This window comes from Schistocerca serialis, chromosome 5 (genome assembly GCF_023864345.2).
Source record: "Schistocerca serialis cubense isolate TAMUIC-IGC-003099 chromosome 5, iqSchSeri2.2, whole genome shotgun sequence".
Taxonomy (NCBI): domain Eukaryota; kingdom Metazoa; phylum Arthropoda; class Insecta; order Orthoptera; family Acrididae; genus Schistocerca; species Schistocerca serialis.
Window position 1 is genome coordinate 260,575,674 of NC_064642.1, and position 72,089 is coordinate 260,647,762.

Below are 72,089 nucleotides of genomic sequence, written 5' to 3' on the forward strand. Positions count from 1 at the left end.
CAGAGAGGCGCAACAAGGTGATCTGAGTAATTCATTTCTGCTCATTCTCCAAAGAAAGGAAACTCTCAACATTCCTGGGGATAAATGTCACACAAAAAGAAGAAAGATTCCAGTCCTACCTGGGAAAAGTGTCCCTCATGCAACTACTACCAGTAGTAGAATTGTGAAGAATGTGAGTGTTTCAGCAGAAACCGCTTCACAAGCGCCTAGAGGTCAACCATGAAAACATAAAAGAAAGCAAAATTGGCATTCTAAGAAAAGTGAAGATCACTATACATGAGACTCTTCTGATGAAGAATCCTGGGAGTCTTATAGAAAGTGATGTCTTCTGGAAGTAGAGTATGAAGAACAAGAGGGAAACTTACAGAACTCTCAAGGATGACAAATTAAACCAGTAAAGAGAGAAGTAGGTGCTTTTGTGATCTTTCATTATGAGGATCATTTGTAATGAGACTGGGGCAACAATAAGTCCTATGACTAAGTCAAAAAAATCATGGAAATGGCCATCTTAACCAGATGAACTCTTTTATGAATGGAAAGATATTGCAGGAGGCATAGATCCACCAAACATAGTGAATAAAAGGAGCTTTTTCAAAATTCCTGAACTGAGTGGTGTTGAGTGACAACACCAAATTGTGCAGTAATTAGGTTATGGTACCTAGGTTATATAAACATGTTGTATTTTTGGTGAATAGTACATCCAAGAAAATATAATATTTACTTTTTTATAAGAATAATTTTGCAATTTTGAAAAATAAATACTTTATTTTTATATGTGGATTATTTTCTGTTTAATAAATGTTAAAATTGAACTTTACTATGTGTCTAACATTGCTCCATATGATTTTTCCATTACAATTAAATCAATTTTGAAAGTGGAGCAAAATAACCCACCATTGTGGGGAACTTTGTCCCACTTTTAAAGATTGTGTAACTCATTATAAAATGAAAATCCAAAGACCTCTTTACTCAGACGTTATTCCTGTGTGCTTTAGTTAACTGCTTGGTAATTATCAGATTTATATGGTAACTCTAACTTAGGTATTTTTAAGCATTGTTACAAAGTGCCTAAATATTAGAGTAAAGTAGCCCTGCTTTACGGTACTGTTTCTGTATGTATATCAAACTGATTTGATGAAATACTTTACAGTTATGTTACTAAAAACATTAAAATTAACAATGATGTAATTGTTTGAAAGCAATTATAAGGATGAGTTGGGCAGTTAGAGGTTCACTGTTGAGCTGTTATTTGTGATGGACCACCTATGTCATTCTGAGTAATGAACTATCTTACATACGTATAAAGGTGTACCTGTTATTTCAAGTCACACTGCACGTTGATATTAATTCTTCCAGTACTATTATTCTGAAGAACACCTGGACATCAAATAAGAAGAAGTTAAGAATCTGTTTCACACCACTCATCTCAGCTGTATAATTTTGACAAGGTTTATTTGCAGCAAGTTGATCATTTCACTCCTATTTTTAGAAGTCATTACATCTCAACCTACATTCAGTCTCAACTCACTGACGTTGTATACAGGAGTGTATAAAGAAGAAATACCAGGGATCCCTATTTCTATGTTCATGCCTCTTATACTGGGAATAGTTTCCTACACCACTCAGTTCAGTGACTGTTTAAAACGTTGCTCCTTACACAAAATATATAAACAATAAATTGTTTTGTTAATTTGTGTTAGTAAACATCTCATATGTAATTGTATACCTTAATGACAAAATAATGCTTTGGGTTTTTTTCATGAATTTATTATGTATCCTTTGCCATAAAATATCAATGACAAACACTATAACTCCCCTCCCAATTAAATTTAATGTAGTCAATAATAAAATCATAAAGTGTATTTTGTGTTATCTGATGAATATGACTGAGGTTGCTAAGTTAATAATTATTCTTATTTAGAGCGTATTTTGCTTTCTACTCGACAGTGAAATCATGAAACTAATGTACAACTTCATAATAAGACATACTGCTTAACATATAAATTAATTCAGTTACCAGAAATGATTTATTAGCAATAAAATAAAGCTCAATTCATTTGTCATTCATTCCCATCTGTGTTCTGTCATTTTCATCTTGAAGGAAACCATCAATGATGTGAAGTGAGCCAAGTTACATACTAGCAGATAGACACAGCAAATTACTAACAACAACTTATGACTTGAGTCAATCTATGTGCACTTATGAATGTGGGTAACACTTCTAAATTAATTTATAGATGTATATGAATATTATGATGAAAACTGATACTTCAAATAAAGCCACTACTCTTCCTCTTTCACTAATCGGCTGCTGTTTTTATCCAGTACTTCAAACAAAGCATTCATACAACTTTAAACAGACCACTATAGCTGTCTACATACTGGAAAAAGTTAAGATCTGTTTAATCCAACTGTTAGAGTTATTCAGAATAAATACCCTTGAATCCAAATATTCTATTAAAATATAGCAATCTATTACAGACTTTTGTTTGAGAATACAAAACTGTATTCTGAAACCCACATAGGACACATAGTCTACACAGAACTCATTTCTACTTCTTGTATTGTGGTTGCGAATTACAGAGGTCATCCTAAATTTAAACTTGTGATTAACTACAAATACCATTAGAAGAGTAAGAATATTTACATCACCAGTGAAAAAATGCTCCTATTGGAGCAAAAAAAGTGAATATGTTCTTTCGTTTAAAAAAAAGCTCTGACTGAAAAATGGATTACCAGCTGCCTGATTCTTTCTACCTCAGCACCTTTAAAAATTTTCACAAAAATTTTGGCTTACAAACATATTCTCACTTTTCTAACATGCAACTCACCTCAAACTCCCATAAGCTCCCCTAACTGTAACTCGCTCACACCCACTAGTCCATTGCTCTATGTCACTCATACCCATCCAATCCCAGTTTTCCTTTCTCATTTACTTATTTAGCCCTACTCAACATAATCATCTCTTTGTGTCTCTCTCTCATTTCTGTCACTGTCTCCTGCATCCCCTTCATTCTGTCATTCTACCTCAATCTCCTCTCACTGCAACTGTCTCCCTCTTACTCTCTCTTATTGCTAATATCTCATTCCTTCCTTTCTACTGCTGCTGTCTTTTCTCACTGTCGCTATCTCTCTCTTCCTCATTGTCACTGTCGTGTACTGTTGTCTCCAAATATCACTGGCTCTCACCCACTTCCACTTTCTCTTTCTCTTTATTCCTCCCCTCCTGGCACCCCTCCTTCTCTCTTTCCCTAGCACTGTTCTGTCACCGCCCACTAAGTTCCATTGTCACTGCATCCCTCTCTTTCTCTCACACTGCCATTGTCTCCTTCACCCTTCCTGTAAGACAACCATTGTCTACTATCTTCTACCATTTATTACCTTTCCATGTCTTTGCCTCGGCCACTGTCTTCTGCTCACTCCGCATAAAAATTTGTGAATATGTTCACATGCCAGAATTTCTAAAGTTGATGAGGAAAGTAGAATGGAGCATCTGGTACCTCACTTTTCAGTCAGTCTTTTAAATAAAAATGGAACATAATCACATTTTTTTGTACTCCAATAGGAACATTTTTCCCCAGGTTCACTTCTTTTCCCTGCTGCAGCAGGGTATGTAACTCATACAAAAGAAATGTATTGGTCAGTAAAATAGATAATTTATTTCTGTAAAAGTGCAATAATCCAAAACTAATTTTACACCTGAGACTGGTTTTATGCTCAAATAACTTGCATTTGCTTCCCAGATGACAGCATTTTTCTTGGTGCAACGTCAAACTATGTTTTTGCCTTACATCGGATTTCACTGGTGTATTTTACATGTACAAGCACAGTAACTTTGAACCTCTGAATCTTGGAGAAAGATAAAGAAATGAAGAAAATTCTCAAGTTTATTTGAGATTGGGTTCTTAGGCATACATCATAAGAATTACAGCCATTTGCTATATGTAGCTGTCTAAGAATCCGCAGCTGGGTTTTTATACCAAAAAAACACTTTTTGGAGTGTTTTTTGATGACAGACAAAGATTTTTTAAAGCAGGGAGATGGCTCTTCTACATAAATGCTTGGTGAGCCATTTTCCATGGTTATTTATTATTTAGATTTTGCCTCATGCCGGATTTTTACATGTATGAAGTAGGGTAACTTCAAACCTCTGTATCTTGAAACCAGATAAAGATATCAATAAAATTTTCAAGGTTGTTTGAGCTCAGGATCTTAGGAATATATCACAGAAATTTCAGAGATTTAACAGCGAAAATATAGTAAAAAAAAACCTTTTTGAGGGGTTTTCCAAGGACTTGACACTGAAGTAATAGTGCCTTAATAACTCCCATCAAACTCATTATAGACCACATCAAATGTAAAAAGAGACAACTGATTTGCTCCATTTGCCTAAGCAAGTGGTAGTTTGTAACAGTTATATTAGACCCTCTACTCTATGATAGTGACACTACGATAAACTTCTACTGGGTATACAAATGGTCCTTAGCCCAAGTTCTATCGAAAACACTTGACCCAACTTTGTATCACCAATAGAACCTTTTCATCACCAACAGAATGCAAGGTAGGAGCACCGGATAATCCTGTTTTTATGTGTGGAATTTTGTAACATATTAGGTAAGCACACTGCCACATGCATACCGATTGATGAAATTTCTGCAAGATGTTTGGTTATCAACTTTACACTATATCTTCATTACACAATTCAGTACTTCTTTGACCTTAGCTGGATTGCTTCATAAGATAAGGCCATGGCACATACAATGCTTTATTGCTGCCATTTAAGAATCATGGGCCAATAAATTATTAATACTGAGCTTCATGTCTACTTTATGGAAGACAGTTGTATTTAGAAATAAATTATTGTCATTGCACTACATTTTTCTATTTGTGTCAGCAGTGTTATAGTGGGGATGAAATGAAAGCTTCACATGAGCAATTAATTCTAAATGTTCTATATCAGCACTATTCCCAAGATGAAATAATATTGAAGTCACATTAAATTATTTTCCAATATTTCCAAGGTTAAAATGATTTGCAGTTGGGGGCCTGTACACTGATAGGACTGCTTGCTATCTTGTATGTTTTTAAGATCATTACTGAAGCACATCATTCAAAAGCTGTTCAGTATAGTATTAATTCAGGCCTATAACCTGGGACTTTATTCTGATTTTACCATATATAGCCGCTCCCCATTTCCCTTTTCTTATATTATACCTACAGTAATGTGTTTCTAAATTGTACCCACCTAGTTGCACCTGTTCAATTTCTATGACTTCCAAATATTGTCCTGTTATGTACAACACATTTGTAGAACCACCTTTAGAATCTGCAGTTTCCAGTAGTGACATGAGAAGCTTATCCTTATAATGCAACAGGCTTCTTACATGTATGGAAAGTACAAATTTATTGTTACAGCAACCCTTTATGCTCTCCGAGCTACCACTTGTTGCTCCACTACTTACTGCAACTGTGTCTATTATTATTGGCAGCTCTATCTCTCAGAAAACATGTTACATTAAAAAAGTCCTAAAGAAATATTAAAAACCACATACACACTGTGCTCTTGTTAAACTGTTATACTAAATGCTTCTGGAAATTAGTTCTTCAAGTAACACTCAACTGTAGACCATTCAGTGTGTAGCATGACCATGTGAGGGAGAATACATTAGTCACAACCATGAATGAATACTCCCCTCTGTTGAGCATTTCCTGAATCTCTGTATTTACATATTTGGCAGAACACACTATACAGGCTTCTTCACATTGCTCAACAATAGCACAATCTTCAAATGAATGCGAATTAAGCATTTGCTTAATTTGGCTCATGATCCAAAAGGGTCCCATCACTTTAAATAATCACTACATGATCTTTTTATGAAGATCTTTTCCCACAGCACCTAAACTGCAGATAGCATCTCCGAACTGTGCTCTTAGTTCAGAAATGCTAGGTATCTTATATTCACTACCCAGATGGTTCTGTATTAATTTGGGCATTTCATTTCCATTACTGCTCACTAGCAGAAGGGCTGTTAAGATCTTTTTAATAGTTTGAGACACTGTGGAGAAATTTTGGAAGACGAATTATCTGTCTTGCTCTTGCCCAAATTCCGCTAGTCATAAATAAAAGGTACCATTTAAGAAAGCACTAGTGGTCTGCTATTACCTGTTGTCTTCATGGAATTAACACATGTGAATACAAAGTGCTGAGAGGTTGTGCAGGAGCAATGTTCTCCATCCCAGCTTCTGCATTATTGGCTAAGGCACATGATCTTCTACCTCATTTCTACCAGTAGTACCCTTGGGTCAATCTTCTGCTGCAAAGGACTCTAATCAATTCAGTCAGTTTCACAGTGATTGCTTCAAAGTTTTTCATACAATGCTTACTGGGATGCTTCTGGGCTATGAGGATTCATCTTCTTTTAGTATTCAGTGGGTCTAATATTCAGGGAATTCCTTTCTTCTTGTCATGGGAGTCCTTCAGCTGTCACCACATCCCACATCTCTGTTTCCAAATGCTTTGATCTCGCCATTCTTCCTAGTCCTCTTCTATTCCTCTTCTCTACATTGATCCTTAGACACCACTTAGCCAACCTTTTCTGGTTTTCCTCTTCTTCTCCTTCCAGGAGGTTGCTACCATAAAAGTGCTCTCTTGGATCATCTGTCTTCTTCCAGTCACTTGATATGCCCTAACCATCCTAGCTGTCATTCTTCTATTCTATATGTAATACTGCAATGGGTATGCGTCCTTTATCTTATTTCCTCATTTATTGCATAGTCAAGTTGGAAAATTTTACATGATCTTCTCAAGTGGTACTTTTCTGAAGCTCTTAGTCTCTTATTATTTCTTTCTGTGATATCCCAACAATCATTCACATAACCTGTTATTGGTTCCACTACTATGAATTTATGTAACTGAATTGTAATCTTTAAACTTATTTTTGAAGACTGAAGTACAGGATTTTTGGATAGCTTCCCTCCCTGCTTGATCCATTGCTGGATACCTCTGTTACATCTTTCAGGGAATTTCCAGAAAAAAAAAATACAATTACCTTGATTTAACATTTTCCCAGGTATATACAGATGTGTATATTATTATTTAGAGGCATGATAGGAAAAAAAAGAATGAGTGATATGGATCTGTAACTACAAATAATTTTCTCACCTCCATTTTTTGTAGATGGATGCCACTTCTGAAACTTACATCCAGTAGAAAATATCCTTTGTGTAACTGATTGATTACAATCATAGCTCAAGGGAGGTCCTGGCTCAGCACAATATTGTAAATCATTGTACATAATTATAAAAAGAATAATTATTGCTTTTTAGTGGTATAATGGTTTTGTAATCTCATAGGTAATATATCTGAGAGTAACGTGTGTCAGTGGAGTATCATGTGTATACCACAGAAATCTAATTACTTGTTACATGGAAACTTAATTGCACATGCTGCATGGATTTTGTTGTTTAATGATACTGCTGGCTGTATTTAACTTACTATTGAAGAATTTTTGTGTACAGGGTAAATTTGTTTTATTTTTTATCATGAACTGAAGAGTTTTACAGTCTTTTTTGTAATAAAATTAACTCTAGATGGCAGCTTGTCATCTGAATTAGATACAGGGGCTCTTTTCCTACCATGAGATACTTTAATCTGTGTTGTTATACATACCTTCTCTTCAGTTCTGTTAAATTTTATCTTTGTTTGTTTTAAGGATCAATTTTTCTCGTGTTCCATAAACTACACATTTCCTAAGCAGATTATGCCATCTTTGGCCACATTTACAAGTTACAGCTACTACAAACTTGTGCTGAAGGAATATATTTAAAGAAAAGTTAAATTTCCATCAACCCCGTCTGACTTCTAAATCTTTTCACCATGTTCCTATCATAACTATTCTCTTCACATCAGTACCAGTCATCATCAGTTTCTCTTAAACACTATTTTTTCTTCCTGATCTGAAACCAACTATTCAATATGTTTTATTCTCAACATTTGATCATCATGGTCAGGTGAACCATTTACATTTAAATGACCTGCATCTACATCTACATCCATACTCTGCAAGCCACCTGACGGTGTGTGGTGGAGGGTACCTCGGTTCTCCTTTCTATTTCAGTCTTGTATTGTTCGTGGAAAGAAAGATTGTCGGTGTGCCTCTGTGTGGGCTCTAATCTCTCTGATTTTATCCTCATGGTCTCTTCATGAGATATACATAGGAGGGAGCAATATACTACTTGACTCCTCGGTGAAGGTATGTTCTCGAAACTTCAACAAAAGCCCGTACGGAGCGTCTCTCTTGCAGAGTCTTCCACTGGAGTTCATCTATCATCTCTGTAATGCTTTTGCGATTACTAAATGATCCTGTAACGAAGCGCACTGCTCTCCGTTGGATATTCTCTATCTCTTCTATCAACCGTATCCCACACCGGTGAGCAGTACTCAAGCAGTGGGCGAACAAGTGTACTGTAACCTACTCCCTTTGTTTTCAGATTACATTTACTTACGATTCTTCCAATGAATCTCAGTCTGGCATCTGCTTTATCGTTGATTAATTTTATATGGTCATTCAATTTTAAATCTCTCCTAATGCTTACTCCCACATAATTTTTGGAATTAACTGCTTCCAGCTACTGACCTGCTATATTGTAGCTAAATGATAAAGGATCTTTCTTTCTATGTATTCACAGCACATAGCACTTGTCTAGATTGAGATTCAATTGCCATTCCCTGCACCATGCGTCAATTCGTTGCAGATCCTCCTGCATTTCAGTACAATTTTCCATTGTTACAACCTCTCGGTATACTACAGTATCATCTGCAAAAAGCCTCAATGAACTTCCGATGTTATCCACAAGGTCATATTCCCCTGCTGCACACCTGAAATCACTCTTACTTCGGAAGACTTCTCTCCATAGAGAATGACAAGCTGCGTTCTGTTATCTAGGAACTCTTCAATCCAATCACACAATTGGTCTGATAGTCCATATGCTCTTACTTTGTTCATTAAACTACTGTGGGGAACTGTATCAAATGCCTTGCCAAAGTCAAGAAACACGGCATCTACCTGGGAACCCATTTCAATGGCCCTCTGAGTCTCATGGACGAATAGCGCGAGCTGGATTTCACACATTCGAAACTCATGCTGATTCCTACAGAGTAGATTTCTAGTATCCAGAAAAGTCATTATACTCGAGCATAATACATGTTCCAAAATTCTACAACTGATTGACGTTAGAGATATAGGTCTATAGTTCTGCACATCTGTTCGACGTCCCTTTTTGAAAACGGGGATGACCTGTGCCCTTTTCCAATCTTTTGGAACGCTATGCTCTTCTAGAGACCTATGGTACACTGCTGCAAGGAGAGGGCAAGTTCCTTTGCGTACTCTGTGTTGTCTAAGAAGACACTGGCTGCTGTGCTTTTACCTTTGACTCTTTGTTGTGAACAGTGCTGTTGTTTTCTGTATCATTTAGGATACATGCAGAGTTATGTTTGTTTCCACACCCCATTTCTGTCCAACACATAAACTGCTGTGTGACTAATTACCCAACATTGACGAGACATTTCTCAGAGACAGGTAGAAACTATGTCATTTTAGAAGTTTAAATTTGTCAATTATTTTGACAGCTCTTGAGTAGTTCACCAGAGATTTGACATTTAGCTCTTACTGTGTCATTCCATGAATAACACACACATTTTTATCCTCTACAATTTCATGTTAACTGGAATTTGCTCCTTTAGATAAGAGCCATGTGTTATACAAATGCTGAAAAGTAACAGATAAAAAATAACTTCAATAAATGATAATTTTTTCCCCTACATGTTTGTATTTTGCCCTGTTCATGGTACACTTCCTGGAGCTTCAATATTGCTTAACATGTTTACTGTCATGATTCTGCTGGCACAAACTCCTGACATCATGTGCCCACTGGCAGCCCCATGTTCCACCATGTTTAATACTGTACCATTGTTATTGTTATTGTTATTATTATTATTATTATTATGGCCTTGACTGGACCACATTTGTTAAGTATACAAAGGTTTATACAAGCAGCTGTTATTCAGTGGTACAAATTAACAATACAGGATTATAATAATTCATTTTTATAGAAAGGGCTTTTAATCTTCTATTTTCCAAATAGTTATTCATTCTTCCAGTTTTTTTCCTATTTGTTTGAGGTCACCCTTCCTGTGGTCATGTTATGAATTTTTGTTTGTTGTGTTATGTGTGTGTGTTTTGGTGTATTTTGGTTTTGTTTGTTTCATTTTTTATGTCATCTAATGTAATTTGAAGTCCTCTCTTGTCTTCCTTAATTTCTGTAACTAATTTAATGTTGCTCTTGCTAATCTATAGTTTTTTTACTACTGTCTTGCACACACTTTTTCTGGTGTTCGGGATCATATATCCAAAGAATGAAGTTTATATTTTCCTGATCATTTGAAGCTATTCTCCAATGTCCGTTTACTTGATACTGTTTCTTTCTTGAGTATTCTTCCAGTTTCTGCTCTATTAAATGTTTCGATGATGACTACAGTACATAATATTGTATTGTGCATTAATTTGTATTGCTTAATCAAGCTGATGCTAGTGATGAGAAATCAGATCTTCTTTGACATTTTGAACTCTGTCTTTTGTAACCTTACATACCATCCAATGATATACTATACTAAACAGAATAGAGCTTGCGGCCACTGGCATACACTTGGTGTTAAGTGTCATCTGCTGTTGTGTTCACTGGCATGGCAGTTAATGTGTTCAGAGCACAGTGGGAGTTACTGCCATCTTAATATTGTTCATTTCAACAAATTATAGGTTGAAGTTTTATTTAGCAAAGCATTTGACTGCTTGAGAAATATGCTTGAAATTTAGTTTATTCACCTTAAATTTATTAAATTATCAATATTCCACTTGATTCATTTCTCAGATCTTTTCAGAAACGTGGCAAGTATTAGTTATGATGTTGATACTGTAGAAGGAATTCTGCGGTACAGCCCTGATTTATTTCTTTGGTAACAGTGAATTATGCTTCTTTCAACTGTTCTTTATGTGGTATGTGGTGGGCTATAGACCTGAGTGAGAAAATTTGTGTGTGTGTGTGTGTACTGTACTTTATTCTTAAAGCTGGCATACAGTCAAGCAGAACCAAAGCAGTGAAATGTAATAAGTTCTTAATGAAACTGCATATTCATTCTAAAAATAACTGTTATGAGAGTTTGTTCTAGTTTAGCCTGCAGTGCAGTGTAAGACATGGCTCTAAAAGGACTGAATGAGTTATTTTGAATGTAGTATTTTCTGCTGTCTGTGCTCAATCACAAAAACAAAATACAGTAGGGATACCATAAAACATCTAGACAAATACTTCTGAATTAGTCACTCGAATAATTCAGCATAATTGTGTTGTTTACCAGGAACTGAATGGAACAACTGAGATGGCCTGCTTAAACTTGTAGGCATTGGTCCAATATCTTCCTTACATGAGTGTTTATATTATGTGTGTCTTTTCAAGTTAGGATGGCAGTTCAAGAACATTCACACACGTAGCTCCTCCACCTGCTAAGCTCCAGGGTCAAGAGATGTATTGTTGCTGACTGTTCTGCACCGTCGCTCCATAGACTATCATGGTGACATGAAATTAACACAGCATTGTTTATTTTCTGCAAAAAAACTGTATGCCATCACCTCTTTGCCTAACATTCCAATTCTGATGAAAAATATTGAAGAAACAAGATACTCACCAGCTCTCTTCAAAGCTAACACTGTATTCTAATGCCTAGATCATAAATGAAGCTTATTTTCCAATGAAAATGGGTGTCCAAAATATTAAGGCGATTTTACGTCTGATGGTTACAATTACAGTTTTCCTGACAAATCATATCTGTTACTGAGAATGTTAACATCTTGTTGCTATTAGATGCTATGTGTTTTATAAATCCCTTCATTTCATTTCATAGTACAAATACAAAAATCCTGAAAGTTATTTGTTGTACAAGTGTATTCATGAAGGAGGCATGCAATGCGTTACAAGTAGCTAAAGTATTTACCATAGAGAGTGAACTTATGCACTGAATGTATGATTGGCTTGTTTTGAACACCTGAAAATGGTTACAAGTTTTTATCAATGGGTAAGGATTAGGACACACACTGACACACCAATCACAAAATAAATTCTGTGTAAGTTTTAGTTGTTTTGCAAACCACTGTTTATTGCTCATTGCTTTCTTTCCTTCTTCTGTACAAGGACGATTGTGTACCTATTTATAGCATCTGAAATAAATACATCTACCTAGTTTGATAAACTATTTTTATAAAGCACAATATCTCTTTATGTTAGTTGCCATATTCCCTAATCCATAAAATATCTTTGGCTTGCTTAAAAAATATACAAATTTCTTTGTACATTAATGCCATTTTCTCATCCTGTGCTTGAAATTTTCATTTAGTTATTAAGTAATGAGGCCTAATATTTGGGGTGCACTGTAGTTTTGTCAGTATTATGTAAAGTTTGCCTGGTTGTACAAAAATATCTTCATTTAAAAAATATCATACATAAGGTACATCATGACTTCCAATATAAAATTCCTGTGCAACAAATATTGGCACAAGTTAACTGCCTAGCACATGACATCAAGAAAAACCAGTAATACAATAATATAAAATCAAACTATATTATTAATTTATGTAAAGACCATATGAAACTGTTATTTATAAAGGAGAGCTATTTTCGTTGGCCGTTAAGCTTTCAGACACGTTTATCATAAACCAATCTGTGTAACACTTTTTGAAATGTATATGACAAATTATATCAGCATGAAGGACGAATTTCGTACAATAGTATAATCTGAAGCACCAGAGGCCTTTGCAAACGAACTGTTGGTATTATGGATGTACGGTGTTAACTCATTTACATACTAAGCACCAAAGATGACTTCCTTGTGTCACTTCAGTCACTGCCAAATATTGTGACATTGTGAAACAGAAGAATTTTTCAGTTATACTAAATGAATTTATTCCAAAAACAGGATGACCATAAAATTGTGACACTTAAAGGTACATTATGTGAAAACAAAATTGTGTGTGTGATGTGACTGATGCTGAAGACAAATACTCCAAACTTGACAATTTTACACACATTCTTTGAGACATCACTGTTTTCTAGCATGGGGAGATGCATTTTAATGCCTTGTTATGTATTTTATATTATAGAGTATTAAACCTTAATTTCTGTATATTTTTTTGTTTGACAATGCCTTCATCTCAATTCAGTCAAGTTGTGGGAAAATATAAAAATTCAGTCAATCATGTTTAATGTGTTTTTTTAATGAACTTTCAGTACAAATTGGACATGAAAATAACAATTTTTGTAGTTTAGTACTAGTGATTGTACGTTATTGTTCCATAATTTTATCTGGTCATGATATTTAAACAAATAATTACTGAAGGAGATGCAATGTTCAGTTTGGTCATACATTCTGTACCGTATTTCTTTCTTCCCAGAAAAAAAAAAGTGTCAGAAGGCATTTCAAATAATATCTTCAAATGCCTGCACATTAAATTAATTTTTACAAACACATTCAATAAAAGAAATGCAGGTCCCTGAATAGAATTTCATTTCACAAACATCCAAGATGCCAAATTGATGTAAAAATATATGGATACAGTTAAATTCTTACAGTAAAATAATATTTTGTCTTTTTATAACTATCTTGGTCAATGTATAAGGGAACTATTGTACAATGCGTGTTCATGAAATAGAGAACTGAGATGTCATTTACGCAATTTCAAGATATTATTTCCCCCTATTGCAACAAGGTGCAAGTGGGTGAAATTTCATGGCTGAACAACAAAACAGAATGGTGAATTGGTATAATTATTTATTTATTTATTTATTTTTCTTTTAAATAAGGAATTTAACAACATGCTTAATATTTTATATTAATTTATTGCAAATTCATCACATTTTATCTACATATATATATATAGATATATATATAATCATGAATACCTACCTAACATTAGCAGCCAATATTTTAGATTTAACAGAGTTGTACACGACAATATCACAGCACAATCATTTAAAAATTTTCTTCTGAGGGCACCATTTATATGCTTCACTTGTCATATCATTTCTCCATCACAACCAAGTACTTTGGCAATAGAAATAAATGTCCATCATATAACCTTAAAGAGCACTTCACAGCAAACAATCTACTGAGTTAACTATAATTTTGTTTGCCATTACTCAAGGCACTCAACTGAGTTTATAAATTAGCTTTGAGCAGAAATATCAACATACATTCAAAATTAAGAGTTTAAAAAATGAAATAATCTCAATGAATGATAACTAAAGATTATTTCACTGGAAAAATGATACAGCACACAGTGAAGTTTCAACCACTTTGTGAAAACATACATAATGGTATCCTGCAATACACACAATATTTTCTATTTGTGGAATTGTGACAGTACTCCTCACAATAATACTCAACCATCAACATGACAGCTGCAGACAGCTGGGACAGCCAATATCTGGGACAGCCCAATTTTCTGACTCCAGCTTTAAACGTCAAAATTGTGACGTTTTTTTAAAGGACTAGATTTTCATAATAAAAATTATTTTAGTGCAAATATTCCTTCTGGAACATTTCAAAATATATTTATGTAGACAATATATTTATGGCATATTTTTATATTTATGTATATACTTTGCAACTATTTACACTCATTATGTAGATATATTTACAGCAGAGTACACAGAAAATTGGGCAATGCCTGGAAATCACTTCCAAATGACTGTCAAATCATAATGTGAAGGGACTTCTTTTTACATAAAAGAAATCTACTGTACACTAAGCCTACTCTCCAGTAGGATTATAAGTAGGATTATTTTATACTGTTTAGAGCAAATCTTCCACACATTCATTAGCACTGTAACATCTCTTCAAAATAAAATATCACTCAGTACTGTTTGCACCATTGAACAGTTTCTTAATTGCTGTATCAGCAATGATTATTTAAAAAAGTTAATTTGAATGATCTGCAAAAAAAAGCTTCTTAAACTGCAATAGAGTGACTCCTTTCTGTAGTTAAAGAAATCTTAAAAGCTTAATATTGTAATTTTAAAGAAGAGTCTGAAAGGACAATGCAGTACAGTTTCCAGTCGTACTATCTAAACAGTACATAATAGTCCACTTTTATATACAACTAGACACGTCACCAACGTTACAGGTAACAAGGGCTTTTCCATCACTAACTTTTCCTGGATTTGTTTATATACTTAAGTGCAAATCATCACTTTGTATATAATCTAGTCATCTATAGAACCATTTCATTATACTGACATCTCTTCACAAAACCAACAAGAACTATATCTTTAGTGCACAATAAGTTCTTCAAAAATATATTTTTTAATGCAAAGTTTAACATACGTATTACTCTGAACAAGGGAACAAAAACATGAAAGAGGACAAGCTTTACGAAAAAGGGACAGAGGCATATAGATAAATGAAGCATACAACCTATGTAAGAGCACCTCTTGACAAAAATGTGGATGTTACCCACATGACTTTTTACAGAGACCTGAGATATTAATTCAGACAAGCTTCAGACACCTACCTCTCTCTCTCTCTCTCTCTCTCTCTCTCTCTCTCTCTCTCTCTCTCTCTCTCTCTCTCTCTCTCTCTCTCATTCTCCCTCCCTCTCTCTCTCTCTCTCTCTCTCTCTCTCTGCAAAAGAAAACAAAGGTATTAAGACTATGCCCAAACATTGGTAAAAGCTCTGTACTAGAGAACCTTCAAAATAAACATTCTATAAAAACCTTTTTACGCAACAGTCACCGTAGACCTACATCCATTTTCTGCTGTCGAATTGCAAAATGTACAAAAAGTACTGTTTAAGTGATAAAAAGGTGTCGAACGGAGAACGAAAATATATTAGTTCAGACTAAACGTTCTTTTTAAGTAAATTTAAAGGACCACGGGCTGCCAAATTGAAATATAAGAATATAAGTATCAAATTGAACAGCCCTTCACAACCTGAGCACATTTGAAGATCAATCGACTGACCAGTAATCTCACTCCCATTCGATGATACCGAAAGTGGCGCACTCGTCGCGTCCCATTACGTGCCGACAAGGACGTGCATAATGCTGTCCAGTTCGCCCTCGCCCTGTCGTGCCGAGAACTCCGACGGAGGGACGGACTTGAGAATGTCGTCGGCACTGAGAGGCGTCAGTTTCCAACTGGGAAGGAAATCGTCGAACTCGTGTCCCAAGTCCACGTCTCCGAGCAAACTGAGCGAACTGTTCGAGTCCCCGTTGGTAAATCCGAACGACGACGACGACGAGTGAGGGGGGGAGGGAGAGTAGAGTTCATTGTTATTGAGTGGGTCGAGGTCGGACTGGCTGGAGAGGCTCAGCACGGACCCCCAGTTGATGCCCCGGGCCGACTCCTCGTCGCCGACGCCAGAGTCGGCGTCGTAGTTGTCGGCGCAGGCCGCGGGGAACGGCGTGGCGCGCCCGCTGGCGGAGAAGTCCCTCAGGGTGTGCTCGTACGGCGGGATGAGGTCGGCGCCGTGCGCAGGGACGCGGTACTGTGGCGCCGCGTAAGCGGGGGCGGCCGCGGGCGAGGGTGCGGACACGTCGGCAAAGTGCGGCTGGTAGCTGGGCTCCGGCTCGGCGGGCGGCTGCGGTGTCGGAGCCGGAGGCGGGGGCGCGGCGGCCGGAACGTGCGTCACGCCGCCGCCGAAGAAGCAGCCCTCCTGCTCCATCTCGCGCTCGATGTAGCGCAGCGTGTTGCAGATGAGCACCGACCTCCGCAGGCTGGGGTCGGGGAACTGCCTGTACCTGCCCAGCTTGCACATGGAGATGTTGAGCACCGCGAGCCGCCTCTGTCGGTAGCAGGCCGCGTCCGGCCCCCGGCCGCACCAACCGGTCCTGCCGTCACAGCACTCCACGTCCTTCCCGGGGGCGGCGGGGGGCGGCGCGGCCGACGCCGGCGGCGGTGGTGGCGGCGGCTGCGGCAGTGGCGGCGGAGGACACCTCGCGGGGACAGTCGGGGCGGCGCTATACCTGGCACTGGAGCTGCCCAGATCCAGGTACGACTTGCCGTTCTCGTCGCAGCGTATCGTCTGCTGCGAGTTCTGCGAATAGTACTCGCTGCTGCCCCAGTACTGGTGCACGGGCCGGGGGGCGGCCGGGGACGGCTGGTAGCGCACGGCCAGGCGCGCCTGGGGGCCGTACGGGGGCGGCGCACCGCCTCCCGCCCCCGCGCCGTAGCCGGACGCCTCCTCCGGGTAGTAGCCGGCGGGCGGCGGCGGCGGCGGCGAGGTCGCCGCCTTGAGCTCGGCCACGGACACGGGCACGGCGTGCGGGTAGCAGACGCCGTCGCCCTCGGCGTAGCGCAGGCAGTGGTAGGCGCGCGCCGCGGGCGGCAGGTACTTCTCGGCCTTGTCGTCGTCCTCGTCGTCGTCCTCCTCGTCGTCGTCGTCCTCGTCGTCGTCGTGCTGGTGCGGCACGGGGCTGGCGAGCGCGCCGCCCAGCGCGGACGCGAGGCGCCAGTCGTCCAGGTCGGCGGCCGCCGCGTCGTGCGCGCCCTCGTCCAGCCGCACCAGCTTGGCCGGCTGGCACTTGCTGTCGTACTCCAGCTTGCGTTTGCTCGCCGTCGCTTGCAGCCCCATCATGGCAGGGCTCTGCAACAACACACAGACGGCGACCGTCAGGCGCGAGCGACAGCGACAGGGACGACGACAGGCCGGAGCCGCGCTTACGACTGCTCCATGATAACTGTACACGCAGCCTCGCGGCGCCGGCCAATGTGGGCGAGTTTATCTTTCTGCGGCTAATCTACGTATAGGCAACGGGCGATATAAGAACTGATAAAGGGTGCAAGAAAGATAAGTTCTTGCGACGCTCGAATCCATTGTTTCCTCGACAGAAACTCACAAATTTTAACGAATTCGTAATGGTTTCTCATGGTTCACACACAGTGAGAGAAATTTATTTTATAAATTGTAACTAGTCCCCTCTCTGTATTTCAGTTTTTCAGGTTTTCCTGTACTTCAGATTGTTAACGATGCATTTGCAATGAAAACCAAAGAACTTAGAATTTCAGTATGGATCACCCGTGAAGCAAGTGCGTCAATTTCGTCAGACGTCCAGTGAGTCTGGAAAGCCTGACGATGGAACTTCGTCCCGAATTACGTACCGGAAATAAAATCCCGAAAAACCGAAACAGATTGTGATGGTAAATTCCTATGGAACCAAACTGCTGGGATCATCGATCCCCAGTCTTACACACGACTTAAAACTAACTTACGCTAAGGACAACCCACACACCCATGCCCCAGGGAGGACTCGAACCTCCGACAGGGGGAGCCGCGCGAACCGTGGCAAGGGGCCTCACACCGCGCGACTACCCCAAAACGAAAATACCAGTCGGACTTCTTATAAAACACAGTATTTCGTATTTTAAAACACCAGGAACAACTGGTTATCGTTATACAACTATTATTACTACATCTCTTCACGACCATGGTTGTTGCCGTTTGTTAACTAACGGAGCGGGCCGGAGTGGCCGAGCGGTTCTAGGCGCTACAGTCTGGAAACGCGCTACCGCTACGGTCGCAGGTTCGAATCCTGCCTCGGGCATAGATGTGTGTGATGTCCTTAGGTTACTTAGGTTTAAGTAGTTCTAAGTTCTAGGGGACTGACGACCTCAGGCGCTAAGTCCCGTAGTGCTCAGAGCCATTTGAACCATTTGAACTAACGGAACCATGTGCGTCCTTAGTAGGAATCAACTCTGATGCGACAGTCAAACACAATAATGCTTATACAGTGTGTCTCGGGAAGAGTGGTAAATATTCAGGTATATGACAGGGACGATCATTCGAAGCACGAAAGTCTAGTAATCATGGGTTCTAAAACGCGTATCTTCAGAGCTATGAGCACTTGTTCACTGTAAGAGAAGTTGTGTTTCACGGAAAGGAAGATCAAATGCCCATACCTCTTAATGCATGCATTTCAGAGCCCATGTTTAGTACACCTTTTTTCTTCGAATCATCGTTCCTATCATATCTCTGAATACTGGGATACTTTGTAGTGACACTACCACCTCTGCGAGATATACTTAGTATACTTCTATGCCGAGCTGCTTTGTTGTATTTCTGAGTCTCTTGTCACAAATTGAATAACCGCCGCTTCAGATTTGTTAGTGCGTCGTCAAATGTTTTGAATCCGGTACATCGTAACTCGTCAGTTTTACACGCCAAGAGACGCGCTCTCTATGTGAGCCTGTTCATTCGTCGAGTTATTAAACGGAATCAAATGACTCTGAGCACTATGGAACTTAACATCTAAGGTCATCAGTCACCTAGAACTTAGAACTACTTAAACCTAACTAACCTAAGGACATCACACACATCCATGCCACGCGCAGTATTCGAACCTGCGACCGTAGCGGTCTCACGGGTCCAGACTGAAGCGCCTAGAACTGCTTGGCCACACCGGCCGGCGCCTACTCTGTACTCATCTATATTACAGCGATTAGAACCACATCGCCAGAACGGAGTGCGATATTTCTTTTTATGCAGATTCGAACCCATGAGCCTTCTCTTACGGGAACACAGCTGTGATGGACAACCACAGCACGTCCTGTATGTTTTACGTGCACAAACAGGCTTGAAAGCTACTAAATGTTAACAGTTGAATACCCTCCTTAACTATCAATAATGTGGCTAATTTGACAGGTGGGACTCGTCGTCAAATCTGATATTTATTTATCTTTTATTCACATAGTAAACAAAATTCCCAATGCTCTAAGATCAGCGCTTCCTACAATAGTGTTCTGTGAAATCTCTGAAGTTCCATGACATGAAAAAACGAACAACATGACGGCGTAGAGTTAATAAATTAAATAATGTAAATGAAAATTTTAATATTCTACTATAAATCGACTTATCTGCTACAAGTATAACGACATTAAACTTATTCTGCGTTACAAAATAGCAGCATTCGATATAACGGTCAGTTTAAAAGCAGTGACTATAGGTTCTGAGAGTTTCGATTCGTAGTCTTCTGTCCTCATAGCCCTCGCGTCAGCACCAGTTCAAGTAAGTCATCAAAATATGATTACGGAGGCACACAGATGGTACAGCGCGTAAGTTATCTGTATACTACTGGGTGGTTATAATTACAGGGCAGCTACTCAGAGGACCAGTGTGGAATGTAATTACCGTATTGCAGCGAAACTTGATAAATATTCTAACGTTCTAATACGGGAGCTATTTACGATTGAAGAAAATTAGTTCCCTTCTTCGCCACCAGGCGAAAATCTGACGGTGTGAATGCGAGAAAGGCGTATAGAAATGTTTCCATTTATAATGGATTAGGAACGGGACGTGGGCAGTAAAGGTCAAACGAGTGAGAAAGGGATAATGTTGATTTTATTATTAACTGCCACTTACACAATTGATTCAATATGAGTGCCGATAACATTGAAGAAATGCTATACAGCGCCAGATTTGCACCTGGTGGCCAAAATTGGAACTTTTTTTTCCAGCGTAGATAGGTTCCTCATTAACGCATTACAAGTTTCGCTGCCATAATGTAATTGTAGCCCATACTAGACCTCCGTGAATATTCCATTGTAACCAACTGACACTAGGCTATGCTGATGATGCTGAGTCAATCCCTGTGAAACAAATTCGTGAAAGTTTCCTCTGGTAGAGGAAATTGGGTACAATCTTTTGAACTGTAAAGTGATACATGAAACAGAGCAATAGACCAGTCGACAGTTATAGGTACTATGATACGTCAGTATTTCGTTTCGCCAGTACTGGTGATAGTAAGGAAATGTTTCGTTTGCCCTCGATTCGTAACAGGAAAGTAAGGGTGCGTGGACGATGTCCCTAGAAGGAAAGATGGCCAGAAGAATGGGCGGAAAGCGTGAAGCGGCTGAGCTCGTCGGTGGCGCGGCCGCTAGCCTTGGAGACAAGGCCCAGCGCGCGCGCGCGCCACGGGCCGGCCTTCAACCGCAGCCGCAGCGCCAGCACGCGCCTTGCGCAACCAACAATGCCGACTGCATTATTGTCGCGAGGCATGTCCGCCCTTCCTCGCTACTCCACACCACTCATCTCTGTATCTCTTCTGTACCACGAACTCTGTCGGGGAACGGAGGCTCAGAGAGTGGGCTTGCATTTCCGGCGCCAAAACTCACGAATTTACAGGGCACAGCCATTTCAATCTCTGATTCAAAAGCTACGTATTACATTTTGTCATCGTTGAAGGCAGGAACTTTGTGAAGGTGATATTTACAGCTGGTGCCGAAATGCGCAAACTGGCTTTGGAAAAGAATAGCTTGCCTACAAATATTCCCAAAATTTTTAAATATTATTTACTATTACGCCACGATATCACATTACGTTTTTTTGTATTAGTATAGACTCGACGGTATGGGATATTTTTAATAACTAAAACATTTGACTACTCAATACTTTTTCTTTTGCTTCAGAGATGGGGAGAGGGGGACGACCCCGTTGCGATCATCACTGTATAAACAGACAATCTTCGAAACCCGATCACTAGCGCATAGCACCACTCTATAATGAAAGTTAATTTTCATCTGTACTTTAAATCTCAGGTCCCAACGAATTAATTTCGAATAGAACCCGAGGCCACCAAGTCGGTTTTCGTTACCTTATTCGTTTCTTTCGGTCACGAAGATTAACGTCTGCATTTACTGTAACGGATATGTAAGTTTTCGGTTTTATAAGAAGACTGGAGAGAAGAAGTTTTCAATGAAATGTCGGGCAATATATGCTGAATGTTACGTTACTGTCTATCTTCGCCAAGTGTTATTCAAATACGTATTTTACAGCCAATGAAAATCCAATTTATTGATTTCAAAATGTTTTCTATACTGCCTAACTCGTGGTCGTAAACAATAAGCTACAGAAGTAGTTTTATTTCTTAGAGTTAGATCAACATTTTTATTAACCGATACAGAATTTTTATGGCAGGCGCTAATGTGGCCCACGCATTATTATTATTATTATTATTATTATTATTATTATTATTACTTTGGAAAGAAGGAAATATCTAATGGAGTAGCGCTTCCTCTTAGCATTTGTCGTTTACTCGTTACAGTTGCTTACTCCACGTTGCGTGATATAATCACGTTGCCGAATAAAGACGTATTACCCTTCTCCATTTTACGGTAGCTGAAAATTTACGCAGCCAATATAGTAAAACTTTTCGACAGACACATTTCGTTTATGATCGGAACAGTGCGTTAAGCGATACACTTCATTCTAGTTGGTGCGTTACTGCTCACGAATTATCTAACCCCAGACAAGCAAGTGAAATTAACTATTGCGCACAGGAACAAAACATTTTTTTAATTCTATAGCTACGAATAATGTTACAGAATCGCGGGTAGAAGCACTTTTAAAAAATAACTTTTCATTTTATTTATACATTTGATATTACGTAGGAATAGTGATTTCATTTTCCGAAGACGGTACAGAAATAAATCCGTTCTGCTGCAAGGCACGCAGCTGTTTATTGAATGACGACGAAACAGAAACAAAAACCTGTCCCGTGCTGACAGTGGTATTCTCCGAGTTGAGCAGGGCACCAGCTAACAACTCGACGAGCAGCAGCGCAGTTTTGTTCTAGCGAGCGAGTGCCGACTGCATGTGTTCCCGCGAAGCGCGCGGCGCGGTCGGGGATTTCCCGGCCCGGCACTAGCCAGGTAGTTTCTCCTGGTGCCTGTCCTACTTGCGAGCTCCTGGGACCTTTGCGCGCAGTAGCCCGCGAGCAGCAGCAGCAGCAAAGCCAGAATTCCCGCAAAGGACTGCTCTGTGTCTTGTACAACCGTTAACGACAGAGCGTTTAGTGGGAAGATCGCACCTGTAGTCACGGTACAGCTCCGGAAGCTCATCCTATTGCAACAACGTACATATCGTTCACGTGTTGAAAGCCTAAGTTAAAAGCACGCCTAGTTAATTCCTACAATAAATGAAATCAGCAGCTAACCCAAGTCTTCTGACTTATACAGCGCGCCACGAATTCTCCTCTTGCACTAACCTCTTCGTCTCAGAGTTACATTTGCACCCAACATCCTCAACTATTTGTTGGATGCATTCCAATTGCTGTGTTACCCTACAGTCTTTACCCTCTACACCTCCCTGATGTCATAACACATGTTCTATCATCCTGTCCCTTCTCGTTGTCCGTGTTTTCCGTGTGTTCCGTTCTGCGCCTGCTCTGCAGATAACCTTCTCGTTCCCTGTCTTGTCAGTTCACGTAATTTTCACATATCTTCTGTAGCACTCCTTCTGAAATGCTTCAACTCTCTTCTGTTCCGGTTTTCCCACTGTCCACGACTCACCTTCACACAATGCCCTGCTCAAATGTACTGCCACAAAATTTCGTCCTAGAATTGAGGGCTACATTTGATACCAATAGATTTCTCTAGGGCAACAATGACCTCTTTGCCTGTGTCAGTCAGTTTTTGTCCTTCTCGCTTCATAGGTTATTAATACTATTTCTTCAATACAAAAAGCGCCGCTATCTGTTTCGAACCATTGTGTTTCTTCATAAGTAGTGAACAGTGCTACAGAATGACGTAGGATTTTCGATTGAACAAAAAAAAACTAACTTATCCTTTATCTTAGGAAGTTGTCTAAATTCAGGTCTAGTTACAGTAAATAAGCTCTTTCTCTTAGTTCTTTGCTCTAGGGCGCTACCATTCCGACAAACTTTCACAACGAAACCGGCCAACATCATATGTAGACGGAGGCGAATCCTATGGAAGTGGGGAGCGATCGGGCTGCAACTCCCCTCAGAACTGCACATGTTTCTTCTTGATCTCAAAATAAGAACAACAATAATGAATTCTTTGCAACACGCCTTTCAAACTTAAGCCTCGCAATACGAAGGGGGGAGGAGGGGATTCTTCGTACCCATCTTTCAATATTGCAATCTAGTCTGCTAATGTTTATTCTAAATTTTTTTTAAAAAATTGTTGTTGTTAAAGACTTCATACATCAGATTTCGAAACTATTTCAAATTTTTTTAGTAAAATTTAACCCAAAAATTTATGTCTTTTGTGAATGTGATTTTTACTCATCTCTTATACTTAAGTTAAACACATTTAACGAAACTGGCTTGTTCTACGGTTTTTTGCGGAATGCGCGAAGTATCCTCCCCCTCCCCCTGGTATTTCACATTATGGAAAATGCGTTGGTATTGGTAGGGTTAACAGTCTCGAAAATAATCTCTCTATAGTAGTTGTACTAAAAGAGATTAAGAAAGCACCTTGTTTACTCTAGGTAATTTGGAGGCAGCACGGTGAATCAAAATGTCTATGAGCTCAGCCCCCATCCTCATTCCCATTCCCCACACCAAGGACAAAATCCTGGTTTCGACTGTGTGTAGATCATAATCTCTTACGTATTTTTAACGTAAACAGCCGTCTGATGCTGAACCTGGCAATTTGAAACCAAAACCACTCACGGCGCTGTTTGTTCTTAGTAACTACAATTATTAAAAGTTTCTGGTTGCTCTTTTACTAACTATAAAAATCAACCTTATTTTCACTCAGCCATGATCTACTCAGTTTTCGACGAAATATTGTTAGAAATGGTCTTCTGTTCTATCAAACAGCCCCTTACTGAAAATCGTGTGAGGCAGAATGGAGCTGCGCCCATAGGCAGGGCGGTCCCAGCCAGCGTGTTCCGGCCTGGCGCGGAGCGGCGCTCGCAACCCTCTAATTTCGTCCCCTTCACTCCGCCACGCACCCTGCTCTCTCCCTCTGCCATCCACCCCTCCGCGCAGCCGCGATGCCTGCGCTCTTTCCTATTTGTGTGGGGCCGGTCCCCTCTCGGAGTGAGGTTCGTGGGGGACCCGGCGAGGGATGGAGGCTCGGCCTACGTGCATCTGCGCCGCGGCTAGAGGTCGCGTCGGTCTCTGCTCACCTCTCTACGAACCTGTTCCCCGGGCACGGCGTTGCCTCTGTGAGGCGCCAAAGTCTGTGCGCTCGCTGCGCCCCTGGAGTGCTCACTCTGCTGCTGCCAGAGACCTTTATTGTCGCCCTGTGGGTGAGCCCTTGTGGAGCATTGTTGCTGCGAGGCAGCCAGTGCGGCTGCGCCCACACCAACTGACGGCGCACGTAGACTTGGCAGCGCCGCAGCCGCGCGCGTTCCGTGCTGATACCCACGCTCGGCTCGGGCCTGGCCACCCGCTCGCTGCCCAGCGGCTGCGCTAAAACTGCTTCACTCTCCTACTGACACTATCGTTTTCCAGTCCTCTTTAACACGCATACTCTTCATTGCTGCGCTGGTTCTGTTCCCTAGAACACGTGTCGCCAGATGGACACTGCGCGCTGCGAATCTCCCGATCGAGTGATCTTTTGTCACCTCCGCCCAGAATTTGTTATCTGCGCATGCGCCGTGCTTCGCGCCTGGGCTACTGACGGCCCAATCTTCGGCAATTTTGGCGTCAAAATAGTCGGACCGTTACTAAAGTCACAACACTCTCTTAAACATTCTTTGCTTTGCAGAAATACCAGCGACAGTGGTGATAACTTCACAACTAAAAATTTGTTGGAGTGGGTAGGTTCGGCAGCAAGAGTACAACTATTCGTTTCATAAATTAAAAGGCCCTTTCTTGCTGCAATTAACAAAATTCAGTTTCCAGAAGCGTTTCGCCTAGCACATTATAGAAATCTTCTGGAAATTAAATATTATTAATTGAAGCAAGAAAAACGCGTTTAAATTTATGAAATTATTATTTTACTAGCACCTCCCTGGTTGTGAGAAGGATGCTGTCTATTGTATCAAAACAGTGGGGCCTCTGACGAGATAACTGAATACTGACTAAAAAAAGAAAGTTGTTGATCCGCTCATCTGAGAGAGACTGCTTTACAGCTAACCTCAATATATTTTTTATGAGCGTTTAGTTTTGATCCTCTTACTCCGCATACATACGACGACCTGAAAACTTCGGCTACCTCGATAGAATAGTTATGTCATGGATTACAATGTAAATAAATGCTGTCGAGAACGTTATTACTTAATGACGTGTTTGTTGGCGTAACGTAAAATTAAAGAAATTTAGTGGGACGGACGTAAAATCCATCTTTCTACAGACTATCAATAACGTAAAGACAAAAAATTCAACAGCTTCAGATGAAATCGTGTTACTGAAAAAACAAAAGAAGGCCGAGCTACTACTTTCGCATGATAATTTATGATCAAACAACAACTACAAGTAACGATTCTTTCGGAACCTTTTCTTTTTAGTTCCGTTCTCCCAAATGCAAACACGAGGGTTTTGTAGTGAACCACAAATTCCTTAAAAATTCTATGTACTTGTTTACAATACCGGTTTTACAGCGCAAAATATCAAATGTATAAAATATCAATATGTATTTGACTACCCGAACAGCCAACACCAACATCAATTTACTGATTTCAAATACCGAATAATCTCTTCATTTGGAATAATTGTTCTTTCGGTTCCGAAGTGCCACAACAGTCACAGCGCCATAGGTTGCCTAGGTAACGAAGGTGTAGCTTTAGTGTGACAGACTTCCCTATCCTCGTTGTCATCAGAACTCCCCACCACATGCGAACGTTTGAGTTCAAGCTTTGAAAGACGGACGCTACGCGGCGCTGCTTGTTCTGTTATATTATCAAGTTCCTAAGCGAAGTATTAAATTAAATTACTTTTGTGGAACTGATCATCGCAGAGAGAGAGAGAGAGAGAGAGAGAGAGAGAGAGAGAGAGAGAGATAAGAATTTAAAAGTTTATGGAAGGAAACTGAATAGGTGGCATTGACTGCTAGAAACTAACTTTGTGAATTATTGTGATACAATCTTGAGACTAGGTACGTAACGCGCTCTCGCCATTAATCTGGTAAAAATATGCTTTCAGATAATTAATAACCTTGCTACTACGACCCATCTCAGGTTCGTAAATTTTTTATGTGCCTATTACTACCGTATTTTTATTTCACTATTACTATTAACACGACTGATTACTTTGAAGAAGTGTAGAATATAAATGCTCTTTGACAGTACCGGTGTTGTACGAGTCATCAGTCGCAAAGATGCCATTCCACAGAAATGTACATTATTTCGTAACCGTTCTGTTTGCTGAAACTGACAACCTTCTGACGGGTAAGTAGATGAATCAACAAATTTCTGTAAAGTTATGGATTAAACAATATTTTGGAGTAATATTAGTTTCATCCGAAACATATCTAAAGTAATACTAGTTTCATCTGAAATAAAACTATGTTGTTAATGGTAGGTTCGACATTGGCAGGGACTACGCCATTTTTTAAAAGAAATACGAAGGTCAAACATGTTTTACAAGCGGTTTTGAAGCTACACACATTTCCGTAGTTTCTGGTGCCATAAATGGAAGTACCGTAATAGGTTTCCTTGTATTAGGTCTGTTTAACTAGGCCTAATGTATTACTGTAGCGAATTCAGTGCAGTCTGCAGTTTACGGCTAATTGCTTAATGGAATTCGCACCTGCTTAAGCAAAATACAGTTTTTAGTTTTCTTAAGACTGATTGCAAAGGCTTTTATCTGATCTCTATTTTTGCACAGTACAACAGACAAGAGGAAGCTTTGTTTTCCAGCTAGCTTCAATTCACGCATGGAGTGTCACTAACTAAACCCTTAGTAGTAATACTTGTGCATGGTGCGAATGTTTTCTAGCGCAAATTATACGAACAAGTATTCGTTGTGTGCGGAAGGGCCACAATTTTTTTCAGGGATGAACAACTGTATTCTACTTACGGAGTGTTGGTAATAAAGTTTTATAGAACAAGGAACTAGGGTAACATGAAACATTATTTTGGGTGACTTCGGATGCACCAGAATTCAGGTGAAGGAATCAACAGATCGTAATTCTCAATAGCAAAAATCTTGCGTGGGAAAATCGTGGAAACAGTGTGGTCATGAAAGTTTTGTCACGACTAACCTGCACCGATTTCTTGATTGTTGCGACACTAATGATCACTTAAAGGGAAAACAAGTGTTCGTGAAAATCTTATCTGCAGTATGAATCCGAACTCCGACAAATTTTCTAAGGTTATTGCAGATTACTAGTGTGTGTGTTTTGTTGTTGATAACAGTATGTTCAGTTCAGTGCTCGCCCTCAAGTTTGCGTTCCGTGCTGGTCGGTTCTTTCTCGGGTTTGTTTCCCCGGCAGTGTTAATCGAACGTTAACAGTGAAACGCAGCAGTATGCGTAATTTTACTGATTTAGAATTGGCCGAAAATGACCTCGTGAATGAGAGTTTACTCATTGTTGTACACGTATTATCGCAAAAATAAAGGTAACTATATAAGAAACCGAACAACACAGTTACATTATTAATCTGTAACGAATCACCACAGATTATGGGTTCCTTATACCAAAATACTCTGAAAATAGCCCCGAACAGTCTACGAAATTTCGTCGGTGGAGCTCGTAAATGTAGCTCAAATGGCTCGGAGCACTATGGGACTTAACATCTGAGATGATCAGTCCCCTAGACTTAGAACTACTTAAACCTAACTAACCTAAGGACATCACAAACATCCATGCCCGAGGGAGGATTCGAAGCTGCGGCCGTTGCAGCAGCGCGGTTCCAGACTGCAGCGACTAGAACCGCGCGGCCACAACGGCCGGCTCAGCACAGGTATCAGGGCAATATACTATTTCATGAAAATATGTATCTGGTCCCGCTAAAACACATCTTTCTCTTGCGTGTATTTGCAGGATTGGCCACAACGGCCGGCTCAGCACAGGTATCAGGGCAATATACTATTTCATGAAAATATGTATCTGGTCCCGCTAAAACACATCTTTCTCTTGCGTGTATTTGCAGGATTAGGTTTCGTTTCCTCTGTCTCCTTTGTGGGGAGGTAAGTATGAATAGGAGTATTCGTGATCAGCATTGTGATGATGTTTCGTGAATGAGGTAGCCCGGCAAAGTGCCACCTGGAGGCTGTATAATCTAAAACATAAAAAGAACAGTCTGCATGCGAGCAATGCCAAATATAGTAAATGTAGTTTCTTGAGTGACCAAAATATTACTAGAACAAACTGCTATCAACTTACAGTAATTATTTCAAAATATGGTATCGTATGTTTGCTGCTCTTGTGTTTGATTTCCCGTGAGTGTTGAAATTATTACTACTGGATCTTTTGCGGCTTTTGTGCCTCTGCTGTTGTAAAACCCCTTGTTTAACTGTACGATTGCCGGAAGTGTCATGTGTTTTGTGGTAATTATTTCTTCTTTACTAAAATCTAAAATATTCCACGAGTCCACGCTCTAAGAAATAAATGTGCACGCGGAGGGGCCGCTGGATTCACTCTGTCCCAACGTGCTCAATTACAAAGGGATCTGGCACGTTTGGATGCCGGCAGGCGAGGAGAAGCGGGCAAATGGGGTGGGGGGAGTGAGCAGCCGAACAATGAGGGGGCGTGTGACAGGCGTCGCGACCCAACAGCTGATCGTCAAACGGGAGCGGGCCACGGCTGGTAGCGGAGCTAAGGCGAGGCACACAGGAAGGCAGGCAAGGCAAGCCAAGGCGGCTGCGGCTGCGGCGGCCGCGCTAGGCCGCTATCCCCTCCTAGCGGCGCGGCGCAGAGAGGCTCCCCTTGGGTTGCCTGCCGCCGGCGGAGGCAGCTGCGCGCCTAAAGGCCGGCCAGCTCGTCTCGCCTCTACACGAGGAAAACTTGGCCCGCTGCCGCTGCCAGCAGCACTGACTTACGGTTATGGTGGCGACGCGACTGCCGCCCGCCTAGTGAAGGAGGTGGGCGCTTGGGGCGCCACAGTTTCAGTACATACAGGGCAAGCCCAGGCCTGAGTCGGTTAGACGTGAAGGTAGATCCCAGTGTTCATCTATAAATCTTCACTTGTTCAAAGGGAAACTGCGATGACATTCGGTGCTGGATACATTCACGAAATGTTTACCCCACAAACTAATTTGCGGCAATATTTTGTGATGAAGCAACGGTTATCCTTTTGTTAACTGTTCCCATGAACCTGGTAAAATGTGTTAACCCCACCGTGCTTTCTCTGAAGTAGGTGTGAGATAAAAAAAATGCGGCGCTCTCTTACAATGTAGGAACTTCTTTTTGACAAGAGACATCGTAGTGAATGGCAACCCAAAAAGTCGAATTAGTCTGCAGATCTGGGTGCGCCAGAGTTCTACCGGTTAGCAGCAGGAACTAGCCCTATCTTAACCACAAGGTGTAGGCAAGTATATTACATGTCCCAGAAAAACTATGCAGCAGACGAAAAACTATACTGTTTCCTTCCTAGGCATTTCAGACAGATTAATTCAGTGGCTCAGTGAACCATTTCAAATACATCTAGGACTACTTTTGCAGGAGCCAGCGATACAGTGCCCTTAGCTGTAATTTTACGTGATCACTGTCACATTTATTGATTTGTTTCGCCTCATCCGATAAGTTCCTTTAGACCCACGCAATTCGGGACAAGAAATAATATTTTAAACGGAATTATTGAGCAAAAGGGCGGGAGCTCATTTTAAAGATTATCATAACGTGAAGCAATGGTTCAGATGGCTCTGAGCACTATGGGACTTAACATCTGGGGTCATCAGTCCCCTAGAACTTAGAACTACGTAAACCTAACCTAAGGACATCTCACACATCCATGCACGAGGCAGGATTCGAACTTGCGACCGTAGCGGTCGCGCGGCTCCACACTGTACTGCCTAGAACCGCTCGGCCACGTGAAGCAATGTTAAATTATTTATTTTGGGTTGGACGGAAATTAATGGAATAGTAGAAACCATATCACTGAAGAAAGTGCTTTAGATAGATGAAGTTTAACGCAAGTGCGCGTAAAAGTCTATATTACGGATGACGGCTTTGATACGTGGACAAAGAGTGAATGCCATCTGATTCTTGCGCCAAATCTGACTGCACGGTGGAGGCAGGGCACGGCAAAGACAGTGCGATACGGCGATGGGGCTGATAGGTCCGCGAGGATCGAGCGCGCAGTCGACGCTAAGTATCGATATGCTCCGCGGCGAGGGCCAAAGAGGCAGGAGGGTCTCAGCGCAGCGCACACACGCGCGCTCTCTCCTGCTCGCGGTGAAAGCAGTTCCGTGGACGGCGGTTGCCGCTGCCGACACGAGCACCGTCACAGACGTCGTCGTCGTCGGCGGCGGCGGGTCGAACCGCCGTGGCGCTCGGCGCTTGCTCGCTGCCTCCACTTCTATTTGTTTCTCCGTCAGGCTGGCAAGGCACATGCGGCTAACTATAGCCAGTATGGCGGCGCGCTTGGCAACGCCGCCACTACCTGCGCCGCTGCCCCTGGCGCTCTGCCACCCGGCCAGCACAACGGCCGGCGTCGCTCCTCGGCGAGGGGACCGAGTTCCGCCAGCCCACGTGTGGCACCGCCACAGACACGTGCAGAGCTTTCGCGAAACCGGCGCTACGCGGCGCTCCCGTTGCGGCTCATTTCGACGTCATTTACATACAGTTAATTGCCAACTTCTAAAAAAAGGCTGTTGAAGAAATCATCTAATTTCAACGAGCATACGATTTCTCCGTCTGGACGGACATCAAATTATGAAAAAGAAAAACATTTCAACCAAATAAGTCTAATAAAATTTAGTTTTTTAACCCCCGTCTCAGGACGCACGAGCAATAAAATAAACATCAGTTGGATACTGTACTTCGCGAGTCATCCGGCCAATAAACATTCATACCTATTCAGGAGATGCGCCCGTTGGCCTGTTTACAAGCCATGTAGACGCTCCCGATGCTGTATATTAAGTCGTTTAACACAGGTTATAACTGACCAAATGATTCTAACGATATGGTTCTTCAGCAACACTAAAGTTGTTGATTTACACCCATACTTAAAATTGTACGGTATATTGAGAATGTAGGCGTAGGCTCCGCCTGCATTTTTTTTTTCAAAACCCAGACCTATCATCTTATCTGCAAAAACACTTTCTATTGGAACATCACAAAGCGAATGACGAGGTGCTCTGAAATTCCCAAAGCCGACCTACCACTAGTTCATTCGAGATATTTGGGAAACTGTCTCCATGCAAGAGCGTAGCTCGAACTTAACATATGCTTTTCTTCTTAATGTAGCAATCATCTTTCGGCGTTCAAGAGACGGGCAAATTTAATAACAGATCTAAACAAATTTACATTATACCCATCCAAAACTGAGTCAAGCTTTTGTACAGGAAAGCAAATGATCAGGACACGGAGTCATCTACTCTTCATCTCCTATTCCCGAGAAGCCGCCCGGTGCTCTAATCTTACGTTGGCAATGAGACAAATTTTCATAGTACGGCTTCTGGTAGTGTATAAAATATTTCGGTGTGTAGTCTTTAAAATAGTTGGCTCACCTGTTTTTTTAAAGACATTTGATAGCAATATTTATCAGAATTCCTATCTTAGAACATGTTCTATCATTTTTTTTTAGTCTAATTTTGTGTGAAGAATACGCAAAAGTCTTAATTAGTGCTTGTTTCAGTATGACTACCTACTATATCATGATGGTAAACCTTTGAAGCACTATCACACTATTTTATAGAGGTCGCTAATAACAATGGTGTTTAGTGCCTTTACAGTATTAGTAATAAACCAGAGAACATGCCATAGACTATTCATCTACAATGTGGGCAGAGTATGGCTGTTGAATTGATTACGTAACAGTGCCTAGCACGTGGAGCTTATTATATTTGTTTTCTTTTGTGGCAAAAAAAGTTGCGCACTTTCACGAAGCTCCGTTTGATGGCACTAATTATACCAGTTTTCATTTAATATCACACGAAATAAACAGAACCATTTCCGCTTCTATGTATTCGAGTGCTCGTTGCCCTCATTTGAGAAGACTAATCGACAACCAGAAAGAACACAAAGAACAGACTTGGGGCATTTTAAAATGTTACGGTTTTAAAAGCAAGTCACACAAACAGACATCGTTACCTTAAGTGTTAGCTGACAGACTTTTTCTATTTTATTTCTTACTTTTAAATGTTGTGTGTCTACGGTCAGTAAAAGAATCCTCCTTAGCAACCTAATGACGTGAATAAGTTATGACTGTGAAATAGTAGGACAAAGCATCAAATTACTTCACGACAAGAAATCGCATACAATTAAATAGATAAAACTTATTGAAATAGATTTATCAAAATGTAAGATTTGATAAACTATCTGTTTAGGGCTTCTGTCATTTCGACTATTTTAAAGTACCTGTCTGCACAGTTCTATTACACTTGTTTTTATGTTAAACGCTGTCCCATATCCTACGAAACCAACAGAGGAGATGGCTAAAATTCAGTAGCTCGCAAACATCGAAGAACATTACAGGCTTTACACTCACTAAGTTAGTCTCGGGACGGGTCATCATATGGCATTCTTTAAAGAATCCCAGTATTGGTTTCAGATAATTTAGGATTCTAGAGAATTCACGCGAAGTGTGTACTGCGGCGTTCATAGACTACAGGTTTAGATGGTGGAGGGAAACAAAGCTGTTATTCTTCCTATGGCTGCTATGGGACATGCCACCAAAAGTGGCATTATTTCTTCAATGTGGTTGATTCTCGGTGCAAGCCAGTTTAGCGTGGTGGATGTGTGAGTGAGGCGCGGAGGAAAGGCGCCGCGGAGAAGCGATAGCGGCCGGCCAGCCGCGGCGAGCAAGTTTCGCAACGCAAAGGGCGGCCTCGCCGCTGCTGATACCACGGCGCCTTCCTCCACTGCGGCTGCGTCGCGCTCCTGTCCTACACCTCACTAGGCGTCTCAAATCCATCTCAGTTCCTCATAGCCGAGCATGCTTGCTGAATTAGCATCAAAACAATTGCAGCCCCAAAGTTTCTCAGCATAATTCGTCCTACTTCATGTTCGCACTGCTATCTCTGACTACCGACTACTTCATTCTATGTACAGGCAGGTCGTAATGCACCCATTACTCTGCTTAGCCGTAATGTCAACCAGTTTTAGTTTTACAAGTGGCTGGTGTCGGCTCAGTGCTATTGGTGCTGCTCCCAAAGCATCTCAGTATAAGGGCCATAATATGTTGAATTACAACAATCAAGCGTATTTGTGAAATTGGAGATCATTGTCCCGAAAAGAACCATGCGGCGTTATCATAACTGTACAAAATGTACGAAGAGCATCCTTTCCCCCAAGTATCGGAAATCATCTGCAAGGAGCATCTGTTACCAGTGATACAAAATGCGCTTACAAGTGATTTGCCTTCAGAGAAACAATACGCCGTCTACCAACATCACGATTCAGTTTTACCTCAGCGCATTATTCCGCAAGCAGTTCAACTAATACGAACTGAAAAAGTTACTGAGATGTACCCCGTTTAATTCATTTACAAATATATCTAACATGTCATCTTTTACCCATTAAAGTAACGTCAATGTCCAAGGGAACCTAGTTCCTACTGCACCGAGAACAAACAGTATTCTAGGGTATCTGATCAATGTACGCCACACCCTGTATCTGCTAGGTGAAAAGTCAGGAGTCCATGCATGGGGATTTTCCATGAGTACCCATTCTTCACTTTTCCAGGGTGTCCCCTAATTTACATGACGTACTTCACACTGTTCCGAAGCCTGAACTCATGCCTGAGGTCCACCGGCGTATTAAGAGTCCGTTATTTCTCCGAGACAAGCGTGCGCAGCAATACAGTATGTGTTCACATTGCAGGGCTAGAACATTGTGTCAGACTGGAAAAATTGCCCGCGAAATGTGAAAATTTTCAAAGGTGCAATTGGATAAAACATTACATTCTGAATCGGACTCCTTGTCTACTGCAAGTACAGCATACAGACTTACAGAACCGTGTAACTACCCATATGACGGCGCTGTTACAACACCTTTCTAAAGTTATCCTGAGGATAAGCCGGCCGAAGTGGCCGAGCAGTTCTACGTGCTACAGTCTGGAACCGCGTGACCGCTACGGTCGCAGAGCCATAGTGCTCAGAGCCATTTGAACCTGAGGATAACGGCTGAAGGCTCCGTGGCGCCAGCATCGGCAACACCATACGTAGGAACTGCGTGTTGGAAGGAGCTACTTATTGTTCAAGTTACACACAACACACTGCACTTCAGGTGTCGCCAAAACCCTCAATGACTTACGCTTCCTAACTGAAGAATCAGCCTTTACTATATCTGATGTAATTAAACTAAACTTGGTTCAGGTGAAGGTAGCAAATCCGTGGCTACAGGATGACACCCTAAGAAATGGAAACCCGGACACTTAATCCAGAACTGTTCTCGAAATGTCAGTGCGTTACTGTAGGACGAAAGCGTTCTGAATATTTAGTTCTTTTATACAATTTTTCCATTTCTTGGTCTTATAATGTTGAACAATGAATACGAAACAAAACACAAAAAGTTCGCTTTCGCCCAAATCTTTGGAGAAGTCTGCAAGCACTTGGCGACGCGCATACAGTAACTTCTGCATTGTTAGCTGGGATATACTCTTGGACTTTTCCACCGCCTGAATAAGAAAGGCTATTAAATCTCATCCTTTGGGAGTATCCCTTCTCGCCCCTCCATACTTCTGTCTTAGCTGTACGATTCCATTTCTACCTGTGATCCATTCTGCTTGGTAAGATTATGCCATCTACCGGGTGTTCGTTCATATAGTACACGATTTCCAAATAATTTAGCCATCAGAAGTCTTACATCTGCTGGCAGGAATGAGACAGGTTGAATAAGTAACCATGTCTTATGCGACGGAGATACTGCTGGAATGCTTTATGTCAATCACTTGTGGATACTGGCAGTCCCATGTTTTCAATACATGGCACGATTAGAAATAAATTTCTAGTATGATATCCCTGTAAGTTACACCTGGCAAAAAGAGCAGAACGTGGCAGTAACAAGTACTTTTTTTAAAAAAGTAGGGGAGCTCGGAAGCTGGTAGGAAAATGAGGGGCATTAAACCGGTAGCCGGACTAGCAGGGGGCGGGCGCTATTAGCTGACGGCCGGTGGTGACATGCGGTGAGCTCGGCGGCGCGGCGGGACAATGACAGCGAGGCTGGTGCGCGCCGCAGGTGGCTGAGGCGGGCACGCCCCCTCCCCTCCCTGCGGCCGATGATCGGGCCGGCTCTGCGCCGCACAGCGCGCTTCTGTAGCATCCGTCACTTGGGGGGCGTGGGAGTGGCCCCGGCGCGGCCGCAACCTGCCCCACTACTGCCATTTGTTTACACCGCGTGCCCGCGCCGCTTGTCACTTGTCAACGCGCCGCGCCGGCCTGACACGTGCTCCGGCCTCTACGGGTCGAGAGCGCGCAAAGACGCCGGCGCCTGTGTGGACATGCTGCGCGCGCTGCCGCGACTCTTACTTGTTTTGGATATCTGCCGTCCCGAAATCGCCAAGTTAGAGCCCGAGTGGCACGTTTTTACTATTTTACGCAGTCTAGCGACATACAGCCGGAGCAACTGAAGAATTTATTTCGGCATCATCTTCACTACGTTACCATGAGAAAATGATTAAGACAACGCGCAAAATACTGCATAATTCCCTAAAGTTGACAGTCTATACGCCCTTATGCTGTCTCAAATAGTTAACCCATAGCTTCAAAGTTGCATTTACAGTGGACGAAAACTTAAAGCAGTATTCAAAATTTGGCTTCGTTAGGAGCGAACTGCTCATTTTCTTTTATGGAGAATGATTCCCTTCATACTTTTATATTCTGCTGTGTTTCTTGCTTAACTTATTTGCTGCATACTTCGAAGCAACTATAGCTCCATCTTCAGGCATTTTGGTATCCATCTCGTTTATGTACTCAGCATCCTTCATAGTCTTGTAAGTTCCACAGTAGAGGATTCTCGGGGGCATTAACAGGATATACTTGCGATGGTATATCAGATCGATAACAGTTCCTGAAAAAGCCGTCGCTGCTTCGAAATCAATTGAAAGTAAATTAAAACAAGCAACACAGCAGAGTGGAAGAAAAAATAGTAAGAGCAATACTTTATTCTCAATAACAAGATATTTGATAGCACCACAGAAGCAAGACGTTAACTACATTGAGACCAAAACAGTTTGTGACACAAAAAAAGGCGACAAACCATGTATATAATCAGAGTCTATCGCAATTCCTTAGAGAAGCCTAACTGATCTGTAATAATTGCAACAGCATCTCCGAAAGTCTATCGAATCTCGATCTTTAAATTTCGATGTCTTTTCAGTTGCGATCAATGATTCCGAACAGTCAACATAATATTGCATGAAACTTTCTTCACGGCCCAAGACACTTTCGTTCTCCACGCATTAAGAATCGAGTTTCTCATATGTTATCACATGATCGTTTATCCTTTGTGTTAAACATGCCGAGCTAACTTATGCTGTATTATGGAAGTTCTCTCCTGGACAAAGCACACTGCTTTTAGCCGAAACAGCGACCTATCATTGTCCTTCACATACAAGTTTCGTATTACACACAATATCAGTATTTAGGAGTATACACAGGCTTTAGTCCCAGTGTAAAACAAAAACTTTGATTCTTATTGTTGGAAAATTCTTCGGAATATAAGATTTTCACTGGTCGCGGAGCGTCCGTATTGCTGCGCACTTTGAAATTATTTGTCGACTGAGTTATCCTGCAGGAACGTGGTTCTAATACGGCAATCTACGGGGAGCAACAGGAAATAGTGGATTAGTGGAGAGCTAGTATGTATGGCCTGTTAAACTTCTGGAGATGCCGGTATTTCTATGGTTGACAGATTTAGTCTGACGACCCAGCAACATACGCGTTTTTAGAGGGGTGTTGAACAAGGCCGGGGGAGTGAATCGGTTGTGACCTTTTTGAGGAAACGATGCCGCCCTTCGTCGTAATTGATTTACGGAAACGGCAGAGAACAAATTGTGATAGTGGGACGTAAGTTCACACTCTAATCGTGTCGAGTATAGCGAACATGAATATATGGAACACTTAGCGCTACTGCGAAGTACAACAAACTTTCTCCAACATGAAAATAAATGTTCTGCGACTGTAACAGTTTGGTCAGTGTGTGCTGTTTACTCTTTTACCTGTTTTGGAACAGTATTGGTGAAGTTGATTTTCTCCGCAGCAAAACTGATTTTTACTGAGAAAATATTACGTGAAAAAAAGTCGCGTTCCTGCTACAGCGTACAAGATCGGCACGTTTGAAACGAAGTAGGGTATAAGTGAGCTGCACGACAGAGAACGCTGTCGAGTTGCTTCTATCTGAGGCTGAGATACGGAGATGGCAAATAAAATGTTATCTGCCATTTCTTCACTAACTGCTTCGCCGTATCTCTACCGCGTTTGCCGGTACCAGTAACACATACTGTGTCTATTGGCTAGGACTCTTTTCCCCTACACCTCATCTGTAGTACATACTCCAGGGTGCAAACATTAAAATACGAATAAATATCTGCTGTCACAAAATGAATGAGAACAGACACCACTCTCGGCGAGTCCTCGTTTATGCCGTCGTTTTTGTTTCGAAATTACTGTGTTTTAATGTTCGAACGCGTTCCGCGTTTTCCACGAGATTACATGGCATCGTAAGGGTCACAACTCTGTCCCGCACCCCTTTCCATTGGTTTAAAAAAATCAGGAGAGAGAGTATATACTCCAGGAAATCACCTATTCTTGCCCGAAGAACATTGTTAGTAAAAAAAAAGTACGAATTATTCTCTCGGAAATGTTAACTAGTTCGAAATAATTTGTTCGACGACTCTCTTCAATTTGCCGAGAATGACGTAACAATGTCCAACAGTCTATTCACCGTGTCCATATAATTACATAAGAGAACATTAAATTGCTGAGTTTCCTGGAAACTTTCAAAACTACACCCTTAATTTGCAGCTTCAGTACAGTGTAGATATTCCCGCCACCGAAAAGATGACACCTTGAATTCAGAAGCCTTTCTCGAATAGAAACGGAGCTTGTTTCTGGCGGCAGGTATCTCATGCAAGATTTTGCAGCCTAGCACGCAAATCGCGTAACATAATCGGTAAGAGCACGTGGCCCATCACAGGCGGAGATACTAAGGTGGAGCATCGATTGCCAGCGACACCGGCCACGTGCATAGGCCGGACGCATATGAGTATAAAACCGCGAGCACGCTGCAGGTAAACTAAAAAACGATGCATTTAAAGTTTGATGAGTACAGGCTAAAAATGTAAGGGGGGGAACACTCCACAGATGATCAAAATCCACACCCAACTTACATTTCTGAACATACTCGCGTTCTTACCTCCACCGATAATACCTAAACTGGCTGAAAAAGACATTCAGCTACAAAGAAGCTCGTTTACAGCTATCATCAATTGACTAACACTGTGAAAACTATTTGGAGCATTTGTCAGTTCTCGCTAACTTTTGCAGCGGTTCTCCATGGATGCACTGATACGTTTCGTGCAGAGTAATGCACAGCAAGAATAACTCACTTGGAAATGTGTTATAGCTTTGTAATAATTTGGACAGTGACTGGCAGCTCTATCTACTCTGTTGGAATATCACTAGGTGCCTGACGATCACCCGCTGCGCAATGACGGAAACAACACAGAACTGCCACCTGAACAGCAACCGCCTTTAAGTGCAGGCTGTACGAAGGTAATAACTTTCAAATATTTTGCACCACCGCGTCAAACAAATGGCATGAATACTCCAAAATCTTATCTTAATAATGTTATTGTGTTGAGACTATGAAACTTCTCTTTATGGACACACAAGTCGTCAAAGTGGCGTCCAATTGAAAGACTTGCACCAGGCCGTAGTGCCACACGATATTATTAATGAATAATGCTGGCAGAATTTTAGTTTAAGTTGGTATGCTACCTTGCTAGACGATAGACACTCCGAATCGTGATGCCACAGGCTACCAGGACTAATGACCGCTGTTCATTCCTTACGGATAGGGATCGGCTGTTGCACTTTTATTAAATTCTAGCAAGTGGAGAAAAAAAAAAATGAAAGAGCTAACTGAAACAAAATTATCCGTACAGCGTGACTCCGTCACCACGAAATCCACATAATGTAGTGGTTCGTAAAGTAAAGATTCAAACGTCAAATTTACATTTCGTGTGTGTGTGTGTGTGTGTGTGTGTGTGTGTGTGTGTGTGTGTGTTTTTTTGTCGCTTTTCATCGATGCCAACCGAACAAAGGATTTAAGTCATTGGAATTAGGGCAAAAATATAACTGTGAATGCATTTCTTTATTGTACTATTAATCGTGTCTTCAAAATATTCTAAGGAAAACATTCAACGTTTTCCACGTTCTTTCAGTCATCTGACACTTCGAACACGAACTTTCTTAAATTTAGCTAAAGAATTGTCGGTCGGCGAAATTTTTTTTTTTTTTATCAATGAGTTTCATCATCTAGATCAAACGGAACCGAACGCCAACTGACACTAAAAGGTGTTACGATACGTTTTTCTTTTTGCTTAAAACTTCTCTTACGTCGTTGCTACAGAATAAAATTCAAGTCAGTCCCGTCGCAGCACATGTTACGTAAGCGAGAGACAGAGGGATATGTAGGAGGCGTTCCGTCGTAACCATAGCAACGCCAGTCGTAAAGCAAGGTGCTAGAACTTCGGATGTGACTTGCTGGGTTTGATAACAATTCCCCCTTCCCACCCCGAAGGGCATTGGGCGAGGGGGAAGCGGAAGAGGGGAAAGGATGTGCATTCCGCTCCCCCTTCCACCGGCTGAAGACCCGCTCAAATTCAAAACGATGAAACACACGCGGACAGTCCCGAACTTATCTCCCCCACCCACTGCCAACATGTGGCTGCCGAAATGTCAGCCGCGAAATAACCTGCTACAATATATCTAGCGTCCACTGGGCAACAAAGAAGCGGCTCTCAGTGACAAAGTACTATGTTTCACAAATCTTCCAATATGCAAGCACGACAAAGGACTAGAGATAAACGTAAACAAGATCATATAATTAGATTAACAAACACCTATATACATAACAGTAAGTTACAATAATTTTCCTCACACATTCCTAAATTTAAGGTGAAATCTCAATTTTGCAGGTACCAATTTAAATTAGAATTGAAAATGAATCTAGACAAAGTAAAAAGCACGGAATCAAAAACTGTCAATATTATGCGAGAAATCTATGCTATGTTAAAATAACCGCACAAAAAACAACTACATGCGATTCTCATAAATATAATTTTTGACAGTAATTAAGTTAACCCCGTACAGCAATGACAGGCGTGTTGTCATGCCATAACAGCTATAATACACAAAATTATGGACGATAAGGACGGTGACAAGAAATTTTTGAGTTACTTCTTACCTGTAAATCACACCACATCTTGTTTCACGTCAGCCAGAAGCCATATCCGCCTATACTGGCCGGTTGCACCATGTCACACACGTAACACCTCTGCTTCAGATTCTTCGCAGTCCGCAGTCGGCGTACTGCCGTTGCCGCCGGCGAACAGCGGGCAGAATTACAGGCAACAGCGACTTGCTCTCTGCAGACCGGTTTGTTTAGCTCGGGTACGAAACGGCACGGAACCCACCTGCGCCTGTCGCACCCGCTACGACTCAGCTCTCAGCGGCTACACTGCCCACAGCCTGGCGAGCTTGGCTCGGCACAGCTCCGCTACGAACACGCCGTTCTCTTCCCTAAGTCGGGTTCGTACGCCACGTTCCTGGAGCCTTCGGCTATCTCCGGCAGAGCTCGGTTGTTGCCACCACCTCGGCAGTTTCCGTTGACGCTCGGCTCAGATTGCGGTCGGGTGGCGTGGGGGCTTCGGCTCCGCTCGGGCCCCATGACCCGAAAGCCTTGGGCTGTGACGAAATTGTCATGACGTGTTCGGTGCCGCTAGTGGACGAGCGCACCAAGTGGAATAAAGCTCAAAGCGAGATCCCCTCGCTCTCCCCCCCATCATGGAAATGGTTGGGTTTTAACGAAACGGGCTGGCTGGTTGACTAGGCTCGTCCCCAGCCCTAATGAACAATAGTTCGACCGGGTCGACGCTGCTGCCCTCTGTCAGAACTTTGGAGGCTGCATTGACGATCAACTTGGCGTCTGCCCGTCGTGCTGGCTACAATGACAAGAGAGGGGGGCGGAGGGTAGGCATTGCGATTTACAACGCAATTCCATATGAACAGGATATTCGTACAGGCTCAACGTCATAAGAGGGTTTCTGTAGGGCAGTAACATATTGCGCGCAGAACACTACTGAAAAAAAAAAATTATCTCCGTATTATACGGTGTTTACCCTTGAGTGGAACACAGTTTTTTATTTTTTTTATACTGAACTTATTTATATTGTTGTTGCATTTGCTGTTGATGACGAAATTTTACCAGACCCAAGCTCAATAAAGACCGTCCTTTTCTTTTTAGCATGTAATAACTAACACAGAGCGTAGTATACAGACAAGGGGAATCTTATTTTACTTGAAATAGAAGATATAGATGCTTTCCGCTTTGTACACATACGCCCCCACTTCCTACGATCATCCGCCGGGAGCAGCATCGGCTTCCAACCTGTTCGCTAGATGTCTCTGGCGTTCCCTGGGAAACGCAGGCATGACGCGATGGAAGTTTCCTCGAGCCACTCGTTGTTCCCAGCTTGAGGAGCGAGATACTGTGGAAGGAAGAAAAACGTTTTCCGATCAGATGAGGAAGAGGGTTGGCGTTTACATTTTCATATGCCGTAATGAATGTGTTCTTACAGTAGAGGATACGTCTGACTGGCTTAGATTATAACTTATGTAAGCATACTCGGAAATGTGTTTCTTTCAAGAGGAAACAGCGTATCTGTATAGCGGTAAGGAGTTTCGCATTTTCCAGAACGTTGTTTCTTCGCTTCGAAACGACACCTGTTATTGAATATGTTGAAAGCTTCATTGTAAATCGACTCGGATACTCCTAAGCTCCTGTATTTCTGTACTATCTAATCTTTCTTGCATACGTTCATTTTTTGGGAAGTGTTTGACGCATTCCCTCCACCAACGTTATCTCACCGAATGTATGCAGAATATAGTAATTTTTGGTTATGCCCTTTATTTCTGCATTACTAATTCCATGTACTTTCGAGACAATGCACTACGCCAATGCCCCACCATAGCATGGAATCCTTTTCTAGCAAATTTGTATACTACTGTCGGATTGATATTATGAACATTATGAAACTTTTTATAAACAAACTTAAAAATCTCCTGAATATTTATGTTTAGAAATATGTATCGGACGAAGATCTGTTCTGCTTTTTTGTTTGGTCACTGATGAGTGTGAAGAAACAGAAATAAAATTTGTTTTTCCTTTTACGATATGGTGAAAAGATGACTTTCGCTCTTGCACGAGCTGAGCAGTCGAATCGAGATTTCAAAGAGCCTCGTTTAATAAGAAAGCAAACCTTACCCACCCACTTACGATGAAAATATGGGAAAGCATCTTAATCATAGTGGTAGCATATCGGCTGAACGAAGCAAAAGCACTCAGGTTTCGATTTGGTCACATCGATTCTCTGAAGTCATGACTCGTAGTGCATTCAGGTAACTCCCTGTTCTTTCATTGATCAAAAGAAATTAATCGAGCCTTTATAAATACTGGACAGGAGAAACCGTCACAGAAAACATTCTTAAGAAAGCATAAGAACTTCGCTTTTACTGTCGAATGCTAATTAATGTGTGTCTTAAATCTTAGCTGGCAAGAATAATTGTTGAACGCATTGAATATGTCCACAATCAAGATGAAAACGCTTAGGACAGCCACATCAGCACAATGGTTCGATGACTTCATAGATTATGGGAAGTGCGCGATACTACCTTCGGAATATTGTAGTTGTGTTCTTACACGCTATCATTTGGGGGAGGAGATGAACAATCTGATTCAGCGATATTTCACAGGGAGGCAAACATCATCTGAAATCTGAAGCCTTTACGTAAGTATCAGAAGTGCTGCTTTGACTCGGCGTTCATCGGAAATACGTTTTGGTATAGCTCAAAGCCAGTGAAAAAAATTCACTTATCTGCCTATTAGAAATACCAGGTCTGACTCCCATACATACGGCAGTCAAAGTCAGAGTGTTAAAAAAGATCAGGAAATTATCAAATTTTTGACTTCTGATTTGGGAGGGGATAGATGAAGAGCATCCACTGTCTTAGATCAGTTGACAGTGATGGAACTAGAGACATACATGACTATTTGTAGGAAGGTATAAACTAAAATTGGATCAGCAGCGGCAGTGAGGTAACAACCTAATGTCAAAATAACACAGCCGTTGCGTGCTTCAGTCTAACAATAACAGAGCACACATTAATTGGTGGAATTTGTTGTGAAGCTGCGGCTAAGGACAATGTTTTGACAAGCGATGAAACTTGAAAAATCTATTTCAGGAAAGTGACAATTTTTATTGCGATATTTTTAAAGATATCCTTCAACCGATCTAAAGGAAGAAACTTATGGTGGAGAACATGATGGCATGTATCAGGCATAAAGTCACTCCTCGCATCTACCGTTTGTTCCATGAGGAGGCCAATGAAACAGTGTCACGGCGTAGTGTAAATAAAGATTTTGCTTCCAAAATGTTACTTCTACACTCACTCTACGTTTTCCAGTAGACCTATCAGAGAGACGAAAATGTCTTAGCTTTTGCTGAAAAAAAAAAGTTTGAATGTAGTTAAGATTACCTGCTGTTCACTTGTAGCGTTCTTAGACTTCATGCGGTTTACAAAAGTCTTTGTTTTTGCTAAAAATTGAAGTTTGGATATAGCTCAACTTACCTTTGTTCACTCAATTCGTGTTGTTTCCAAAACGGGTGTTGTTTCTTCGGAACGTTTTTTCTAGTAGATCAGAAAACGGCAAATGGAGGGATGAAGGTACTGATCGTGTGAAAAGTGGGAAGAAATAAAATATTTAATGAATAGTCTTTCAGAATGTACAAGCATTTTGGTGCCCAAGGAGAGTATAGAAAATAATTTTAACATGTTGTTTAAGCAAATCCTTCTGGATAAAAACTTTAAAACCTGTAGTTATAATTGTCTAGCGGTTCAGGCGCTCAGTCCGGAACCGCACGACTGCTACGGTCGCAGGTTCGAATCCTGCCTCGGGCATGGATGTGTGTGATGTCCTTAGATTAGTTAAGTTTAAGTAGTTCTAAGTTCTAGGGGACTGATGACCAGAGATGTTAAGTCCCATAGTGCTCAGAGCCATTTGAACCATTTTTTTGTAGTTATAATTCTTATCTGAAGCCATAACGCTTAATCAGTTAGTAACAATTAACAATGTGCTTTATTTATAGACGACAGTGATTTAAGCGTAATGCTCGTACCAATATTCTTCCTCCACTTCTTTGCAGTGTTTTAAAATTGTGTTTTGAGGAAGTAAAGAAAACCCCTGTTTTTCTGAATACTTACTGTCACGTCTAAAGGTTATTTACGTTAACTGCAACGAAGCGTACTCTCGGTCTGTTCATGGAATGCTCCAAGGTGTTATCTTTGGGAATACTGTTCAGGAACACTTCGTAAGCACAGACAACTGCTTTCGGAAACTGACAGAGATGCGCATGGATAAGATTTATTGCTCTGAGGAAAAGAAAGAAATCATGTAGGGTCACATCTGTGCTCTAAGAGGGCCGGAGAAGGGCTCGGATACAGGACGCCTCGAGAATTGCTTAGTGTTTTAGCTAACCTGTAAGGAGACATGTTGCCTCAGTGGAAGAAATTTCCGTGCAAACCCAGTTTTGATCCCTTCTCCCAGATTCTTGTCGAAAGGCGTCCTCCAGCATAATATCTTCTTCATAAATGGAACTGGAGAAGTCTTCATTTGCAGCGAAGAGTATGCATACCTTTCCTTCGCTCACCATGTTTATTCTTTTCATTTTTGTCGAACAAAAAACATGGTGGAAGGTGCAGATGCGTGACCCGACCCTACGTGGCTATGTTGGCTGATAGTCACGCTGGGTCACCTGTTACGATGCTGAGTGACGTATTGGAATTAAAGTCATCGTGTATCTCTTTACAGAAGCCATAATCGCTGATGCTTTTGACACAGGGCTGGACAGTGTCGTATACTTCAGCTGCACACTCTATGGTATAAAAACTCTTATAGATAACTTCAGATCCAGTTCCAAGAGTATACTCAAGATGCTGGAAGGTGCACTAAATAGTGTCTTCAGTCGATGTCAGAAAATGATACTAATGGTTGTTGCTGAGTCCCAGACTGATTTTTTTACCTTCAGCGACCTAAAATCTAAATAATCATATCTCTTTCATCACTTATCGTATTTTAGAAATATCTCAGTGAAAGCCAACAGTTACGTTGTTCTCAAAATATAGAGAAAACGGTGTGTAGACTATCGGACTGTGACCCCTAAATCATTCTCTGGGAGACCCGCAAATGCTTAGACGGTAACTTTCAGTCTACATCTGTGTTCTTAGGTAGCAGAGCAACACCTTATGTCGTATCCGAGGAAATAAGACTTCGAATGAGTTGAACTATTCAATGTTAACGACTTCGTGCTTCCCTAGAGACACGCAAAGTGAATTTGTTCGTCAAGAGCTTGTCCAGTTTATCGCGAAATCCTAATGAGTGCGCTCTTTTTGTAACGATCCGGTGTCGTGGTGTCGCTCAGCTCAGGTGAGCCATCCGGCGACGTGACACTTCAAATTTATTCCTGTAACAAGAACCAGTATTCTCGTTATTACGGAGTCGGTATATTCGCTTTATCCAGGTTCGTTCCACAGCTGTCCTGATTTCTTCAACTAAACGAGTGTTTTCGACAGACTTGTGTTCGCAGTCAACCACCAAGGTACTTAACTAACGCGGTGCGTGTTATTGTCAAGTTACTGCGTACAAGCGCACAGACTTGAACTTGACCTACTGACGAACTTGGCACGCGAGGCTTGGGAATTGCGTTTTGCTGCCCGCCGTTGCACTCAGTCACCGAGCCCCCCCCCCCCCCCCCTTCCCGGCGGGTCCGTTCAAACCCCTTCCCATTAACGCCACCGCGCTCCCCACCACTATACCATCCATTCCCCTTGACATCAACTTTGGTGTTGTTGCTGGAAGCACGGAAGGGGGTAAATTATCTAAAACTGCTGTTGCGGAACACACATGAGAAATACGTAGATGAGGTTATAATAGTAAATGAGACTACTGTCAGTGTTGTGAAAGTTACACAAATGCTATTGACATGACTAGTCTTAACATACCTTTTAGTAGGTCGCCAGTGCCGCGATTACTTATTGCTAAGAACGGTTTTAGGATGGCGACATTTTAAAGTTGCTGAGCGTAAATAATTTGTTTTTATCCATGTTTCACTGCACAAAACATCAGCAGCAGAGCGTTATTTGCTCGAATCTGTCAGCTTATGATGCGGTTCAGATGCACATTTATTGCACATTCATTGTAAGCTTTTTCTGCATATTATAACGTAAGCGTAGAAATTGTGTAGGGAATGCGAACAATTAAAGTTTTGATGAAACTATTGTGTTCTCTCAAACCTTCACGGGGAAGTGTCACTAATGATAGTTTCCAAAAATTAAATTAAATAAACAGGAAATGGTAAGCAGTAAGAGGTAAAAATGGCAACTTAAATCTTATGTTTGAAATGTATCTAGGAAAAATGTAGCGTCTTACTTTCCTGTTTTGGAGTCTTCTGTAAACAGATGAATCCCTAATATCTTGGTTCAAATGGCTCTGAGCACTATGCGACTTAACTTCTGAGGTCATCAGTCGCCTAGAACTTAGAACCAATTAAACCTAACTAACCTAAGGACATCACACACATCCATGCCCGAGGCAGGATTCGAACCTGCGACCGTAGCGGTCGCTCGGTTCCAGACTGTAGCGCCTAGAACAGCACGGCCGCCCCGGACGGCTCCCTAATATCTTAACTTGCGTGGGGTGCATTTGTCCCGCTGGCGGTTTATGTCAATCATTTTAAAAACTGTGTGGCTGTTTCCACCTAGTTTCATGTATAGGAAAGGAGACAAACCTGTCTGTTGTGTGAGTTTAGAAGTGTTTATCACTGAAGCAGAAAAACTGACTCAGACTGGTATTTACATAAACACGCGGTCAACGTGGAAACTACTTTATATGGCGCAGAGACTGCTGTGATATAATTTTTTTTTTGCGTGTATACGCAGTATGTTATAAACATAAACGAAAACATCTTGAAAGTCCACAATATTGTTACTGATAGGTCGGGGAGTAAACGTGTGTGAAGGAGCTGATTCTACGGAAAACTGAAATAAGTTAGCTGGATCAGGTTTTTAATAAAGTTCCTCCAGAATACGAAACCATCCATGCAACAAAAAATGTAAATTAATGTGATGGTCATGATGATTACAGAAGGTAGAGGATGAACATAGCCTACTCCTCTCAAAGAGTAGCACTGTGGAAGCTGCACAGCTTAACGTTCCCATCCGAAGGACGGATCGCCATCAACAGTGTCACACGCCCTCACTTCATGAGACACTGCGGAGAATTTGGAATTAAATTCAGGACATTGACGCAGAGACTGGTGATCAGTACCTTTTCGCACCCACCTCTCATCCACTTGGCAGCCAAATACTGGCAGTGAAAGATTCATCCACAAGCAGGGTTCGGGTTCGAATCAGGTTACCTGCGCGCCGAGCACCACCGCACAGGCGTGCCTTAGCTACCTCGCCTTCGGAGGCGGATAGGTACCTAATACCTTTACTTAGAGTCTGACTGTTAAATGTGAATTTCTTTTTTCGTCACTCACGAAGACATCGCCGCCAACAGAATTGCTACCATAAATTTCTTCATAAATTTGCAGGTGGTCGCTTTCGTGAATTAGAGGTCTTTAGACTGGCGTGTAACATTATGACTTCCAAATTTGTGAAAAAGCTCTATTGACGCCGGTTGAATGAAGTATCAGTTAAGAATATTCTCAATTTTGAACTCTCGACTTTTGTAGGAAAATCTGTCAGCTATTACATCGGATGTGAGTGTCTAAGTGCCACGCCAATCTAGAAGTTCAGTGGAAATGACTTCAGTTTACTCAAAGTTTTTAATGGGAAAGTATACCTCCCTTCACTTTGCTTCTTTTGCTTTCACTTTTCTTAATACTGGTGTCGGAACGCCAAAACTGTATTTCTTTAACGACCATAAACGTTTGTAATCTTCAGCACAGGTTCAAATGGCTCTGAGCACAATGGGACTTAACATCTGAGGTCATCAGTCCCCTAGACTTAGAACTACTTAAACCTACCTAACCTAAGGACATCACACACATCCACACCCGAGGCAGGATTCGAGCGTGCGACCGTTGCAGCAGCGCGCTTCCAGACTGAAGCGCCTATAACCGCTCGGTCACAGCGGCCGGCTCAGCACAGGTATCAGGGCAATATACTATTTCATGAAAATATGTATCTGGTCCCGTTAAAACACATCTTTCTCTTGCGTGTATGTGTAGGATTAGGTTTCATTTCCTCTGTCTCCTTTGTGGGGAGGTAAGTATGAATAGGAGTAATCGTGATCAGCATTGTGATGATGTTTCGTGAATGCGGTAGCCGGGCAAAGTACCGCCTGGAGGCTGTATAATGTAGAACATAACAAGAACTGTCTGCATTCGAGCAAAGACGCTTCCCTTCTCAAGTACACTGCCAAATACCAAGCAGTAGTCTTCGTTATTCTCAATGTTCTCCGACTGCTTCTAGTATGTAGCTGCTGTATATTTCTGTTGTAGTTTACATCTTGTTGCGAAGATTTCAGGCAAGGAAATCTGGATGAATGATTAAATTCAGGTAATAATTTTTGCCTTGTACTTTTCATTCTTTTTTTTGGGTTACAAATTGGATTATGTTAACAAGCGATATTAATTTTCTTATGGGTGTGTATACTGTTTAAGCTGCTATTCGCATGTCACTTCCTCTCCCCTTCCTCGTAGTCAGGAGAAACCAGTTCGCGAGCCACAGGATTATCCGTTATTTTAGTGACGAGGTTAACTACAGGAAACTGTTGGTTAGTCTGCATTCCGTAATACAGAAATTAGACGTACCTGTACTTTTTATGGACAATAATCGGTTGTAATGAACCTGATTACGGTGATAGTTGTATTGTTACGTAACTGTTCATATGGACACGTTTTATTTACTAAATAAAATGAAAGTTAAAGGATTTCCCGACCAACACAAAGTGCCTGGCTAGTTGATCTGTCAGAAGTCAGTAACTGGTGATGGCCTTTCAAGCTGAAAACTAACCAAGAACAAAGTAAAAGCAACGGAGCATTTATAATTTTTAGTTCTGTATTTGTAAAAAAAAATACATAAATACTTGGTGAAGTTTCATTATGTGCGCAATAAAGCACAACAACAACATTCAGTAGTTGAGTGGTCTGCGCATAGACATTTAAACTACTCCATTTATTAAATGTAACTTCATAACTGTACAACTAAGTATGAAAGTTGTGCAAGCTGGGACTGTGCCGATGGTAAGCCTTTTACGACTAACGGTGAGGCTTACGGAAGTGTGTGTGCCGAACATAGCCTGCCCCCCCCCCCCCCCCCCCCGCCCCCCCCCCCCAGGCCGTCTGCTATCACTGTGATGGCTGTGTGTGTCAGTAAAGAAGATATGCTCATACTCATTGCCACTTAATGAACTCCATCGGGTATTATAGCATAAAACAGTGTAACGGTACTGGGAAGGAATTAACAGTCTTCTTCCAGTCGAAACAAGGCCACGGGAGTAGACAATGTTCCATTAGAACTACTGACAGCCTTGGGAGAGCCAGTCCTGACAAAACTCTACCATCTGGTGAGAAAGATGTATGAGACAGGCGAAATTCCCTCACTTCTAGAACAATATAATAATTCCAATCCCAAAGAAAGCAGGTGTTGACAGATGTGAAAATTACCGAACTATCAGTTTAATAAGTCACAGCTGCAAAATACTAACGCGAATTCTTTACAGACGAATGTAAAAACTGGTAGAAGCTGACCACGAGGAAGATCAGTTTGGATTCCTCAGAAATGTTGGAACACGTGAGGCAATACTGACCCTACGACTTATCTTAGAAGAAAGTTTAAGGAAAGGCAAACCTACGTTTCTAGCATTTGTAGACTTAGAGAAAGCTTTTGACAATGTTGATTGGAATACTCTCTTTCAAATTCTGAAGGTGGCAGGGGGAAAATACAGGGAGCGAAAGGCTATTTACAATTTTTGCAGAAACCAGATGGCAGTTATAAGAGTGGAGGGGCATGAAAGGGAAGCAGTGGTTGGGAAGGGAGTGAGACAGGGTTGTAGCCTATCCCCGATGTTACTCAATCTGTATATTGAGCAAGCAGTAAACGAAAGGAAAGAAAAGTTCGGAGTAGGTATTAAAATCCATGGAGAAGAAATAAAAACTTTGAGGTTCGCCGATGACATTGTAATTCTGTCAGAGACAGCAAAGGACTTGGAAGAGCAGTTGAACGGAATGGACAGTGTCTTGAAAGGAGGGTATAAGATGAACATCAACAAAAGCAAAACGAGGATAATGGAATGTAGTCGAATTAAGTCGGGTGATGCTGCGGGAACTAGATTAGGAAATGGGACACTTAAAGTAGTAAAGGAGTTTTGCTATTTGGGGAGCAAAATAACTGATGCTGGTCGAAGTTGAGAGGATATAAAATGTAGACTGGCAATGGCAAGGAAAGCATTTGTGAAGAAGAGAAATTTGTTAACATCGAGTATAGATTTAAGTGTCAGGAAGTCGTTTCTGAAAGTATTTGTATGGAGTGTAGCCATGTATGGGAGTGAAACATGGACGATAAATAGTTTGGACAAGAAGAGAATAGAAGTTTTCGAAATGTGGTACTACAGAAGAATGCTGAAGTTTAGATGGTTAAATCACATAACTAATGAGGAGGTATTGAATAGAATTGGGGAGAAGAGGAGTTTGTGGCACAACTTGACTAGAAGGGAACGGTTGGTAGGACATGTTCTGAGGCATCAAGGGATCACCAATTTAGTACTGGAGGGCAGCGTGGAGGGTAAAAATCGTAGAGGGAGACCAAGAGATGAATACACTAAGCAGATTCAGAAGGATGTAGGCTGCAGTAGGTACTGGGAGATGAAGAGGCTTGCACAGGATAGAGTAGCGTGGAGGGCTGCATCAAACCAGTCTCAGGACTGAAGACCACAAATTCAACAACAACAACAACTTTGGTGTTCGGCTAAGAGTTCAGAAAAATCAATACGTTTGCTTTTCATTTTGAAGTAGTTTTAAAATCGTAGCACTCAAATGAATAGTAGTGAATCTCATATATTTCCTTGGTAATTACTTTGGCCTATGAAACACACAATCCAACGTACAGCGGAGATAAGAACATAAACAGCGCATTGTGAATTATTTTCCTCGCCGGTGGTATATGTTCTCTAGGTAACTAGCAGTGAATAAATGGGTGTTATTGCTCATATACAGTAGGAAAATACTCGTAACACACAGTAAGTAGCGATTACCAAATGATCGCTGCTGCCGATAAAATCTGTAAGTTAAAACTACCGATGGCATCGGTCACATGGTTAATGGGAGTTCTTGCATGTTGTACACATCGCGAGCTAAGAAAACCATGTGGCACCTGTCACGGTGCGAGAGATTTCGACGTGACGGAGTCATTTGTTGAATTATGTAAGGTGTTCAAAAAGCATGGAAGGCATGCAGTTGAGTTACAGTCAGTGAACCGAAAATTAGGGCAACGTCACGTCCTGGAAAACGCCAGGTATTCTTCGACTAATGTAATGTGTGGGTGACTAATCTGGCGACGCAACATGTCTATTACGAGCATATTTTCTTGCTGCAGGATGTTACTTATCACAAGCAGTAGTAAACAGAGAAAACAGGATCGTAGAGGCACTACAATAAAGACGGTGCAGAAACGTGTGTCAAATACGAAACACGCCCTGGAGTTCTCACCTTATTGCAAAACGCTGGGGTTAACTTCCGCTCCGTCTCTCCCCCGAACACTCGTCATCAGCTCTGATTGAATCTGTTTCTTCATAGATGCTATTCCGATGATATGTCACAAATTTTTATTTAACAATGCGAACGTACTGTAAGACGTTCTGGAATAACATCTACAACGTGAAAAACATACATTGAAGCACATTGCACGTTCACTAAGCTGCACGCAATCCTCTTCGACTCTGCATATCGTTACGTTAGTGCGCTAAGACTTGAACTTGATGCTAGCAGCATGTCTCAGTAGGATCCGCCGATGTCCTTGTTTTGCTGCACTTCGTATGAATCCTGGCGCTCCCCTGCTCACTGTAGCTGTCCACGTATGTGCTGCGATACAGGCAGCAACGACAGTGCGCTTCACATTGGCAACTCGTATGACGAGCTGGCTACTTTGCTTTTGTAAACTTGCTGTATGTTGTCGGTCGAATGGCAGCTCTTGTTGGTTGACGGATTTCTGTACTGTATGGTGACATTTCCACAGCAACTGCGACATATGCGAGCTTCGTTGGCCTTTCATTACAATGGTGCGACGTAACTGCATTCTGCATCAGCTGCGTTGCTTTGTGATTTGTAGGTTCGATCGTGTTAACCGGTTAGTGAAACAATAACATATTTATCTCTTTGTAAGAAGCTTTCTCTGTCCCTGTCATTCTACCCATTATCCCCTATATTTTGATTTTTTTTTCCTGATGTCGCTTCCCTTAAAGAAGCGTGATTCAAATATCCAGGTATCTTCCAGTTTTCGTGTACCCGGCTTTTACCCTTGTTTCTGCTGATCTTTGTTGCTTTTATCTTTGTTTTGTTTATACTTAACCCGAACTTCATGCTCAGGATTTGCCGTTCTTCGCAATATTTCTTCTTAGACTTACTTACTTTCAGCCAGAAGTACATTGTCATCAGCGGAATGGAATCCCATGAGCGGACAGTGCAATGACTGCGCCGAATAAGTTCTGTAGGGATAAGAAAAGATAAAGCTGCAATGTTACTGAGATTTCAGAAGGCGTTACCAGGCTACATGAAAAGCTAAAAGATTGGCATCTTTCAGGAAAGTTTACAGATTTACATTTTTCTTGGGCAACGACGAAATCCTATCAATTAAAAAATCCAGTTCAATAAAAATGCCTTGTTTACTTCAGCGTTCTTTAATATGTTTTATAATGCTCGTTGACATCGGAATGGCGTACTGATGGAGACATGCTTCGTCTTAAGATATGTTGTGTAATAAGGGTTAGTGTAACTAGTGAGTGATTCGTAGGATAACTTGCACACTTCGAAACGCGAAGGCTGCTGCCAAAAACTGGGTGTTTCGGAGTGGCGACACGTCGTAAACAGTCAAAATTCGTCCAGCATTCGATCAGATGCGTCTGCGGCAAAAATCAAGGCATCTTCACATCTGCGCTGTCACATATGTCGACTAAGTAGAGACATGTCCTAGTGCACCCAGTCATATGTTCAAGGAAGGAAGATTACATCTCGTTAAAGGAAGGTAACATCCTTTTATAAAGATATTAGAGAAGGACTGCTCGTTTAAGAAGCATAGAGGATCCAGTCTTTGCTCATATACGTGCCCACATTAAAATAACACCCACGTCTGTCTATCACGCCCATTTGTCTCTGCCGGCCGCTGTGGCCGAGCGGTTCTAGGTGCTTTAGTTCGGAACCGCGCAGCTGCTGCTGCTGCTGTCGCAGGTTCGAAACCTGCGTAGGGCATGGATGTGTGTGATGTCCTTAGGTTAGTTAGGTTTAAGTAGTTCTAAGTCTAGGGGACTGATGACCTCAGATGTTAAGTCCCATAGTTCAAAAATTGTTCTGAGCACTATGGGTCTTAACTTTTGATGTCATTAGTCCCCTAGAACTTAGAACTACTTAAACCTAACTAACCTAAAGACATCACACACATCCATGCCCGAGGCAGGATTCGTACCTGCGTCCGTAGCGGTCGCGTGGTTCCAGACTGTAGTGCCTAGAACCGCTCGGCCACTCTGGCCGGCCTAAGTCCCATAGTGCTTGGAGCCATTTGAACCCATTTATCTCTACATAAACCTAAAAATGACAACGTACAACTTTGTTGCATATACTTAACTACGACGTAGTGTTCATGTTTTCAACTTTTCTACGACAATATGTACGCATTGTGGTCAAACTCTTCGGTACCAGTCGACGACCGGTCCAGCAAGACGCTCCTGTAGCGACATTAAAATAAATTGGTTTTTCTATTTTATAACCAGGACGGAAGACAGGACCAATGTCTCATCCCTCCTCATCCATGAACATTACAGTAGCAAAATGGAGATTTTGTCATCTGTAGCTCTCAATGTAGAAATATTTATTGCAGGCACTTTTCCATATATAGCCAACTATTCTTGGAAAAATATAGAATAAAAATACCTTCAGCCGTCTAAATTTCCAGTTGTTATTTAATTTGAGTAACCAGTTTCAGCGCTACATTACGCCATCTCTAGGCCCCTGGTCGACGTTTAGTAAAAATCCCAAATCATAACCAATCAAAACAGGGGCCAAGATTCAACGACTGGTATCCGCAGATTTTTTCTTAACATGGCGATCCCTTCGATCATCACTTGCCGACTGTTACACAAACATTCAAACCAAGCCAGTCAAAGATGGCGTAATGTAGCGCTGAAATTGTTTGCTCAAGTAAAATAACAGTTGGAAATTTAAACGTCTAAAAGGTGTTTTGATTCACCATTTTATACTGAACAGCCATGGTCCCGCAACCATCTGTATCAAGATGGACTTATATTCTTGGAAAGTCTCCAATCGGCACGAGATAGGACAGACATCCTCCACACTATAGCTGTAGAGGTTTTATATTTAAATCACTGTTCCTACACATCTCTAAGCCGTCAAATTCCTATAGCCTATCAGGTAGAAAATGTTACTAACCTGTCTTTCTTCTCACCTCTTCGCACATTAACGGCTCTTAAATACTCAGTTAATAACAAATCTGATAGGGTAGCGTGTGTTCTTGCTGCAATAAGAGAGGTACGCTACATTCATCGACAGCGTGTAGCCTGCATTAATGAGATTCTGAGTGCGAGCTGTGCTGCTCGGTATTTTCACGTTTTCACGTACGCAGAGATAGTAACCTACCCTGTAATACAATTTCTTTATTGATTTCAGTAACAGACAGTACTCATGAACCTCAACATTAGTCTCTTCTTAGCTTCTCAGTAGTATACGTGTATCTTTGACTTCCTCCAGTGTGGTTCGCTTAAAACTCATCTGTAAATGGTTCAAATGGCTCTGAGCACTATGGGACTTAACATCTGTGGTCATCAGTCCCCTAGAACTTAGAACTACTGAAACCTAACTAACCTAAGGACATCACACACATCCATGCCCGAGGCAGGATTCGAACCTGCGACCGTAGCAGTCGCGCGGTTCCGGACTGAGCGCCTAGAACCGCTAGACCACCGCGGCCGTCCCATCTGTAAATGACCATGATATTTGTCACTAGAGTGGAGAAGCCTCTTCTCCGTTTTAATACTTCTGGCATTAAATGGACTCACTGAAGCTAATTTTTATGTTATTGATGACAGTCATGCTATCTACTGTATGTGTAGTCGATATCGATTCTCGGAAGTTCGCCTGTTAAGACCTTCGCAGGGCAGAGGTGCAAAATCGCCACAAAAGTAATAACACCACCTCTCCACAATACAATCATATTACAAATTCCATGTATGGGAGAGACCACTTAGACAGATTCGTCGTGGGGCATATTAGTTATTCAGAACTGACTTTTATCATTCAGCGAGAAAACTGGACGATGTTCTGTGAGAGGACGTGTACATTGTTAATTTAGATTACGGTAAATATAGTGAAGGAACAAAAGTGACACGTCAGTGTTTTTGTTCCATCGCTTAGTTTTTATTTGTTGCAAATTATATACTGCTCGCTCTTACCCAATCGACACTAATTAATCTTAAAAGTAAGTAATCGATCATGTCGTCTGCGAGAGGTACAAAATGTTTGTTGAAAAGGCTGGAGAGTGTTGGTCTAGGTCACAAGGGAGCAGTGGCAGTAGATAAGACGGGTCTGGCTTCCAAGTATTGTTACTCAGCGGGCTATGCAGTCGGTGCAGGGTATTGTGTTTTCCGCGGCGGCATCAAGGGGCGAGAGTCGCATCTGCTTGCGCGCCCACACCGGACGCTGTCAACAGGTGTTCCCAGTAACCACTTCCGCCATCAATTACCGCCGACAAAACCAGCTCCACAGGGTCGCCTTATCTCCCCAGTCGGCAAGAGAAAGTGCTCTAGGAGTCCCCTCCACTGCCAGCACAAAAGGAATGTAGTGCTCTTAGGAGTCTCCCTGTGGGCTTGCATGTGTATTTTAATTTCCATGTGATTTACTGGCAGACGCTGAGCGCGATGTTGACTTCGCTTCAATACAGACCCGCTTCACTGCCAGACCTTAGAGTGGTCCTGCAAAACGTGAATCTTCTTTAACACAGTATAAATAAGAGGAAGCCGGCCGAAGTGGCCGTGCGGTTAAAGGCGCTGCAGTCTGGAACCGCAGGTCCGCTACGGTCGCAGGTTCGAATCCTGCCTCGGGCATGGATGTTTGTGATGTCCTTAGGTTAGTTAGGTTTAACTAGTTCTAAGTTATAGGGGACTAATGACCTCAGCAGTTGAGTCCCATAGTGCTCAGAGCCATTTGAACCATAAATAAGAGGAAATTGTTTTATTGGCGAGTTTCGTTTATAAGCTGTAAACTCATGTTCTGTGTAAACGAAAATAATCTTTTCATATATGATTTTGTTTTTCTTCGGTAGGATTCAATCATATAAAACTTTTTACAAGACATCACAATCGTTTTCGACTGTTAAAGTAATTTGTTCATTAAGTCCACTATTGGAGTTTAGGCCTTCAACTGTTTTCAAGCGGAATGCTGCGAAAATTCCATGCTTTAGTACATATCAAAATTTAAAACTTCCTAACCTGTATACACGTTATCATCACATGGACCATCTCTAATAAACGAAAGAATACATCAACGATAGTGTGTTGATTGTAAAATTAGCGTAAGCTATTCTGACTGTTACAGTATTTGTCAACTTTTGTCTAAACAATATCAAGCTACTGCACATACTCTCTGTTTGACAGCAACTGACACAGTTGGCGGGAAGAATATATTCTAAAAATATATTCGTATCTGTCATTATTAAAGTAGGAATTCAGCTCTAATGTGTGAGTTCCAGTATCACACTGAAGGAGTATAACAAAGAACAGGACGAATGGACGAAGATTTTTAGACTTGCGGGAAAGTGCCATAAAAATGTCGAAAACTCGTAACGAGCAGCACGGGAAAGGCGACTACGATTCGCATAACTGCACGTCCAAAATTGCAGATATCAATTTGCTCTGAGGAATCTAGGAATATTTTTTCAGGTTTTTCAGGTCGCTAGGGCAGGGATCGTTAAGCCCTTTAGACCCATCTGCTACACAAACGTGTGCACTAACTTTTACTGTGTCTTAGCTGCAACAGAAGTATTTTTTTCCCAATAGAAACCTATGGTACACATTTGTGAATTTTCAACCTCTCCATCATGCACAATTGCTGCCAACCGTTGGGCGTTACTATGAAAATATCAGCAAGTTAATATAGCAATGCGCAGCAGCTCGTTTCCACCAGAAGACCTGCTAGTGGTTTGTTCGCTATATTCCACTGTATAATTGAATATTGTTGTTGTTATTTTGCATGATAATTATTGATTGATCACTTTACTATTTATTACAATAGAGACTATTTCGTAATTAGTTATTTTAGTCCATAAAATGAAGCCAAGTGTACAAAGTACTTTATGAAAACGGGTACATAATTTTGTATAAATCTTGCATCTAAAATCATTAAATAGTCACCTAAGAGCATTATCACATAAAGAAAAATTTTCCTTCCATCAGAAAAAATTCAGATCTGAAAGGATTAACATAGGGTTAGACCAAGAACCTGTGATAAATCACGCAGTCTTCAGCACTTCTAGCAGTCCTAGACTACCATGCACTCTTCTCTTAGTAAATGATATACTTCACGTAAAGTCGAAGACCAAACCCAACTGTCTTCTCAGTCCTCCCCAGTTCCAAACCTTTATTTCTGCCCTGTCTACACCAGCACGTTCTTCACTGCTCCTACCTCTACACCCGGATATCCTATTCCGCTGCATTGTCAACAGGCTGCCTTTTCCCAACCCAGAAATCCGTCCTGCATTCTAGTTATCCTACCAGCTGCAGTCCTTTCCTTGCATAAAGGCTTCGATAACAGTCCTAGATTCCTGATCCACATCCTGTTACAGCATCCATTTATACACTATGTCATCAAAAGTATCCGGACACCTGGCTGAATATGACTTACAAGTTCGTGGCGCCCTCCATCGGTAATGCTGGAATTCAATATGGTGTTGGCCCACCCTTAGCCTTGATGACAGCTTCCACTCTCGCAGGCATACGTTCAATCAGGTGCTGGAAGGTTTCTTGGGGAATGGCAACCCATTCTTCACGGAGTGCTGCACTGAGGAGATGTATCGATATCGGTCGGTAAAGCCTGGCACGAAGTCGGCGTTCCAAAACATCCCAAAGGTGTTCTGTGGGATTCAGGTCAGGGCTCTGTGCAAGCCAGTTCATTACAGGGATGTTACTGTCGTGCACCACATTTTAATCTTATTATTTTAATCTTTTAACTATAAAAAACTGTATGTGTATACTAGCTTACCATCCGCTGCTTCGGTCACGAAAACTCCGTGGTCTACACAGATTTTTTGTTTGTTTTTCTTTAATCGAATTTTTATGTTGTTTACAACTTGAAGCATCCTCTGAACTTTTCACGCTAATTAAGCCCATACAGGCATGATCTTTTCCGAATGTACTTCTGACGAAAAAGCTATTCTGGCAGCTCGAATTCGAATTCTTTGTTAATCTTGCATTTTGAGTTGTTGTGGTGATATTTCATCCCCTTAACTTTAAATATATTTAATGTAACGAAATAATTTCATAAAACTTTTCATCCTTAACTGCACTCTCTTAAGGATTTGAATTTCCAAAAACACTCGAAAACGTATTTTTTTAATTTCCAACCGAGAAGTCAAATAACAACTTTCATGTATATAGCTTAAAAATACTTTAGTAGTTCTTTAATAAAGGTTTATTATAAAAACTTTCACTGTTTTACCCCATTAGTAGTTGAATTTCAAAAAATGTCGAATCACGGACCTTTTTTTTAATTTCTGATTGAGAAACCAAATACCAATTTTCGTAGTTCTAGCTTCAAAATTGCCCCAATAACGAAATATTCTCAAAGGCTTTACATCAATTATTTTACTCTCTTAAGAGTGGACCTTCGAACAATCGCTTCTTAAACGACGCCTGAAATACAAGATCTACATCCTCTTCAAATTTCAAGTTAGCGTTTGGGTTGGGCGGTGCTGAAGCAGTGAATCAGCCAGGCCCTATTTCATCCCCTTAGGGTTTGAATTTCCAAAAACAGTGAAACATATTTTTGCGTTTCTCACCGAGAAGCAAAAGTTTTCGCCCTCATTCACTCAGTTAGGATTGCCTTTCCAAAAACCGTGAAACAAATATTTTTTTATTTCTAACAGAAAAGTCAAATACAAATTTTCATAGACTTAACTTAAAAAATATGTAATGAAAAATTTCCATAAAAACTCCCATTCCCTGTTTCATCCCCATAAGGGCTGAATTTTCAAAAGCAGAATTTGTATAGCAGCGTGTGGAAACAGTAGCCCATGGTGTCACTGCAGTTTGATCCGTCATGGCACTTCTTACAATATTTTCATTATACACTTCATTTCACCTGCGTTACAAAAATTTGTGCGTATACACGATTAGACAAGTTAAAATAATACTTCCAACTAAAAGTTCATTCTTTAATGGGCTTCTTGACTGCTGTCCACTGTGAATATCTCATACTTGAAAAATCCTGAAAGACCGCTCTTCCTAGCATCGGTAGCCAGTGGTCTCCCTGGAGTTTTTGCACTGCAGACACTGCCCTTTGGTCTAAAGGTCTGATATTTCTCATCGTTCAAGAGAATGTGAAATGCTTTATTCTTGTTGCAAGATTTTTCCATGGAGAAGATCTATGACAAATCGAGTGAATACCATGCAATGCACAGTTAACATAGGCAGAACTTAAGTCGACTAAGACTGGTACAATAGTTATTCAACAAGATGTTACACCGAATTCCCTATTTTTGAAACTATGTAGAGCAGAATTGTATGATAGTTTGGTGCTGCTAGCTCTGGTGCCAGAAGATTTCGACATAAAGATAGTGAAGTTGGTATTGTGTTAATTATTCATAGAAGATACGGCGCAATGAACAACAAAGTATTCGGAAGGCTGTCATGACTAAAATGTATTTGATGAAGCAAATCAATTTCTCACTTAGCAATGTTAGCTTATAACAAATATTCATTGCCTGTCATTGATAATTCACTTTTCCAAGAAGTACACAGTATATTTTCAGATGTACACGAATCATTCCAGAGGTTAGTGTTGAAACATGACTAAACACAAAAACAAGGAAGAACAGTGTCTCGAAATGAAGAACATATGCTTTCAGTGTAGTAAGTGAAGAATTAAAGAGGGGACTTTTTGCCGTATTGTCCCCTGAAAGATCCAAGAGAAGTAATTCGCTGTTTTCGAGATCCTAATGTTGCACTGCTGTACTCGGTATAATGGGCACATCAGATACACCGATAATTTTACTATAATTAAATTCATCATCTAGCTAAGCACCTCTTTCACGGTATAGATTTTGCTAACAGAGGAGGAAAGTTTTCTTTCGAGTTAAGTAGTCAACGCATGTCGTAGAGGCACTGAACTTATTGATTCTAAACCAGTTCCACTCTTTGAGTGACCTCACTCACGGATGACATGACTAGTGTAGTGTCAGTGCCTTACGTTGGCCATCATCTCATTTCGTATGAGGTTACGATAAGTGAGTGAGCAATGAAACTGTTTCTGCCTAGTTACAACAGTAGTATCTATTTGTGGCATACGGAAACGCTGAATTACTCAGAAGCGAGATCTATCCTAGTAATAAAGGTGGTGTCACTGCAGTTATCTTCTGCATCTATCGCCGACTGAGATGTGCCTATGCTTAAAACAAATGCTTTGTAACCATGAGAAGGGAGAACTTCAAATTCCCTCTCTGCCATCCTGAGGACAGTATTTCGCAGTTTCCGTAAATTGCTCCTTAAAAAGACCACGCCGCGCGGGATTAGCCGAGCGGTCAGGGCGCTGCAGTCATGGACTGTGTGGCTGGTCCCGGCGGAGGTTCGAGTCCTCCCTCGGGCATGGGTGTGTGTGTTTGTCCTTCGAATCATTTAGGTTAAGTAGTATGTACGCTTAGGGACTGATGACCTTCGCAGTTAAGTCCCATAAGATTTCACACACATTTGAACATTTTTGAAAAAGTCCACGAACGATTTCTTTAGCCGTCGTTGTTCACCTGAAGTTGCACTCCCATAATAATGACCTCGACGTCCAGACGTAAAACCCTAACGTTCTTTCTTTCGTTCAAAAAAGCCCTGGTTTATTCCTTCACTTTTCCTAGAGATGCTGTAGTCAGAGCTTTTTCTCACTTCTTCTAACCATGCTATCCGACCGTATCTATTTGCTGTGAATTTAGTTAGTACATACCTAAATAAGAAGATACAAACCTAATTTTGTATTAATATTTTTATTTATTTCAAAAACTGCTTCATAATTGATAAAACAGTCACTACTGCGATGTAATGTTACATCCCGTTAAAACTACTTCCTTAAATTACGTCACGAATCGAGATGAAAAAGAATGTTACATTTTATTCATCTTATTGTTACAGCTAAATTCAGAGGGTGAGGATTTTTCATGCTCGCTACATTATGTTGTTGTTGTTGTGGTCTTCAGTCCTGAGACTGGTTTGATGCAGCTCTCCATACTACTCTATCCTGTGCAAGCTTCTTCATCTCCCAGTACTTACTGCGACCTACATCCTTCTGAATATGCTTAGTGTATTCATCACTCGGTCTCCCTCTACGATTTTTACCCTCCACGCTGCCCTCCAATGCTAAATTTGTGATCCATTGATGCCTCAGAACATGTACTACCAACCGGTCCCTTCTTCTTGTCAAGTTGTGCCACTCCTCTTCTCCCCAATTCTGTTCAATACCTCCTCATTAGTTATGTGATCCACCCATCTAATCTTCAGTATTCTTCTGTAGCACCACATTTCGAAAGCTTCTATTCTCATCTTGTCCAAACTATTTATCGTCCATGTTTCAAACTATGCGACTTAACTTCTGAGATCAACAGTCACCGAGAACTTAGATCTAATTAAACCTAACTAACCTAAGGACATCACACACATCCATGCCCGAGGCAGGATTCGAACCTGCGACCGTAGCGGTCGCTCGGTTCCAGACTGCAGCGCCTAGAACCGCACGGCCACTCCGGCCGGCTGTCCATGTTTCATTTCCATACATGGCTACACTCCATACAAATACTTTCAGAAACGACTTCCTGACACTTAAATCTATACTCGATGTTAACAAATTTCTCTTCTTCAGAAACGCTTTCCTTGCCATTGAGTCTATATTTTATATCCTCTATACTTCGACCATCACAGTTATTTTGCTCCCCAAATAGCAAAACTCATTTACTATTTTAAGCGTCTCATTTCCTAATCTAATTCCCGCAGCATCACCCAATTTAATTCGACTACATTCCATTATTCTCGTTTTGCTTTTGTTGATGTTCATGTTATATCCTCCTTTCAAGACACTGTCCATTCCGTTCAGTTGCTCTTCCAGGCCCTTTGTTGTCTCTGACAGAATTACAATGTCACCGGCGAACCTCAAAGTTTTTATTTCTTCTCCATGGATTTTAATTCCTACTCCGAATTTTTCTTTTGTTTCCTTTACTGCTTGCTCAATATACAGATTGAATAACATCGGGGAGAGGCCACAAACCTGTCTCACTCCCTTCCCATCCACTGCTTCCCTTTCATGTCCCTCGACTCTGATAACTGCCATCTGGTTTCTGTACAAATTGTAAATAGCCTTTCGCTCCCTGTATTTTACCCGTGCCACCTTCAAAATTTGAAAGACAGTATTCCAGTCAACATTGTCAAAAGCTTTCTCTATGTCTACAAGCCGGCCGCGGTGGTCTAGCGGTTCTGGCGCTGCAGTCCGGAACCGCGGGACTGCTACGGTCGCAGGTTCGAATCCTGCCTCGGGCATGGGTGTGTGTGATGTCCTTAGGTTAGTTAGGTTTAAGTAGTTCTAAGTTCTAGGGGACTTATGACCTAAGATGTTGAGTCCCATAGTGCTCAGAGCCATTTGAACCATTTTATTTTTTTTTTAAGTCTACAAATGCTAGAAACGTGGGTTTTCTTCTTCTTCTGCTTTTACGGCCTCATTGGACCACTTCAGTCAATCATTTCTGGTCCTCTTCTTTGGTATTTCCCCCTTCCGAGTGGCCCAGTATCTCTTCATTCGTTCCGATGCTTTTCGTCGTTCCTCATCTGTAAATACCCTTTTCATTGTATGTCGTTTGTCAATTTTTGGTTTAAATCTTATTTCTGTGTCCCTCAACTTCTTTAAATTTGGCGTTTTGTTCTGCAAATCATCCAGAGTTATTTCGAGTTCTTCCATATCCTCTCTTATTTCCTTAAGCCATCCTCCTTGTTGTTTCAAATTCCAGAGTTTCTCAATAATTTTCCTTGATAATCTGGTTTCTGGTGTCCTCAGAATGTGACCACAAAAAGAGATCCTTTTCTTTCGTATAGTATCAGTGATGGGCTCCAGTTCTCTGTATACCACTTCATTTGGAACTATCCGCCATTGCCCAGCTTTTTGATATTTCTTATTTATGCATGTTCTAGCAATTCTTCTCTCTGCTTTTAAAATTTTGTCAATTCTGTTTTTCTGGGTGACTTTAAAAAGAGTTTCACTTCCGTATGTAACCTCTGGTTGAACCACCGTCTTGTAATGTTTTAATTTTGTTTTATTGGTGGGTTTATTGGTTGGGTTTTGCAGTAACAATTCCTACTTCCTTTGCCATCGATTCGCAATGTAAAACACGCGTATTCAAGTCAGAAAGGGTGAGATAACTGACAAAAGGGAAGTATTGCTGGGGTACGTTTCGCCCAGAAATGCCCCCGGCGGGGCTGCGGAAGCTGCGCCGACGCCTCAGCGGCCAAGTCGCGGCTGGCGGCTTTCGCTAACGGCCTGCAGTGAGTGGCAGGAAATTGACCGCAAACGATCGGCCTTCGAAGGCCGTTCGTGTTTACCGCTAGACGAGCCACCGCGCACGCCAGCCTGCACGCCGCCCAATAAATAATCGCTTTCGTCATCAGTGGGAGCATTCTGAATGCCTCCGCCAACGAGCTGCCATCAATTATCCCGGGGCGTCCAGCTAATCTTCCGACCCTCTACATTACGTCACGTAAAAATGTAGCCTCGCGTAAAGAGGACACCGGCGTATTTATCTTTATCGCAGGCGATCGCGCGCGAAACACAACAGCGTCCACGCGCCGGCTATACAGCACCCTGCTGACAAGTTTATTTCCCACCGACGGTCCTGACTAGCTGACGCCATCCATCACTCGTCCGCGCTAGAGATCAACCAGATTGCGTGTCTCCGCATTTCTCAAAGCTGATATTCCCACCTGTTAATCGTTACGGACAGGTCAGCTGTGCTGTACTACAGCACCGCTTCGAAAACGTTTTCCTGTCCTCCGCTTGTCTTTCTGTGTGGAAATAAATCGTGTTTGCGATTACTTTAAATCCACATGATTATTTTCCATTTTTTCCATCGACAAATTCCCCTCATTTTACATCACACGTGTACCGCCACTTTCCCTTACTCGTCCAGATTCCAGTAAAACTTACCTTAAACAAGCATTTCTAAGCTCGTAATCACGCAGTTTTTCGTCGCCTGACTTGTTAGTCTCTGAACGATAGACTTTTCTTTCACATTTTCTTGCACTTCACAGCAGACAGGAAGCAGTACATAATCGTATAACTAGTTCCACGGTTGCTGTTATTTACTTAAGTACTGTCCGCCTGCTTAGCTGAGTGGTAACGTGCTTGCCTCCCATGCATTGGGCCCGGGTTCGATTCCCGGCCGGTTGGAGATTTTCTCCGATCGTCGGCTGGATGTTGTGTTGTCCTCATCATCGAGATGCAAGGCGCCCGATGTGGTGTCGACTGAAATAAGACTTGCACTTGTCGGCCACATCCGAACAGGGTCTTCCGGCCAACAATGCCATACGACCATTTCATTTTTCATTTCACTTAAGTAGTTGTTCATATGCTACTATAGTGCATATAATTCTAAACGAGATTGAGTTACAAAAAATGGCGCTGAGCACTATGGGACTTAACATCTGAGGTCATCAATCCCCTACTACTTAAACCTAACTAACCTAAGGACATCACACACATCCATGCCCGAGGCAGGATTCGAACCTGCGACCGTAGCAGCAGCTCGGCTCCGAACTGAAGTGCCTAGAACCGCTCGGACACAACGGCCGGCGATTGAGTTAAACGTATGAACCAAAACGTTATGACCGCCTGTTTAATAATGTGTTGATCTACCTTTGGGCGCAATGTAGGAGCGATTCTACGTGATACAGATTAGGGGAGTTCTTGGTAGGTTTTGCCGGCCAGTGTGGCCGAGCGGTTCTAGGCGCTTCAGTCTGGAACCGCGCGACCGTTACGGTCGCAGGTTCGAATCCTGCCTCGGGCATGGATGTGTGTGATGTCCTTAGGTTAGTTAGGTTTAAGTAGTTCTAAGTTCAAGGGGACTGATGACCTCTGATGTTAAGTCCCATAGTGCTCAGAGCCATTTGAACCATTTGAACCTTGGTAGGTTTTCCGAGTTTGTAGCATCAGACGTCTACGCAAAGGTCACACAAATCCCCCGTAAATTACGGGCCGGTGGTTTGTGGACGCGGATTTGGCGCCGATGGTGTCCCATATGAGTTCCGTCAGATTCACATCAGGCGAATTGGTGGCCAGTTCATCGATGTGAGTTCACTATCACAACCGTCAAGCCACTGTAGTACGATTCTGGCCGTGTGACGGACATTTATCGTGCTAGAAGCTGCCATCGCAGAGGGGAAAACATAAAGCGTGAAGCGATGCAAATGGTGACATAAATGTTCACGTAGTTCACAGCTGTCATGGTGCATTCGAGTACTACCACAGCTCCCATGGAAGCCAAGGTGAATATCCCATTTCGCATAATAGTGCCTCCAGAGACCAGCGTCTACAGCGCGGTGCACGTTTCCAGTAGTCGTTCGCCAGGATGACGGCGTATCCCGACACGACTGTCGACTTGGTGTAACAAGAAACGAAATTTATCCGACCGAGCGACTCGTTTTTATTGATTATTGATCCAAGGTCCAACCTCAGTGATCCAGTACCCACTGCGAACGAAATTGACGAGGTCGTTAGGTCAACATGGGATCGTCTGCTGCGGAGTCCCATATTCAACAATGTGCGCTGAAAGATGTGCTCCAAGACATTTGTGCCACAACTAGCTTTATACTATGTCGTCAGATGTGCTACAGATCGTTGCCTATTACAGCTGACCTCTACTATTATTTTAATTTATTTCAAAACAAGACAATTACGAAATCTTTATTTTCTGGTTTAGATTAATATTTCATGAGCGTGAGCAATAAATTCTTCGCAACAGAGACAAATGTGATTTTGGGTTAAACAATATCTCTGCCCTTCCTTGAATTATGGGCAAAGACAGCGCGTAATAATTTGCTTTTCATTCATATTTGAATTACTTAATTTCTCTCTCAATAAAAACATATTACATTCTGTTCAAGTCAAAGTTACAGAGAACCTTCGCATGTGTGGTTGCGTTTAAAACATCTTTACTGAATAAATTATCTGCACCGCGTAAACTAATAAAATATCGGACTCAGTAAACAAATAAGTTGTGTGCAGGTTCTATTAAACGGAAGATACAAGTAATGACTATTAAGACTGGATATACCTTAGTATCAGTACGTAAAACCATACTAGCTTCAACTAGCACAATTACAGTGGCCACACTTAATTTAGGTATTGCAGAATAATAAAGGATGGGAACTGACACAGAAAAGGTTTATTGAATCCTTATTATTATTTCAATCAGAAGGGACACTAACATTCATCAGAGCAAAGGCAGCCATCTTGCAGATCAACTTAAGATCAGACCAGAGAAGATAATGAAAGAATAGATATTGAACGGCTCACTGTCGTGTAATAGTGTATTTAGCAAAACATAAAACAACTGTATTCTTTATGCTTATTCTTAGACAAACATGCAATTTTACATAAATTGGTAACACTGTAAGCTATATTTATTTTGTTTTTGTATGTACTTAAAATTATTTTTAGAATGGGAACCTTTCTTAAATTATTCAACGACTTTAAAGGGGGTGCCACATTATTCATCATCTTTCAACCAATTTTCACAGACGCTCACCATAGTAGCACACGAGCAACCAACCACCTTCTCCGTTTCCGCGCTGGTCGCTCCCGGATGCCGGACATAACAACTTGTCCTTTGTCAAAGTGCCTTTGCGGCCCGTAACGAAGCTAGAATGATTCCCATTGCCTATTCATCTCTACTATGCCTTCCTACAACGCCACCAGGCGTCACTTAACCTCACTGTGGGCAGTGGTCATACAATTCACATCTCCACAAAGTTTTTCATGTAATTTTTAAGATTTGGATGTTCTGTATTCTCTCCTACTACAGTTTCAACACGTCATCTGCTGAAATCGTGTGGGCATACATAAATATTATCATGCAGAGTGTAGTAGTAAACCTGCGCTACAGATGAAATGAGGGGGAATAGAGAACACAAATGTTGTTCCCAAAAGTGAATGAGATGCAAATATCAAATACACTAATAAATACAAAATTTCATGGTAATAAATTGCGAAGCATCAAAGTTTATTCAAATTAATAAAAAAAGAAAGTCACAAATTCATTCTGTCATTAAGATCTCAAGAACAGGAGATTAACTCACTCACTTTATTAAGCATGTAGCCTATGGGTGACTGCTATAGTGACTCCAATTTTTAGGCATGTTTATTTATAAATACATTATAAATGAAAATTTCTGTTCCGACACTGACAATGTTGAATGTTTATGGAAAAAGTTCAAGGCAATCGTAAAATGCGTTTTAGATAGGTACGTGCCGAGTAAAACTGTGAGGGACGGGAAAAACCCACCGTGGTACAACAACAAAGTTAGGAAACTACTGCGAAAGCAAAGAGAGCTTCACTCTAAGTTTAAACGCAGCCAAAACCTCTCAGACAAACAGAAGCTAAACGATGTCAAAGTTAGCGTAAGGAGGGCTATGCGTGAAGCGTTCAGTGAATTCGAAAGTAAAATTCTATGTACCGACTTGACAGAAAATCCTAGGAAGTTCTGGTCTTACGTTAAATCAGTGAGTGGCTCGAAACAGAATATCCAGACACTCCGGGATGATGATGGCATTGAAACAGAGGATGAAACGCGTAAAGCTGAAATACTAAACACCTTTTTCCAAAGCTGTTTCACAGAGGAAGACCGCACTGCAGTTCCTTCTCTAAATCCTCGCACAAACGAAAAAATGGCTGACATCGAAATAAGTGTCAAAGGAATAGAAAAGCAACTGGAATCACTCAACAGAGGAAAGTCCACTGGACCTGACGGGATACCAATTCGATTCTACACAGAGTACGCAAAAGAACTTGCCCCCCCTTCTAACAGCCGTGTACCGCAAGTCTCTAGAGGAACGGAAGGTTCCAAATGATTGGAAAAGAGCACAGGTAGTCCCAGTCTTCAAGAAGGGTCGTCGAGCAGATGCGCAAAACTATAGAGCTATATCTCTGACGTCGATCTGTTGTAGAATTTTAGAACATGTTTTTTGCTCGAGTATCATGTCGTTTTTGGAAACCCAGAATCTACTATGTAGGAATCAACATGGATTCCGGAAACAGCGATCGTGTGAGACCCAACACGCTTTATTTGTTCATGAGACCCAGAAAATATTAGATACAGGCTCCCAGGTAGATGCTATTTTTCTTGACTTCTGGAAGGCGTTCGATACAGTTCCGCACTGTCGCCTGATAAACAAAGTAAGAGCTTACGGAATATCAGACCAGCTGTGTGGCTGGATTGAAGAGTTTTTAGCAAACAGAACACAACATGTTGTTATCAATGGAGAGATGTCTACAGACGTTAAAGTAACCTCTGGCGTGCCACAGGGGAGTGTTATGGGACCATTGCTTTTCACAATGTATATAAATGACCTAGTAGATAGTGTCGGAAGTCCCATGCGGCTTTTCGCGGATGATGTTGTAGTATACAGAGAAGTTGCAGCATTAGAAAATTGTAGCGAAATGCAGGAAGATCTGCAGCGGATAGGCACTTGGTGCAGGGAGTGGCAACTGACCCTTAACATAGACAAATGTAATGAATTGCGAATACATAGAAAGAAGGATCCTTTATTGTATGATTATATGATAGCGGAACAAACACTGGTAGCAGTTACTTCTGTAAAATATCTGGGAGTATGCGTGCGAAACGATTTGAAGTGGAACGATCATATAAAATTAATTGTTGGTTAGGCGGGTACCAGGTTGAGATTCATTGGGAGAGTCCTTAGAAAATGTAGTCCATCAGCAAAGGAGGTGGCTTACAAAACACTCGTTCGACCTATACTTGAGTATTGCTCATCAGTGTGGGATCCGTACCAGATCGGGTTGACGGAGGAGATAGAGAAGATCCAAAGAAGAGCGGCACGTTTCGTCACAGGGTTATTTGGTAACCGTGATAGCGTTACGGAGATGTTTAACAAACTCAAGTGGCAGACTCTGCAAGAGAGGCGCTCTGCATCGCGGTGTAGCTTGCTCGCCAGGTTTCGAGAGGGTGCGTTTCTGGATGAGGTATCGAATATATTGCTTCCCCCTACTTATACCTCCCGAGGAGATCACGAATGTAAAATTAGAGAGATTAGAGCGCGCACGGAGGCTTTCAGACAGTCGTTCTTCCCGCGAACCATACGCGACTGGAACAGGAAAGGGACAGTGGTGTAAAGTGCCCTCCGCCACACACCGTTGGGTGGCTTGCGGAGTATAAATGTATATGTAGATGTAGATGTATGATATCATTGCTAGAATCCGAATAATCTCACTGTAATGAATGACAGGTTGTTCATTAACGGCGAATCACTCAATTTCTCCTTTTTCGGAATGAAGTGATCTGGTGGGAAACGAAGCTTCTGTTATTGAATTACCAGACACAATTTTTTTACCTGAAATCGAAATTTACAGACATACAAGAGTTATGCATGAATTGGATAATATGAATCTCATATACACTCAGTGGGTAAATTTGTAATTAACTGCTCATAAGAAAAATGAGAAAGCTCATATCTGTAATCGAATTTGTAATTAGTATGTAGAAAAGGAACTGCATTCTCTTTCCAAGATACACCGTATTATTTTGCTGTCGTGAGTCCTGCAACATGAAATACTCACATCTTTATATAATGGTTGCGAGTATAGGAAACCACTCTAAATTAACACAAAAACTTTTGTGATTGGTTTAGGTGTATTAAAAGTTTAAACAACTCACACAAGTTATGTTACTTATATTTTAATACTCTTCTAACAAACGTAAAAACCAGAGAGTGACACAGCCTTTTTTAAAAATATTATCTATTCTGCTTATAACTGAACACAGCACACTTCTTCAACCTTAGTCTCGTGCTAGTCTTAATAAATCATTCTTTTGCGGAGTTGTTGTGGTACCCAGCAAAAATATGAACAGACTGACAATGTTATGAAATACAAGTGCCAGGCGCCAGTCGAACGACACTAATCGATGACACGGGAAGGCTAATGATGTACAAAGTTAAAACGCCTTTAAATGAGGCATGAAAAAAAGTTGCGTCTTTCGCATGACGTAACCGTAAGTTGGGTGCTTTCACACGTAATTTTGGTGACGCCACTTGAGTGTCTTCAATTTAGTTGAATATGTGAGTCCGGAATAAGGTCCAATGCACGCAGAAATGGTATACTTCGAATTGAACCAAATGTATCGTCCTCATCAGCCCAAGGTAGTGATGCAATGGA

At 41.5% G+C, this 72,089-nt stretch overlaps 1 protein-coding gene across 1 annotated transcript; it reads right to left on the reverse strand.

Annotated features, from left to right (window-relative positions):
* Positions 1 to 13,856: 13,856 nt before the first annotated feature.
* LOC126481168 (protein enabled homolog) lies at positions 13,857 to 41,662 on the reverse strand. Its single transcript, XM_050104736.1, has 2 exons — positions 41,308 to 41,662; positions 13,857 to 17,687 (listed from the first exon to the last, which is right to left on the reverse strand). Exons 1-2 carry the CDS (start codon positions 41,323 to 41,325, stop codon positions 16,119 to 16,121), a joined length of 1,587 nt encoding a protein of 528 aa, XP_049960693.1. The 5' UTR covers positions 41,326 to 41,662; the 3' UTR covers positions 13,857 to 16,118.
* Between the last annotated feature and the right edge of the window lie 30,427 nt (positions 41,663 to 72,089).